At 32.7% G+C, this 72089-nt stretch overlaps 2 protein-coding genes across 3 annotated transcripts in view; both read right to left on the reverse strand.

Annotated features, from left to right (window-relative positions):
* Positions 1–19893: 19893 nt before the first annotated feature.
* On the reverse strand, positions 19894–49916 carry LOC105329424 (neurogenic locus notch homolog protein 1). 2 transcript variants are annotated; one of them, XM_034474050.2, is made up of 33 exons: positions 49730–49916; positions 46734–46751; positions 45480–45629; positions 45304–45339; positions 44670–44732; positions 43358–43468; positions 43092–43208; positions 41470–41601; positions 40296–40415; positions 39816–39932; positions 39336–39446; positions 39074–39190; positions 37452–37583; positions 36278–36397; positions 35798–35914; positions 35318–35428; positions 35056–35172; positions 33434–33565; positions 32260–32379; positions 31780–31896; positions 31300–31410; positions 31038–31154; positions 29515–29646; positions 28341–28460; positions 27866–27982; positions 27350–27460; positions 27084–27200; positions 25443–25574; positions 24262–24381; positions 23595–23726; positions 22682–22801; positions 22207–22323; positions 19894–21955 (listed from the first exon to the last, which is right to left on the reverse strand). In XM_034474050.2, the coding sequence occupies exons 1-33, from the start codon at positions 49812–49814 to the stop codon at positions 21675–21677; spliced, it is 3870 nt and encodes a 1289-aa protein (XP_034329941.2). In that variant the 5' UTR covers positions 49815–49916; the 3' UTR covers positions 19894–21674. The 2 variants fall into 2 exon arrangements, with proteins under 2 accessions (XP_034329941.2, XP_065925363.1); XM_066069291.1 differs by lacking the exons at positions 27084–27200; positions 27350–27460; positions 27866–27982.
* Positions 49917–69017: 19101 nt separating this feature from the next.
* LOC105340232 (uncharacterized) overlaps positions 69018–72089 on the reverse strand; it is a 7395-nt gene continuing 4323 nt past the window's right edge. The window contains exons 4-7 of the mRNA XM_034474049.2: positions 72058–72089; positions 71651–71677; positions 70460–70621; positions 69018–69366 (exon numbers count right to left, since the gene is read on the reverse strand). The exon at positions 72058–72089 is cut by the window's right edge and continues 7 nt beyond it. Of these exons, the coding sequence (XP_034329940.1) occupies positions 69062–69366; positions 70460–70621; positions 71651–71677; positions 72058–72089 (526 nt within the window). The 3' untranslated portion in view covers positions 69018–69061. The remainder of the gene's footprint in view (positions 69367–70459; positions 70622–71650; positions 71678–72057) is intronic.

The following is a 72089-nucleotide window of genomic DNA, read 5'->3' on the forward strand; positions in this document are numbered from 1 at the left end:
ATTTATTGGTGGATTCAGCTTACCGGTGATTGGCTGCTGGTTAACTAAGACTTTAATTATGCACGGAAAGAACAACAACATTTTATATCGGAGAATGAAAAATTCCCATGGGTACTCGTGACTGTCGAAATTGGGCTATTTTTCGAAAGTGTACACTTGTGATGAAACATACATACGGTACATAACATAAATAGCTGTAACTCTATGTAGAAATTTTGGGTTAGTAAATATAAAGCTACAGTGCATACAATACTTACATGTACAAAAAAACTTTACGGCAATTTACCGCGCATAAAAATAATGCTATTTTTGAAAAGATTTACATCATACCATACCACATTTTGTGCAAATAATCCATTTAAATAATTCTTCATTTAGTTTACTACTGTTAATAATTGTATTTTACTTGCCCCACACTTTGTAATAGTTACCCCATATAATATTGTTGGTTATGTGCAGATACCCGATGGGCGTGGTCATAATGACACGAGGGAGCGTAGCTCCCGAGTGTCGTTATGACCACGCCCATCGGGTATCTGCACATAATCAACAATATTATATGGGGTAAGTTACTTGTACCATAGTTTACAATTATTCATTATATCTTATTATCATAGTAAAATCGGGAGTGCATCTGCCTCTAACTAATACGGTGCCAATGCGCTGGTCTTTAAATATGTGCAATGTACTTCGTGAATTTCCAAAATCCATATGTACGAACCCTAAATGCCTCTGTGTAAACAATTGAAATCAAATTTAAATTGATGAAGGTAATTAGTTTTTCAAAATCTTATTTGATACTGTATCAATGAATGTTTTTTAAAAGTGGCTGAAAAATCATGTACATATATACATGTATTTTGAACAAAATCAATCAATAAGCAAAAACAAGTATTATTTGAGAAATGCATGTCGCGAAACCGTGAGTGGTTAATGTCAAATTCGATTGGCTACCGCTATTCACTCTGTCCACAAAACAAGTTTTCTATTCAAACGCTTTCCTATCTCGTGATTGACTTTCGATAAAACCTTTAAAAAGGGTACCCCTAAATCATTTAAAACACGTTTCTCGTCTTGTCCGCACACATGGAGATGAATATTAAAATAGAGTCTTTTTGACAAAGCCATTGCCGATATTGTTTTGTCTCAAGCTAAAATTGAGATTTATTCGACGAACTAAGTTAGTCGAGTCATTTATCCGTGTTGAGTTTTTGGCAATTTGATCTGGAGTAGTCTCTTACTGTGGTGTATTATGGACGCGCTAAAACAACTTTGTTGTTGTTGTTGTTTTTACTCGAGATAGTGGGCGGAGTTTAAAAAAAAGTGTGGGGTATGTACATATAACCCACACTTTTAACAATAGAAAACTCGCCAAGCTATGGTACAACTCCTATTAAACAACCTTTAACCGTACCCGGAAAGCGATCAAGAGCTGTATTCTTTATGTATGTAAACAAACCAGTGTACATGTATGGAGCCGGTGATCGATGGTTCCGAGACAAGTAAAATAAAGAAATCTGCAGTAAATTGTTTGGGGATATTTTAGTATATATATTTACCACAGGCACTTGTTTCTGAGAAAAAAATTTACCCATACTATAGGGTATTTTTTTTTCTCAGAAACAAGTGCCTGTGATATTTACACCGAAAGCGATAGGGCAACAGAAGAGAAACGTATGGAACGCCTCAACTGCCTTATGTAGATAGTCTTCATAATATGATGATACTTTAAACATTAACATTACGTACTGATACTTCAACATTACATGATGGTACTTCAACATTAATGATGGGACTTCAACATTACATGATGGTACTTCAACATTACATGATGGTACTTCAACATTACATGCTGGTACTTTAACATTACATGATGGTACTTTAACATTACGTGCTGATATTTCAACATTACATGATGGTACTTTAACATTACGTGCTGATACTTTAACATTACATGTTCATGCTGAAACTTCTTTAATATATGATACTTTAACATTACATTCTGATACTTCAACATTACATGCTGAAACTTTAACATTACATGCTCGTATTTCATAATATGATTGTTTTTCAGTATGCGGTGGTTCTAAAGTAGCTATAAGCACCGCGATCGTGATTCCGTGTTACGAAGAGAATACAATGTATAGGACTTAAGTCAAGCTACACAACAATTCAAACAAGCTTCATTTATTACTTCCTTTATTTCCTTGTACATGTATAAAAATGGACACTTTTCGAATTGGTTATTATTAAAATCTATATTGCCAAAAATAGAGCTTGTGCCGCTCGGGTGAATCTGGATTCTGGAGGGAACTGGAGTCTTTCATTAAATTTGTAAGAACCTGCGCCGATATCTTTCTGTGTCAAACTACTCCCGAGTTGTCCTTGTTTAGGGGCCTTCAAATACGATGTCAATTTCATAAGTACGTTTTATGCCGTAGGTTGATGTTTTAATCCTGCAAGCGGGCGCCTTCAATTGGCGCTTGTTTTACCACTTTTTAGCCAGGCCTATTTGTTTTGGCGCTTCTACGCCATGAGACAGAGTTCTGACACTTTACTGTTCAAGGGACTTTTAAGGGAATCAGAGTACGAGCAATCATCCAGCAGATCCCAGTGCACGTACATAGCATCATTTATTGTGAAGGGTGCAAACCTACTACTCAATCTCGACAAGTAAATAAAAAAAAGGGGGGGGGGGGTAAGTTGCCCCGTATTTTAAAACATTTTATCTATTAATCTACATATGATCAAATTTCCATAGTTACATATGTGTTTTCACCTTGTTTAAAAAAAAATATCAGTATTTAAAATTTTCTTTTTATATTATGATTTATATAAGTTTCCGCAAAAGCCGTTGGGTTAAAAAGAGAGTAATTTAAGTTTGTTTTGTTTCGGGAAGTATTTGCAGTGCCTATATTGCTTAATTTCAGTAACTTTGTGCATCTACCAAAATACATGTAAAAAAACTGTTGGCATTGAAGAAGTACACAGTACAGCTCACAATAGAGGATCTCTACTGAATAAGAATAATGTCGGAACAAATAGAATTTATTTGAGTGCAATGTATTCAGGCATGTAAGATCATGGCTCCATTCATGCAAAGGATAGAGCACTGCATTTAGTGCTGTTGAATCTGATTTTAGCAGTAACTGTACTGTTGAACAAATCAGTGCTTACATTGCCCACTCCTACACGTGGGTCTCCAGGGAGAGCCCATCAATCCCCATAAGTCTAATCTAACATAAATGACAGACAGAAGTCTTCGTTTAGGTGCTATTAATATTTTTAGCAGTCCACTCTGACCGAGCGCCAAAAGATTGGGTTCTGAATGCACATTTTTAGACCAAAAATCCCCTTTGGGACTTTTGTTCCCCCTGATTTTAATGCGCTGAGCCCCAATGGTCTCACCAGACAACTATTAATAAAAATTTAAAATAACCCTTCCAAAAGACACTTATTCAAATGAGTATCTAGATCTAAATTAGTCTCAGTGGACCTTAGTCCTATCTGAAACAGAGAGAACAGCCCAGTCCTAAAAACATTACAGCATACTCTATACCTCTACAGGATTTACGTGTTCTGAGTTTTAGCGTATTTCGATCCTGAGGCGACGCCTCCCTTTTTTTTAGAACCACCGCATAGTGAAGTACCATCATGTTATGAAGAAGTATCAGCATATAATATTAAAGTATCAGCACGTAATGTTAAAGTACCATCATGTAATGTTGAAGTATCAGCACGTAATGTTAAAGTACCATCATGTAATGTTGAAGTATCAGCACGTAATGTTAAAGTACCATCATGTTATGTGGAAGTATTAGCACGTAATGTTAAAGTACCATCATGTTATGTTGAAGTATCAGCATGTAATATTGAAGTATCATCATATTATGGAGATTATCTACATAAGGCAGTTGCGGCGTTCCATAGAAACGATTCGGACACTTGCCTAATGAAGATGCACATGTACAAACCCCTTTGCACTCTCCACTTCCGTCTCGTTCTTTCAAACCATCGTTCAATTCTTTTATTGACTGTCGATTGCCGATCTTCGACTGGCAAGTTTATAGGTAATACATGTGCAGATTTGCAGATTCACTAAACATTTTTAATTTGTTTTAAAATTATTTCATAAGTACAAACGATCGCTGATTCCATACATGTACAGGTCATGGAAAATATTCATTTTCCTTGAACACCTATCCAGCTTGCACATTCAGTTATTCACTATACATTTCTAGATTTGTTTTAAAATATTTCACAGCACAAATGATCGCCGATTCAAAACGTCTGTCTTCCCGGTATTTGTTCTTCCATTTCTATCGGTGGAGTTTTTTTTTTTCTTTTTTCGCTGGATGTCAATACTGGGTCCTGTTTTTTTTTTTTTTTTTTTTTTTTGGTTGCTTAACTATAAAATCACTAAACACATTTCTAGGCAATTTTGTTTATTTTTTTGTATTGTTTACTTTAAAATCGCCCTAGGATATGCTTCTATACTCTGTCCCGAGTTTTTGCTTCCACCACTTTTTCCTTGATATTTCAATTATAGTAAATACCTCTGTGCTCAAACTACGTTCATCCACTAATATAAAAAAAAGTCCAGATTATCTGTTTTGAAACGCCCCCTCTACCGCTTCAGGTTTCACATCCAAAAATTGAAAGTCTACGGAGATTTTGCATTGCATCAGCCATTAATAAGCCCGGATGATAATGTTAAAAAATTGCGCGATGTATTCCGAGTGTATTCCGAATGGAGAAAAGATGTAAACATTTCCCATTACAAATCTCTGTAAAAAATTGTTTTCGTTCCTGTGAAATTTTATGAGTGAAAAGGGATAATTGTTCAATTAAGATATCTTGGATGTATTCCCTGAATAACGTCACTTGTCTATGCAGTTTTGGGAAAACCCTCGTATGTCGTACGTCGGTTTTTTCTCGATCCATTTATACATGTATATTTCTTGGTAATTTCATGAAAAGATGTTCATATACATGTATCTCATAAAATGAACAATATTGATGACTTACAATGACTAAAAACTAAATGATTTTTAATAAATTGGTGGATCAAAGTTTACAAATCATGCAGTCATTTTTTTACCCATTGAATTCATTGTTATTTTTTCATGAATTGTCGGGTTCAATAGAATGAACACTTCACTCAAAATGAAAAAAATTATTATCCTTTCCATTTTTCTTATTCATGCTTTAAAGCACATTAAAACTTAAAAAAGATATTTCGACACTGTCCCTAACAAAAAATAATCAGCTGTATATCACGTGATTCGGTAATGGTGAAAATGATCCGCTAAAGGAGAAAATATCGTTCATCAAAGTACAGCGATAATTTTTGTTTAATCATTGGTTGTTGGGAAAAAAAATATATGATGTTATGAGTCAAGTATGGTACAATAAAACAATGTTGTATTATGAATTTAACTCGGGCTTGGTTACGTACTATCAACGCGAATTTACTTAGTGATTCGTTAAAGGCGACCTCACTGTATTATATTTTTTATAACGCCGTACTCTGGACCGTAGCTTGAGGCTATGGTTTAACGCCCGTTTACAGAGAGAGAGAGAGAGAGAGAGAGAGAGAGAGAGAGAGAGAGAGAGAGAGAGAGAGAGTTGCACAGAATTTAAACATAGGAGATAGTCGATAATGACTCCATATTTGGGGAAAATGAACTGTTCTGAGAAATCCTTCAGCTCTGGCATTGCATAAGCGTGTACTGATAACTCCACCTATGAAAAGGAGTTATCCAATCATAAAGTTTTCACAACGGCGGCGTGTATAATTTATGCATGACGTAGCTGACAGAAATGATCGTGACGCTATAGGAAAAATCCAACCAAAGCGGTTTTGATAATAATTTCCGAACAGTTCTCGTAACATACAAAAGTTAAATTAATTATTAGCCACATACAAACAACTTATTATGTGATCAAGATCCTGATGAATGTGGAATCCGTTGCCAAAGTTAGTTTACTGGCTTCTCTTGATCATAAAAATAGAGTATGCAATACCATTTCGACAATGTTTCTTTTCCGATCAACGAGAACTGAATTGTCAACTGTGACATTAGCGAGGAGTGAATCGTCACATAAATAAACACTGTTGGTTCCCTCTGCCCTTTAATCCCTTTATCAGAAATGCTGGCTTTTATCCAATTAGTTTGTTTTCTCTTAAATATCTTTGTGAATTCTTCCGTTTGATGAAATTTTAATTACGCATTCTTTTATATCTATTGAAATCTTCCATGATGGGGATTTTCTCAATTAATTTTTATATGATTGGTAATGATCTTTGCATAATTGATCAAGCCCGACACCTAAAAATGGCGCTGTTTACTCCGAGGATAAGCAAAACCTGTCTCTATGGAAGCAACCAGGTGCGAATATCCGTAATGCACCTATATGTAATAATCATTTGGAATTGAAAGTGTATGCTTAAATCATCAACATTATAAAGGTTATCCGTATAAGAGGGCAAGGTGTCACACTTTTTAAGTGGTCATTAAAATTTTTAATGTTTATTGTGGAAAAGGCGCTTTACTTTAGAGGTATCTTTCGAAATGCAACCTTCAACACTGACGGAAGACTTACACGTTGCTTTTACAATGAGCTTTGTTCCAGTTCTTTTTACTTTTTTTTTTACTTTTTAAAGCTATGCCCAAGAAATATATAATTTAGACCTTGATTTCAAGACTGATAGATCAAAAAGAACTTAGTACATACTAGTTTATTTGCAATGTATTTAAAACAAATTTTTAACAGTTTCGTAATAAAAATCGAGTGATCTTTAGGGAATGCTTCAAATATTTAAATGATTGACAGTGTTTCGACTCCATAAATAAGGCGGGCTCACTGAATATATAAGGATTTACAAATATACATGACTACTCTTGCAATTGATTTTTGAAATGTACCGTGCTTGTGTTTAATCAGAAACGTGAAAGCAAGCATACAACATACAATGTCATATTTCATTTTATGTTAGGGATGCAGCCAAAGTGTTTTTTGTTAACATTCACAAACAAATTAGTTAACGACAGTTAAAAACAAATTTGGTATTACTAAATACTGCATATTTGTTAGATATGATTGAATCGTTTAGTCTTTGGATTTTATTTTGTATATTTTGTACTGATGGTAAGTGAGTTTTTCAAATTGAATTTTAATTCTATGATAATATATTTTCTATTGCTCATTGAAAAAATAAATCTTGATATAGTTTCAGACACTGCAATCACAAACAAAAGAGCTGAACACTTTAAGATGAATATGGATTACAAAGATATTTTGCCAATATCTGGAACTGTTTTAAAGAGAGGGACGTTTACTTTGAATGGATGTGGAAGCGTTTGTATTTCTGATGAATTTTGTCAGACTATTTTTTACCAACCCCTGGCAGGAAATTGTTTCTTGTATAATTATTCCATTGGGGTGCACACTCCAATAAAAAGCGAAAATGGCACAGAAATATACGAAATTTACTGTAAGTCTTGCATGAGAATTGTTTTTGATATTTTTTATTTGCATGTACAGTCATCTTTTTTTGTTATATCCTTTTTGTGTTTGAGTCTACGCTAGCAATTAGTACATGTGTATCCTATGTTTACAGAATGTGTAATTTTTACTAAATAATTTCAGCTTCATGCAGTGATTCACAATTTGTACACAATAGAGCAGGAGGTCACTGTTTCAATGTCTTCCAGACAAGTAACATCACTTCTATGTACGCAATGGAGGCATGCAGACAGACAAATGGAGTGTTGATTGCTTTAGATACCAACCAAAGAATAGCCTTTTTGACCGAGTACATTCGTAATCACTGTAAGTATCTTACTTCAAATCTTACTTGTCAAATGATGTTTTTAATCAAATTATAATGGAAAATAAAATAATTCAAAAATTGTAGTTGTTTTATTTGGCAAATACTTCTATTGATAATTGAGTTTTAAACATTTATAGAACCACAGTTAAAAGCGTTTATCTTTTTGAAAATGTTGAACAATATGTCCTTGAAATGATCAATATATCGACTTTGAAGAAACTGCGTCATATATGAATATATTTATGCAACACTGGTATTGGAACAAATATCCAACATTGTTTAATTTTGAGTTAAAATTAAAAGTGGTTAAAGACATTAAACATTTTTTTTTTAAAAATATGCGCTCTACATATTCAATGAACAAATTATTTCAAAATTACACTGTTCACGTATAAACTACCACCGTTGCATAATGAACAATTGAAATAATATAAAGGGCAAAAAATACCAACTATTCTGTCAGTGTACAATCATGAAAACAAATGAAAAGAAATGTGAATAACTTATTAATGTGTTTTTTTAAGGAAACAAATATTTATTAAACACTACCTTCGAGTGACAAAATCTTTATAATCATTTTGTTACACTAATATTCAACCTGCTTCATTCGAACAAAACTAACGATTAAAAAACCAATAACTAAAAGTATACACATTTGTGTTACAAAAACAGTCTGCCGAATATGTCAGTCCTATTTTGTTTGGATAATAACTTTGTAACCCATAAACCCGGATCTTTTAACATTAAAAAAATATAAAGTTTGTAGGTTTTCTTTCATCCTTTTCTTTGATAGTTTATTTTACAACAACAACAAGAAGAACGTTTCAAATCGGATTGAACAATACTCAGGTACCCGGCCACAAGGTCTGGAAATGGTCAAGCGGAGTCAACTTGACGAATGATCTCCTCATGCCATTTTCTCTGAATAATTTCGATGGAAATATGAGAGATTGCTCTGTCGGACATTGTGGCGTGTTTGAAGTTAAAGCTGACTATGTTGGAGTGTTCGATAACTGCTGTTCAAAAGTCTCTTTTTGGTGTATTTGCTCCAGGTATGTCAGACAAAACTAGATATGTACATTAACATTTATTGAAATGGAAAAAACAAAATTTATTATGGCTTGTTTCGTATTTATTTAATCAATCGATTTTAAAAATCAACCAATACGGGCAAACACAATTTAGATAATAGAATTTTTTTTAGTTCTTGAACACAAAGAAGAACACATGTTTCATTTAATTTTACAGCTACGTTTTTATATAAGTCAAAATATAAAGGATAATATCAAAGATATGTTGATTCCATGAATCTGAATTCTCTTCACCTTTGATGTTTAAACTTGCAAACTAATACATCATCTGTCAACAGAAAAAAAATCGCCTTGAAGTTCTGCTTGGTTAACTGAACGTTTTGGTTCTCATTAAGATTCATAGAATATGTTTTATTAAAGAGTTGCAACTTACTATGTTCTCGCTGGAGTATATATAGCGGTATAGAAAGTTTACGCTCGATTGCTTTCCGAGGCATTCAGGTTGCACGGACTTCAAAATGCATTTCCGTTGTAGTAATATGTTAGAGAAAAAAATAAAGGAAATTACAATAAAATATAAAAGACGGTATATTCTTTGAAAGAATTTCCAAGGTACCCGTACTATCTTGCACAGATACATGGTTCCCGTTTTGTACACATTTGATAAGTGGGTATAGAAGAGTAGGTGTGATTTGTGTTGTGATATAGCAATTATAGTCTGCTTTCGGTCAAAGATTTTATCTGGGTTTTTGCCTGTGTTTTATCAGCGCCTTAAAGGGGCATGGTCACGATTTTGGTCAAAAATTATTTTTACGTTTTTAATTTTTGCAATGTTTCAGAAAAGCATTCTTGATAGGCAACCGAAATTTGAGTGTCATATGTTGAGTTATAAGCGAGTTACAGAGCTTGAAATTCTTCGCTATGTAAACAAAGCGTTTGTTTACATTTTTAACGTTGAAGTAAATATTCCAGTTTTAAATCTAAAACGAATGTGTTAAACGTTAGGAACTGCTTATCTTTGCTTAAAATAAATAAAAATATAGACAAATAAGCTTGAAAAGGTTTTTTTTTACTGGTATACTGAACCTATGTAAACAAAAACAGGGCACGAGCCTTGTTTGCATGACAGAGAATTGTGCGCCCCGTATCTTGCTTATAACTCTACGAATGACTCTCAAATTTTATTTGATTATCAGAAATGCATATTTTCTAAAGCATTGTAAGTAATAAAAACATAAAAATAGGATTTGACCAAAATCGTGACCATGCCCCTTTAACTATAAAACAACAAGAATATAGATATTTTGTTGTGTTTTAGGTCTATAACTAATAACTATCACCATTTTTTTAGTTTGATAAAATAAAGATAATGATATATTTAAAAAGTCTTCAATTTCCGCACACTGATAAAAAAATAATGATTAGATGATTTGACTTTCACCTTTTTTGTCCATTTACCTTAAAAATAAAACCACTGAATTAGGAAACATTGCTGGTCCCAAGCCAATTGGAAGCTGATTCAATGGAGAATTATATGACGAAGGGGAAAAATACATAGACAGTCATATGGGGTACTCCGTGTCTCTTTTTACAACTGAGTTGCAAATTAGGTAAAAAGCATGTTTATAATTTATTGTTTGGTATCAACAGAAAGAATATTATGAAAGAAAACAGATCTTTATCACAAAATGTATCAATCCTTGAAGTAGCGACCTTGACAGTAGTTCTTATGACATCCCCGCTTTAGTATATGGCGGGTCACTTTCTAGTTTTTCAAATCAGAGGTTAAATACATAAAAAAATCTGACAAAAATAATATTTTAAGGTAACTCCATAGTCATAAAATTCTCTGATGAAAGTTGAAAAACAGAACTTATTTCAACTTAATAGACTTAAATTTCATCAATTAATAGAAAAAATATACATGTCATCAAACTTTTTGAGACGTCAGACAAACATAAACTAAAGCATATTTAAGCACCAGAAAGCCATACTTTTTTGTTGAAAAGTAAAATCTTTGTAGGCAGAAACTTGTTTATCTTGTTTATTTTTATATAGTTTTGTCAGAAAACTAAAACTACAAACATATTTTAAAATTAATTGTTAGGATAAGAAAAATTATAGCATTTAGACATACAACCGAGAGAAAAGTCAGATGAAGAGTTATTTCCCCTTAACATAGATAACATGTATAAAAATTGGAAATTTAGTATAAAGCCAAGCTGCAAAAATATCTCGAACTTAACAATTATTCTAATTACTTCCATATAATTATATTCACATAAAAACATAAAACTATATTGCACAAATTTTAAAGAATTCAAAGTTTTACAAAAAAGTATGACATCACAGAACACTGGATTTAATTTAATATTGATGCGATATACCTCAAACTGAAAAAGGTTGAAAATGCATGAATTAGGTCTACATTTGATAGTTTTGTGAAATAATCTTTACAGTTTTTGAGGCATATTAAATTGCCGATTTATCATCACACAGTTTGTCTATTTTCTTCGATTATTCAAGCCACAACATAAATGAAAAATATTTAGCAGAGTTTTCACTATACACATTTCCTCCATTTTACATGTCAGTAAACGCAACAATTAAATATTTACATATGATATTTTGTCTTTTAACTTTTAGCATGTACATGTACTTCCTATAGGCAGTAAGTTAAACAAAGGCGCTATATATTCAACTTTTTTGCAATAATCTTTCTTATTTAAAAAAAATAATGAAATTGTTCATTACCAAATTAATGTTTGAAATCAAATTCATGAATATGGATGTCAATTATTATGTAAACGTGCTTTTATGCAAGTAATATTGTAACATAAAATAAATGTAAATATAAGTTGCAATTAGTTACGTTTTATTTATTTTATTGGCAAGTGCCCTCGCAGGAATTGTGATATAGACTATAGCAATTAAGCAATTATCTCATCTGGTCAAATTCCCGTTTCGCACACATTTTTTCGATGCCTAATTTTCAAATGTGTGCAAAACAGGAACAAACCGTTCATACAGAGTGCATATTGTAGACTTGGGCCGCACTACATCAAACACAGTAAAAGTGAAAATAAATCCAAGAAAAAAAACCCAATCGTCGTTGTTACATGTACCAGTTTCTACCAAAAAAAAACCCCCATACAAAAAACAAAAAAACAAAAACAAAACAAAACAAATAGATAAAAAGCCAAAAAAAAAAAAAAACCAACAACAAACAAACAAAAAAAACAACCCCCCCCCCCAAAAAAAAACCCCTCAACGCTACGTTTTCTAAAGTCCGTATTGTCACAGCTAGATCTGCTACTGTGTGTGGTTTGCATAAGTGCGATTTTATTACAATAAGACACAGGTAAACCTTCAACAATTTTCAAGGATTGATTTAAATACGTGTCTGGAGTTTTGTTTCGTCTTTCATTGATGTTCACTACCAGTGCAGTGATTGTCATATTATTTTTGTTCAAATACGTTTCTACAAAACTCCGTCCAATGTAATGAATGTAATACATTATTGCGGTGAAACTCATCAAATAGTTTTGTCGTGATGTAAACAGTATCAAATAATTCTTCGAAACAACTTTGTAAGCTGTGCGAAACTATAAAGTTCAGGTATTATTAAAAAGCGTTAGCAAATAGTATTGCCTACCAACTTTTGTTTAGTATTATAGCTTCATATCTTTGATATATTTTGTTGGAGGATTACAAAATTAAACAATTGAATACATAGTTAATAACCACTCCCTTAATATACCCCCTTCTCATTATATCGCTGGTCCATTGTATCGCGTTATCGCGGTATATTTCGCAACATAGCTTATCTGATTAGTTTGCGATTTAGCGCCACCTTGAGTAATAAGACTGCAGATTAAGGATATATAAGGTATCAATGTCAATGCTAGTAATGTAAAAAAAAGATGAGGTACGTGTATGTAAGTCTTTTTGTGTTATATTGTGTTCAAATTACATTATATTCTAATGATAAATGATCATTTACAAGAAATTACATACTTGTCATTTGTGACATTTAGTTTAAATTATAAATTGTTAATGAATTGTCAGTCTGTCACCTGATTGTTGAATTTAGATGCGTTATGTCAAGTGATGTGATGCTTAAGAAAAAAGTATGGAACACACTTAGGAAATAAAATTTGATTATCAAAAATAAAAAGTCTAAAAATTTGCATTTAGATTTGTTGTAATGTTTAAGATATTATTGCAGAATATAGAGTATTCAGTATAAAGAGCTGCAATAATATTCTTGTTCCAGAGTCTACTCCAAGGGACAGAACTAGATAAACTGATGAAGGTATGGCAAAAGTAGGGAAGGAACCACTGTTCAATGAAAGTGAAGAAAAAAGATTTTGTAGATCATGTAACTTATATGACCGATGCAGGATATGGTTACACAAAAAGCAGCATTCAAACGATTGCAAAATATTATGCCTTGTCCTTGAAAAAGACACTGACAACAAAATTGGAGTGATCTCAGCATTAACCGGTTTTGTCATTTTAAGAGCAGGTGGCCATAATGAATTAAAGATTGTTAAATCATAGAAACCTTACAAGAAAAAAAGAGCATACTTTAAAGAACTTACCACAATAATGGTTGCAAAGAATTTAGTAGATAAACCAAACCGGATTATCAATATTGATGAAACAGAAATAACACCATATCATGCCCCACAGTGTGCCATCGTCAATGTCTTCAACAAAAGCAATAATCACAGCGGGAAGTGCAATTGGTATTCACATTAGAGTTAGATGCCTGCTTTTCTTGAGGAAGTGCATTTCTAAAACTTGGATCGCATTTGGTCTTGTCTGAATGGTGTGCATGCCAAATATTTTGAGGAGACTTTATGCAAACACTAAAACGCATACAGCGAATGCAAGACACCGTGCAACGTATTCTCCAATTCGACAGCTCATGCGAAGCTCAAACATTTTGATTGCAATGTGTTGTAAATTGCTCGTGCGCCAATTGTGAAGGGTCCTTAAAACTATTACTAAAGATTATATCAATTAGAAAAAAAACGCCAATCATACAAAGCATTGTTTGTGTTTTGACGTTTTGTCACAGGTAATTGGTTTCAATCGGTCTTTTTTATCTGTGCTATTGACGAGAAGACATATCAGGTATGACACGTTTAAAATTTCACTTTATTTAAATTCGTTATTTTCAAATTTTTCTATCTATCAGAGTGAAGACATAGAAGTTTTGTTAGGTGAATGCAGCAGAATCCAAGAGCCACATTAACAAATTATGAAATTGCCAAATTAAGCAGCTGTCCTTCTATAGTCTTGTTTCCTCCTTCAGAACAACAGGAATCTTTCCTCTAAAACCTGCAATTTTTGACACAAAGCCTGAATCAACATCACCTGCGACCATCTATGCCCATGATGAAACACAACTGACGGAACACTAAGAGCGGATGGGTAACGCGGTAGCACAGCTATCAACAGATAATGAACAAAAAAGTAGGAAGTTTGTGACACCATTTCTCGCTGGGAATCTAGAAGAATCCAATAGTTACATTTTAAAATTCTATGAGATTAAGAAGCAAAAACTAGAATAGGACACTAAGTTTGAGAAAACAAATAGTAGAGGCAAAGCTCCAAATTCATCAAAAGGAAAAGCAACGGCAACAGTTTGTTTAAATCCCAAACCAGGAACATAGTGCACAATTCAAAACATCTGGTCCAGTACCAGTACCAGGAGATACTTGTAGTTTGGATGTCAATTTTACTGTGCGTTGTGATTGCAATAAATGGTAACTAGGAAAACGTTTACGGCAGCTGTGTAAATTGGAGTCAATATGACGTTTGTGGAAATTGAATACATCTAAAATTTTGTTCACAAGTTAATGTTCTCAAGAAAGGAAGTAATTTTAAATGTCCACACAGTATTTAAAGTTATTAGCTACATAAAAGGCATAATAAAATGCGCGTTTTATTTCATAGTATTTTATGTTTTCGAGTAGCATCATATTTTGACTCTAGAAAGTAAAACTGTATTTATAACGATACCGGCCTTCCATACATTCAGTGGCACAAAAAAATGGAACTTTCTACTTTCGAACGTAAATAGGACTTCTTGTTTAAAAAAAACATACAGTAAAAAGGAAAAAAAAAGATTAGAAAATGATGTCCCAATAAAAATTAGTATAATATAAGCGTTAAAACAGCACTGTTAAAATTAAAATTGGAATCATTATCTTTTGTAGTTTAATCAATATTTATTCATTATAGATTCAATACAATAACATGATGATAATTACAACTGTAAGATCGGGAAACAAGCCATAGGGCTTATATTAATCCCTCTCTTGCATACACTGCAGAAATAAGAGGTGTAAATGTGATGTAAATACACGGAACAAAAAATAAAAATATATGTCAAAAATCAAAGTTGGAAACACTTTTTATGAGATAATGAAAAAAGTCAACAATATATAAATAGTGCCTGTTTGGGAGGGTAACTATTGAAATTGACACCCCGAGAAAACAATTGTCAACCGACGCGAAGCAGAGGTTGACAATGGTTTTCAAGGGGTGCCAATTGCAACAGTTACCCTCCCAAACAGGCACTATTTATTTTATTATTCTGAATGTCTTATTTTTTAAAGAAAATTTTACTGATTTTATACCGATATGAAGTGAATTCTACGGCGAACCGTACGCGCATAATTTACGCACATGTAACAATTTGTTGTGTTACCAGTTGCCAAGTGTGTTGGTAAGACTGAGGGTAATAGAACGGATTACCAACTGTGTCTAAACCAATCGGATTTCAGTATCTGACATGAAAGTATAATAAAATAAGATATCACACGAAAAGAATAATTATTACAATATATTCGTTGGTTGAACATCATAACAGATATATAGTAAACATGATCATGTGATAATGTTCATACACACCCATACAAAGGGAAAAGTGGCTTTATTTCTTACATCTCAGTTCTGTGTACGTTTTCAGTACGAACATTTATTTTATTTTCGTCTGAAATTTTAACTTAATACATGTGCTAACACATCATAAAAAAAACCATAGGATTTGCCGACTTTCATTAACTATTGTCATAAATATAAATGCATTGTGGGAATAAGAAAAACAGACAATTGAAAAAAGGTATTATTATTGTACAACATTCTACGTGATATCATGGTTGCTAAATCTTTTACTATCAAGTATACATCTTTGTACGGTGTGAAAAATTTGTTCATTTCTACAGTGCTAAGAAAATTAGATCCGTAGAGTAGTTAGTTAGGATCTGTAGAGTTTGCGAGTGTGTTTATTATTATATTTCGTATTGTATCATATTTTGGACAGTGTAGAAGATAATGATCAGTGTTTTCTACTGACCCACACGAACAAAGAGGGGATGGACAAAGGTTTATGTTTACACATGAAGTTTTAAAATACTACATTCTAAACGTAGTTGAGAATGGAAAATTTGACCCATACGAGACCCTATATGATAGTATTCGGGAATAGTTATGTTGGTTTGGGAGTTGATTTTAATCAACTCTCCTATGCAGTTACTCAGGCAAACCGAAAGTGAAACAGAGTTTGGACCTAAGCACAAATTAACACCGCTGACAACAGTTAGTTCTAATCAATAAATTCGATGTAATGAGTTCTTAAGCATTGTTCTTCAAGGAAACTCATTAATAGATACCTTGTAAATAGTCAGATTTTAAATGGTACGAACAATTTAGATATTTTTTGAAGTCGTACATTTTATGTATTCCTACGCCAGAGTTCAATATAGTCTCGTTCAACCAGACGCTCGGCTGTCTCCGTAAATCTCCGACAAGTATAGAGTCTCTCTTGCTTGTCGGAGATTAACGGATACAGCTGAGAGTCTGATTGAACGAGAGTAGATTTTGCTTGGATTAATACAATTGCTCATAACTATTTCGATAACTAATACGTAGTTTGATGAAATAATTCTTTGAATATTACACAACATGATTGATATTGGATTTTCACGAAATTCCTGTAGGATTCATATTATATAAATTCAAATACTTATAGGAATTTCTTGCCATGCAAAACACATATCGTTGATTTTAAAATAAATAACAATCTATAAAATCAACTCCCGTGAGTACTTTAGTACTTTGATTTGAAGCTTCTTATGGAAGGATTGTTCTGTACATTGCTTGGTATTGTGTGCAAAAGTCGACTGGTATTTGGAAGAAAAGAGTAATATAGCTGAGATCTTGCGTAGATTTCTCGTATTGAGTTTGTGCGTCTTGTATTATGTGATCTATTGGAAACTGAATCTGAGTCTGCAAAAAGTTTCATAGATGATTAGGAACTTTACCGTGGAACATTTTAAACAACAAAATAAGCCGGTGGTCTTACCTACGCTTAGATAAAGGAACCCAGCCTGTTTCTTTAAATAGGAGAGTTTTGGAGCCTGTCACGATTAATATTTGCACCGCTTCAAGCAGAATTTTCTTGATGTTAAGACTTAGATATTCTGGTATATTGTCCCAAATAGTATCGGCATATTTCAGGCCTGACCCCGCCGTCACCAACTTTCTCAATTCAATACTCAGCCTCAAATCTGAGGTTTTACCTCAAATTTATGAACTTTCCTTTAAAGGATTTGAGTTGAGGAACGAGTGAGGAATTTGAAAATTTTGGTAACGGAGGAGCCAGGTCTAATAAAGGAGAAGTACAATTTTTGAAGACTATTTCTATCTAGGGAATGTATATATTTTACCTTGTGCATTAGACCCAATTTTGCATATGCTTTAGATAGAATTTTATGTTTTCTCATGCTGCACAACCTCACCGCAGCTCTGTTTTTGCTGTCTGATAAATGAACTCAACACTTTGGCATGATGAAATATGTCATTTATTAAAACTGAAGAAAGTAAAGAAAAATATAATCAACATCGTAGGGGATCAGACCCCAAAACTGCTCACACAAAATGTTAAACGTTAAATAACTTATCAATATGCTGATCCCCTTAAATTACAGAAAAACAATATTTCGTTCAAAATTATATACAATATATACAAAACCAGCAAAAAGATGGCACCTCAAAAATAAAATATACAGAATAACAATATTTTGTATATATATGCAACTTTCAAATATTGGATTGGTGAAACGGGGATGGAGGTGGGTGTATCAAAACATTACTTGTGCTTACACTCTCAGATCAGAGATGAAGACAGAATGACCCTACTCTCACTGGTCAGATACTGACCGGATCAAATCACGTGACCATATCGTTTAATTTGATTGGCTATTAAATTTAATTTGGGGAGAATTACACCATATTATTTTTTAATTACATAATAGGTCACTGGGAGGTTTTTAGACTAGGGAATTTGGCTAAAAATAGACTTGGACAGTGACCACTGAAGGGAAATTGGCCAACGACCTCTACAAGGTTTGGGAAAGAAATGCAACATATCTAATCAAACATAAACATGAAAAATACAATAAATAAGCATATAGAATTATAGCATTCAACACAAAAATACAATTATTAACACAATTGTTGTTTGATATGTTAGTTCCACGATAGATTGCTACTTATAGTTACTCTGTTAGTTTATGCGATTCTACATCTTTGAGATGGACATCATCGAATCTCGTACTTATAAACTAAGGCATTTTGCCAAAAAAAAACCAAACTACAAAATGCTTGCACCAGAGTACTTGCTCACACCTTTGGTATTTAAACACGTGTGATGCTGTCCGTTAGGTATATCTGATTTTAACTGATAAGTTATTATTAGGAAATTAATCAAAAACCTTCTTTCATTTTCGATAAACAAGCCCGAATTAGCAAAAACGAGAGTAAGAAGGTGGACACACATTAGCGGATCCAAGTCAGGGATAGTCTCGATCAAAATATATACTTGCAATTAAATAATATTGAATGATTACGTAAAGAGTGAATATATTTACTGTTAGCCTATTTGAAGAATACATAGACGTTAAGATTTGACAAATATTGAATAAATAAAATGAGTCAATTCGTTTTTTTAGTGGGCGATTTTAGTTTTAATACTCATTCGCTTGCACAGCACGACCTCTGGTGAGAGAATTGGGTAGAACTTTCCAGAACGGGGTAACAAAGGACGCGGATTGACTAATTAACGAAAAGTGTAGGACGAGTTCATCATGCATTTTTGAATGGGTGTTTTTTTCCTCAAACCACATAGATGTTGTTCATGCCCTAGATCTGCCGTACGGCTGCACTTCCGTCAAACTGTCTATCACCAAATTCTTTTGTGCGGACACTAGGTTGGACAAGAAATCTTGAATTTTCAAAACACAATGACCGCATGTCGTCTAATTAATTATAGCACATCAAGTTATTATCTGCTATGGCACACATCTATACTTTAAAAAAAAAACCTTAATCACTCTGCATTTTTTTTTAATATTGACTAAACAATCAGTTTATACAATTAAATCATGGTTGGATAGATATACCGGAATAAACTTTCACATTTGTGCAAATATGAATCCTTCTACTGAATGTCAAAGGACATTGATTAAATGTAAACTGCAATTTTTAAATATCGTTAAATAGAGAAGCTTCAAGCAGAATTTTCTTGATGTTAAGACTTAGATATTCTGGTATATTGTCCCAAATAGTATCGGCATATTCCAGGCCTGACCCCGCCGTCACCAACTTTCTCAATTCAATACTCAGCCTCAAATCTGAGGTTTTACCTCAAATTTATGAACTTTCCTTTAAAGGATTTGAGTTGAGGAACGAGTGAGGAATTTGAAAATTTTGGTAACGGAGGAGCCAGGTCTAATAAAGGAGAAGTACAATTTTTGAAGACTATTTCTATCTAGGGAATGTATATATTTTACCTTGTGCATTAGACCCAATTTTGCATATGCTTTAGATAGAATTTTATGTTTTCTCATGCTGCACAACCTCACCGCAGCTCTGTTTTTGCTGTCTGATAAATGAACTCAACACTTTGGCATGATGAAATATGTCATTTATTAAAACTGAAGAAAGTAAAGAAAAATATAATCAACATCGTAGGGGATCAGACCCCAAAACTGCTCACACAAAATGTTAAACGTTAAATAACTTATCAATATGCTGATCCCCTTAAATTACAGAAAAACAATATTTCGTTCAAAATTATATACAATATATACAAAACCAGCAAAAAGATGGCACCTCAAAAATAAAATATACAGAATAACAATATTTTGTATATATATGCAACTTTCAAATATTGGATTGGTGAAACGGGGATGGAGGTGGGTGTATCAAAACATTACTTGTGCTTACACTCTCAGATCAGAGATGAAGACAGAATGACCCTACTCTCACTGGTCAGATACTGACCGGATCAAATCACGTGACCATATCGTTTAATTTGATTGGCTATTAAATTTAATTTGGGGAGAATTACACCATATTATTTTTTAATTACATAATAGGTCACTGGGAGGTTTTTAGACTAGGGAATTTGGCTAAAAATAGACTTGGACAGTGACCACTGAAGGGAAATTGGCCAACGACCTCTACAAGGTTTGGGAAAGAAATGCAACATATCTAATCAAACATAAACATGAAAAATACAATAAATAAGCATATAGAATTATAGCATTCAACACAAAAATACAATTATTAACACAATTGTTGTTTGATATGTTAGTTCCACGATAGATTGCTACTTATAGTTACTCTGTTAGTTTATGCGATTCTACATCTTTGAGATGGACATCATCGAATCTCGTACTTATAAACTAAGGCATTTTGCCAAAAAAAAACCAAACTACAAAATGCTTGCACCAGAGTACTTGCTCACACCTTTGGTATTTAAACACGTGTGATGCTGTCCGTTAGGTATATCTGATTTTAACTGATAAGTTATTATTAGGAAATTAATCAAAAACCTTCTTTCATTTTCGATAAACAAGCCCGAATTAGCAAAAACGAGAGTAAGAAGGTGGACACACATTAGCGGATCCAAGTCAGGGATAGTCTCGATCAAAATATATACTTGCAATTAAATAATATTGAATGATTACGTAAAGAGTGAATATATTTACTGTTAGCCTATTTGAAGAATACATAGACGTTAAGATTTGACAAATATTGAATAAATAAAATGAGTCAATTCGTTTTTTTAGTGGGCGATTTTAGTTTTAATACTCATTCGCTTGCACAGCACGACCTCTGGTGAGAGAATTGGGTAGAACTTTCCAGAACGGGGTAACAAAGGACGCGGATTGACTAATTAACGAAAAGTGTAGGACGAGTTCATCATGCATTTTTGAATGGGTGTTTTTTTCCTCAAACCACATAGATGTTGTTCATGCCCTAGATCTGCCGTACGGCTGCACTTCCGTCAAACTGTCTATCACCAAATTCTTTTGTGCGGACACTAGGTTGGACAAGAAATCTTGAATTTTCAAAACACAATGACCGCATGTCGTCTAATTAATTATAGCACATCAAGTTATTATCTGCTATGGCACACATCTATACTTTAAAAAAAAAACCTTAATCACTCTGCATTTTTTTTTAATATTGACTAAACAATCAGTTTATACAATTAAATCATGGTTGGATAGATATACCGGAATAAACTTTCACATTTGTGCAAATATGAATCCTTCTACTGAATGTCAAAGGACATTGATTAAATGTAAACTGCAATTTTTAAATATCGTTAAATAGAGAAGGTATGTGAAGTTTGCTGATCCACACACAGACACACGTAAAAACGATTGATTTTATCAGAGGAAAACCATGAATATTTTAAGGTTTATTTCTGAGCTTTTCTATCTCTTGAATTTCTTTACTGTACAGCAAACAGTTATATCAAAGCAGAGCAACAACCCAAATACAAACGACAACACCCCGGCACCGATGTATCCAGTGATCGCTGCGGACGTCCGATGATCAAGGGCACTGATTCTTTTTATTCTTTCCGAGGTTAAGAGACTTTTGTCGATAGTGAGGTTAGATTTGATTTGTTGAAGACTAGCATTGAGATTTTCAATTTGTCTTTTGTGATTTTCTGGGTTGTTCCAATATATAATTCGTTCGGTATACAATATAGCTGAAAATCAAGTTTTGATTGAATGGTAACAAAACGTCACATCAGTTTTTAACAAATCAGAAATATAACAGATTAGCTGAATTTTTAAAATGGATAATAAAACTTAAAATAAGTTTTCATAGTAGTTTCTTTGATGAAATAAGGGTATTGTAGGCTTAATAATTCATAATGAACACATTTTTTCTTTATCATACAGTATATATCTTATATGTTTATGCATCTTATAATACAGATACTAAACGTAAGCTCACGGTAATCACACAATGGTCCTCCCCATTCAGCGGTACAGTTGCAGACAAAGGATCCATCGGTATTGTGACATATACCACCATTGAGGCACATTTTGTTATTTTCACATTCATTTATATCTGAAAACAAAATCACTGCTTGCTAAACTACCAAATGTGTAGGTTTTGTTTCATTGCAAATGCAATGTACAGTGTCGATAGTCATTTTCCTTAATGAAAAGAAGATTAAAGTGCACAGTTTAGTGTTTCTTTGTTGGTATTATTTGATGTTTCAACTTAAATATAATACTATCTATGTATGAATATTTGAATTCTCTTAAATTACTTTCGAATATAGTTTTTAGCAATCATACATTTTTTAAAGAAATGGCTTTGTTGTTTAAATAATTACATGTAAATACTCACTAGTGTGACAATAAACTTTTACTACTTTGAAATCGATTAATCTTAAAAAAAAGTATGCATATTTGCAGTTAACCTTCCAAGCACAGATTCCCAGTCCATCCACTCATGCAGACACAGTGAAAGGACCCACATGTGTTGATACAGCTTTTGGATGTGTTCAAGGGGCAAACATTTAGGATGCACTCGTCAACATCTGTGAAAAAATCCATATATGTTAATTTAAAACATCCTTGAGATTCATTCATCAGCAATTTTTACGCATATAGTCAAAAGATGATTTGCTATGAATCAAACCAATCAATATATGTTTTCTCTTCAATCTGGATGTTTGCGTTTGCAATACATTTTACATCCATTAGACTCATGAAGAACAGGAGACTTTTCAATCACCAGATGACGATCAAAACATAAAAAAAACCAGCTTAATTAAAATAATGAAATAATATTTTATGTGAAATTTCATACTATTATTCAATATGGAGAAGAAAAACTCATGAATTAAGCAGTTTCCTATTTTTTTCTAACAATCTTGCCTCCGTATCGAATTGACAAACTGTATAATGTAAGTTTTTGGGGCATATTTCTAAACACATTTGTAATCGTGTTTCCGTAAAGAATAAATTTCTACATACATTTATTTATGAAAAATGGATCGTTCATTTGACAATTTCTTAATTTCAACTTTATCCTTCATAACCAACGTAAACTTTCAACAAAAATCATATTATCATAATTTTGATTATAACTTTAACAATGATACTTCTTGATTCTTTTTTTTCCTTATTTTTCCTGTTCTATAAATAAGTTTAATTTTATTAAAGTTGGTTTAAACTATTCCACTAGGCAGATTACATGTACCAAGAGTTTGATAGATTACAGAAAACAATGATGTACGCTGGATCCTTGAATGTACTTTATCAATTTAAAATTTTAAGATATAATAAACTCATCTATCTGTATCAGGCAATGTTGTATTATATCATTACCTATCTCACATCTTGAGCCGGTCCATTCTGCTAAGCAATTACATGTGTAAGACCCAAGATTGTTTACGCAAGATCCATTATTAAAACAAAGCGATTCATTTCCAAGACTCGCATCAGAACATTCATCCACATCTGTAAAAATATCAGAAAACCAATTCATCCAATGGCCATAGAGTGAATCTTTATATCAAATGTGTTCTGCTCAAATCAAAGTACTTAGAGAACAGACATCCAGGCTCATTTGTCACAGGGGCATCGGAAGGTAGTTTATACTAGGACGGCGAATTAAATCGATAAGGGTGGAACGGGTGTTAAATTGAACCGTATTTGAATTTGAAAATAGATATTAAATGAGATAACCTACACATATCTTAAATGAATCAATTTACGTATTGTTACTTACTTACTTAAGATTAAAGTGCACAGTTTAGTGTTTCTTTGTTGGTATTATTTGATGTTTCAACTTAAAAATAATACTATCTATGTATGAATATTTGAATTCTCTTAAATTACTTTCGAATATAGATTTTAGTAATCATACATTTTTTTAAAGAAATGGCTTTGTTGTTTAAATAATTACATGTAAATACTCAGTAGTGTGACAACAAATTTTAACTACTTTGAAATTGATTAATCTTTAAAAAAAGTATGCATATTTGCAGTTAACCTTCCAAGCACAGATTCCCAGTCCATCCACTCATGCAGACACAGTGAAAGGACCCACATGTGTTGATACAGCTTTTGTATGTGTTCAAGGGGCAAACATTTAGGATGCACTCGTCAACATCTGTGAAAAATTCCATATATGTTAATTAAAAACATCCTTGAGATTCATTCATCAGCAATTTTCACGCATATAGTCAAAAGATGATTTGCTATGAATCAAACCAATCAAATATTTATGTACGATATGTTTTCTCTTCAATCTGGATGTTTGCGTTTGCAATACATTTTACATCCATTAGACTCATGAAGAACAGGAGACTTTTCAATCACCAGATGACGATCAAAACATAAAAAAACCCAGCTTAATTAAAATAATGAAATAATGTTTTATGTGAAATTTCATACTATTATTCAATATGGAGAAGAAAAACTCATGAATTAAGCAGTTTCCTATTTTTTTCTAACAATCTTGCCTCCGTATCGAATTGACAAACTGTATAATGTAAGTTTTTTTGGCATATTTCCGTGGTCTTAGCTGTCTATCCAATGAAGGTCTAAGCTTAAAAAATAGGAAAATTCTAAATACATAATAAATCCTGTTTTTGCGAGGAAGAAACTTCTGTTTTATCCATGAAAAACGAATCTTTTATTCGACAATTATTTAATAAAACCTCATTCTATCATATCTAACAAAAATTACCGCCAAACAAAATTAGCATTATTTTAGAGAGTTTTAATAATTACACCTGATTTTTTTTTATCTTATACTTTTAAAAACTCTAAATACATGTTTAATCGTGTTTCCGTAAAGAATAAATTACTACATACATTTATTTATGAAAAATGGATCGTTTATTTGACAATTTCTTAATTTCAACTTTATCCTTCATAAGTAACGTAAACTTTCAACAAAAATCATATTATCATAATTTTAATTATAACTTTAACAATGATACTTCTTGATTCTTTTTTTTCCTTATTTTATATGTTCAATAAATAAGTTTAATTTTATTAAAGTTGGTTTAAACTATTCCACTAGGCAGATTACATGTACCAAGAGTTTGATAGATTACAGAGAACAATGATGTACGCTGGATCCTTGAATGTACTTTATCAATTCAAAATTTTAAATTATAATAAACTCATCTATCTGTATCAGGCAATGTTGTATTATATCATTACCTATCTCACATCTTGAGCCGGTCCATTCTGCTAAGCAATTACATGTGTAAGACCCAAGGTTGTTTACGCAAGATCCATTATTAAAACAAAGCGATTCATTTCCAAGACTCGCATCAGAACATTCATCCACATCTGTAAAAATATCAGAAAACCAATTCATTCAATGGCCATAGAGTGAATTTTTATGTCAAAGGTATTCTGTTCAAAGAACTGAGAGAACAGACATCCAGGCTCATTTGTCACAGGGGCATCGGAAAGTAGTTTATACTAGGACGGCGAATTAAATCGATAAGGGTGGGACGGGTGTTAAATTGAACCGTATTTGAATTTGAAAATAGACATTAAATGAGATAACCTACACGTACTATCTTAAATGAATCAATTTACGTATTGTTACTTAGATGACAGAACAACAAGGAATAAAGAAAAACTGAACTTAATAATGATTGTTATTCATTGACATTTGACGACATAAAATGTGCATAAAGATAACACAACTCAAATTTATGCTACGAAATGTTGTATGCATGTAAAAAGGCCAATTAAGTCCACCCAAAATGGATCTGATTTGTCACTCTATATTCTGAAATCAGTCTTTCTATGTGTTCTAAATTAATTTCCGTGTATCTCATGTGATGTGCATTGAGAACGATTTCATGATATGGCATAATTCACTGATTACGGACTAAATATACATATTGACCACTAATGAATTAATTTAATTTTTAATGATGGTAATACATATTTATATCGTAATCGTGTACATAATTACAAATCGGGAGGGGGAGGGGTAAACTATTTAGCATCCAAACGGACATTAACTATTGTTCAAGCTTCCCGTAAAAAGTCGTACTTTAGAATGTGTAAACATCCACCGCTCAGTACACTGTAACTCTACATTGGAACCTCTTAGAATGTAGAGAGATACTTAAATGACTAACTGACATGATAAACATTCTACAACATTCTACCCTTCTTTGCAAATCCATTCGTCCAATGTCAGTATTGGATATGTACATGTATGATGCATGTATGCGTTGAAAGATGAATAGTTTTCCTGTCCTTATGCGAGGGGTTGTTCAATATGCAATGTGTATTGTATGTAATATCAAAACTATTTCGACTTGAATAGTAAAATAAACATAACCGAATGAAAATTGTTAATGCAAAGTTTAATGTAAGCTCTGATTTCTTCAATATGCTAAACCCCTTTCCTGGCCATTTTAAAACAGTGGTCAACTGGAGCTACAAATATTGAAATGTCTACAAGTTTAGAACTGTTGTGGAGCTGAATGCTTGTGTCTACACGATTTGTAAGGTATTGAATAGAACTATTCAAGAAATCGTGCAACGCGTTATGGTACTGTGCTACAATACACATTCCATATCGTACAGCCCTCGTATGGAGACTGTATAGCGGTTAACGTAACAATAGATATCGAAAATTAATAGCAGTAGTCTGAGAGAGATAGGAAATAATAGTACTAATATCATTTTTCATGCTAGCTTTAACAGTTAAGCTCACGTCTACAACTACTTGATTTTTATTTTCAACATTTTGCAATAATTGTGAATTCACTTTGACGAGTTTATCTAAATGCTTCATAAGAACATTGTATATGTCGGATATCTTAATACAACCATCCATGCAGAGGTCTCCAGTAAACCCCGATGGACAAATGCACCGAAAGGAGCCAAACGTGTTGATGCAATCACTGGCGTTCGTATTACACGGGTAGTCCAAACATTCATCGATATCTATAATTATGTACACAGTTCCATTAAAATGCATGAATATAGTATTTAACCTGAGAATCATATTTTAAGAAAAAACGTATTCAGTATTAATAAATAAAGATTATCGTGTTCACATGTAAATAAAATGTGAATAAATTAAAAGGAGTTACCTAGTTCGCAATTGGTACCATTCCATCCTGATTCACAGAGACATTTGTAAGATTCACCTACCGACTCGCTTGTTCCGTTGTTCAGACACGGCTCTGATACATTACATATATCTGAAGAAAAGATAAAATTTCATTTTTTTTCAATGTTGGAGTTACAGTATAATGGATTACATTGAATTTTGTCGAACAGGGGACAATCTCTACCATTTCAATCAATCTGTGAAGTAGATAGTTATCAACATATCTACAAATGTAAATGTTAAGAAACGCAAACATGCACATGGCAAATGTCAAATTTCTTATATATTAGTTTTTAACAAATCAGTGAAATATAACAGATTAGCTGAATTTTTAAAATGGATAATAAAACTTAAAATAAGTTTTCATTGTAGTTTCTTTGATTAAATAAGGGTCTTGTAGGCTTAATAATTCATAATGAACACATTTTTTTTATCATACAGTATATATCGTATATGTTTATGCATCTTATATAACAGATACTAAATGTAAGCTCACGGTAATCACACAATGGTCCTCCCCATTCAGCGGTACAGTTGCAGACAAAGGATCCATCAGTATTGTGACATATACCACCATTGAGGCACATTGTGTTATTCTCACATTCATTTATATCTGAAAACAAAATCACTGTTTGCTTAACTACCAAATGTGTAGGTTTTGTTTCATTGCAAATGCAATGTACAGTGTCGAAAGTCATTTTCCTTAATGAATAGAAAATTAAAGTGCACAGTTTAGTGTTTCTTTGTTGTTATTATTTGATGTTTCAACTTAAATATAATACTATCTATGCATGAATATTTGAATTTTCTTAAATTACTTTCGAATATAGTTTTTAGTAATCATACATTTTTTAAAGAAATGGCTTTGTTGTTTAAATAATTACATGTAAATACTCAGTAGTGTGACGATAAATTTTAACTACTTTGAAATTGATTAATCTTAAAAAAAAGTATGCATATTTGCAGTTAACCTTCCAAGCACAGATTCCCAGTCCATCCACTCATGCAGACACAGTGAAAGGACCCACATGTGTTGATACAGCTTTTGGATGTGTTCAAGGGGCAAACATTTAGGATGCACTCGTCAACATCTGTGAAAAAATCCATATATGTTAATTAAAAACATCCTTGAGATTCATTCATCAGCATTTTTCACGCATATAGTCAAAAGATAATTTGCTATGAATCAAACCAATCAAATATTTATGTACGATATCTTTTCTCTTCAATCTGGATGTTTGCGTTTGCAATACATTTTACATCAACTGGACTGACTTTTCAATCACCAGATTACGATCAAAACATAAAAAACCCGCTTAATTAAAATAATGAAATAAAATTTTATGTGAAATTTCATACTATTATTCAATATGGAGAAGAAAAATCATGAATTAATCAGTTTCCTATTTTTTTCTAACAATCTTGCCTCCGTATCGAATTGACAAACTGTATAATGTAAGTTTTTTGGGCATATTTCCGTGGTCTTAACTGTCTATCCAATGAAGGTCTAAGCTTAAAAAATAGGAAAATTCTAAACATATATTCAATCCTGTTTTTGCGAGGAAGAAACTTGTTTTATCCATGAAAAACGAATTTTTTATCGACAATCATTTAATAAAACCTCATTCTATCATATCTAACAAAAATTACCGCAAAACAAAATTAGCATTATTTTAGAGAGTTTTGATAATTACACCTGATTTTATTTTTTTCTTATACTTTTTAAAAACTCTAAATACATGTTTAATCGTGTTTCCGTAAAGAATAAATTACTACATACATTTATTTATGAAAAATGGATCGTTCATTTGACAATTTCTTAATTTCAACTTTTTCCTTCATAACTAACGTAAACGCAACGTAAACTTTCAACAAAAATCATATTATCATAAGTTTAATTATAACTTTAACAATGATACTTCTTGATTCTTTTTTTCCCTTATTTTATATGTTCTATAAATAAGTTTAATTTTATTAAAGTTGGTTTAAACTATTTCACAAGGCAGATTACATGTACCAAGAGTTTGATAGATTACAGAAAACAATGATGTACGCTGGATCCTTGAATGTACTTTATCAATTTAAAATTTTAAGATATAATAAACTCATCTATCTGTATCAGGCAATGTTGTATTATATCATTACCTATCTCACATCTTGAGCCGGTCCATTCTGCTGAGCAATTACATGTGTAAGACCCAAGATTGTTTACGCAAGATCCATTATTAAAACAAAGCGATTCATTTCCAAGACTCGCATCAAAACATTCATCCACATCTGTAAAAATATCAGAAAACCAATTCCTTCAATGGCCATAGAGTGAATTTTTATATCAAATGTATTCTGCTCAAATCAAAGTACTTAGAGAACAGACATCCAGGCTCATTTGTCACAGGGGCATCGGAAGGTTGTTTATACTAGGGCGGCGAATTAAATCGATAAGGGTGGGACGGGTGTTAAATTGGACCGTATTTGAATTTGAAAATAGACATTAAATGAGATAACCTACACGTACTATCTTAAATGAATCAATTTACGTATTGTTACTTAGATGACAGAACAACAAGGAATAAAGAAAAACTGAACTTAATAATGATTGTTATTCATTGACATTTGACGACACTCTATATTCTGAAATCCGTCTTTCTATGCGTTCTAAATTAATTTCCGTGTATCTCATGTGATGTGCATTGAGAACGATTTCATGATATGGCATAATTCACTGATTACGGACTAAATATACATATTGAACACTAATGAGTTAATTTAATTTTTAATGATGTTAATACATATTTATATTGTAATCGAGGGGTAAACTATTTAGCATCCAAGCGGACATTAACTATTGTTCAAGCTTCCCGTAAAAAGTCGTACTTTAGAATGTGTAAACAACATAATCCGCCGCTCAGTACATTGTAACTCTACATTGGAACCTCTTAGAATGTAGCGAGATACTTAGATGACTAACTGACATGATAAACATTCTACAACATTCTACCCTTCTTTGCAAATCTATTCGTCCAATGTAAGTATTGGATATGTACATGTATGATGCATGTATGCGTTGAAAGATGAATAGTTTTCCTGTCCTTATGCAAGGGGTTGTTCAATATGCAATGTGTATTGTATGTAATCTCAAAACTATTTCGACTTGAAAAGTAAAATAAACATAACCGAATGAAAATTGTTTACGCAAAGTATAATGTAATCTCTGATTTCTTCAATATGCTAAACCCCTTTCCTGGCCATTTTAAAACAGTGGTCAACTGGAGCTACAAATATTGAAATGTCCATAAGTTTAGAACTGTTGTGGAGCTGAATGCTTGTGTCTACACGATTTGTAAGGTATTGAATAGAACTATTCAAGAAATCGTGCAACGCGTTATGGTACTGTGCTACAATACACATTCCGTATCGTACAGCCCTCGTATGGAGACTGTATAGCGGTTAACGTAACAATAGATATCGAAAATTAATAGCAGTAGTCTGAGTGAGATAGGAAATGATAGTACTAATATCATTTTTCATGCCAGCTTTAACAGTTAAGCTCACGTCTACAACTACTTGATTTTTATTTTCAACATTTTGCAATAATTGTGAATTCACTTTGACGGGTTTATCTAAATGCTTCATAAGAACATTGTATATGTCGGATATCTTAATACAACCATCCATGCAGAGGTCTCCAGTAAACCCCGGTGGACAAATGCACCGAAAGGAGCCAAACGTGTTGATGCAATCACTGGCGTTCGTATTACACGGGTAGTCCAAACATTCATCGATATCTATAATTATGTACACAGTTTCATTAAAATGCATATTTCATTTAACCTGAGAATCATATTTTAAGAAAAAAAGTATTCAGTATTTATAAATAAAGATTATCGTGTTCACGTGTAAATAAAATGTGAATATATTAAAACGAGTTACCTAGTTCGCAATTGGTACCATTCCATCCTGATTCACAGAGACATTTGTACGATTCACCTACCGACTCGCATGTTCCGTTGTTAAGACACGGCTCCGATGCATTACATATATCTGAAGAAAAGATAAAATTTCATTATTTTAAATGTTGGAGACAAGGGGACAATTTCTACCATTTCAACCAATCTGTGAAGTAGATAGTTATCAACATATCTACAAATGTAAATGTTTAGCAACGCAAACATGCACATGGCAAATGTCAAATTTCTTATATATTAGTTTTTAACAAATCAGTGAAATATAACAGATTAGCTGAATTTTTAGAATAGATAATAAAACTTAAAATAAGTTTTCATTGTAGTTTCTTTGATGAATAAGGGCATTGTAGGCTGAATAATTCATAATGAACACATTTTTTTAACATACAGTATATATCGTATATGTTTATGCATCTTATATAACAGATACTAAACGTAAGCTCACGGTAATCACACAATGGTCCTCCCCATTCAGCGGTACAGTTGCAGACAAAGGATCCATCAGTATTGTGACATATACCACCATTGAGGCACATTGTGTTATTTTCACATTCATTTATATCTGAAAAATATCACTGTCTGCTTAACTACCAAATGTGTAGGGTTTTTTTCATGGTAAATACAATGTACTGTGTCGAAAGTCATACTCAATGAAAAGAAGATTAATGTGCACAGTTTAGTGTTTCTATGTTGGTATTATTTTATGTAACAACTTCGTAATAAATATAACAATAGTACTAACTATGAATGAATATTTGAATTCTCTTAAATTACTTTCGAGTATAGTTTTTAGTAATCATACATATTTTATAGAAATGGCTTTGTTGTTTAAATAATTACATGTAAATACTCAGAAGTGTGACAATAAATTTTAACTACTTTGAAATTGATTAATCTTAAAAAAGTATGCATATTTGCAGTTAACCTTCCAAGCACAGCTTCCCAGTCCATCCACTCATGCAGACACAGTGAAAGGACCCACATGTGTTGATACAGCTTTTGGATGTGTTCAAGGGGCAAACATTAAGGATGCACTCGTCAACATCTGTGAAAAAATCCATATATGTTAATTTAAAACATCCTTGAGATTCATTCATCAGCATTTTTCACTCATATAGTCAAAAGATAATTTGCTATGACTCAAACCAATCAAATATTTATGCACGATATGTTTTCTCTTCAATCTGGATGTTTGCGTTTGCAATACATTTTACATCTATTGGACTCATGAAGAACAGGAGACTTTTCAATCACCAGATTACGATCATAAAAAACCGCTTGTTCAAAATAATGAAATAAAATTTTATGTGAAATTTCATACTATTATTCAATATGGAGAAGAAAAACTCATGAATTAATCAGTTTCCTATTTTTTTCTAACAATCTTGCCTCCGTATCGAATTGACAAACTGTATAATGTAAGTTTTTTGGGCATATTTCCGTGGTCTTAGCTGTCTATCCAATAAAGGTCTAAGCTTAAAAAATAGGAAAATTCTAAATACATATTCAATATTGTTTATGCGAGGAAGAAACTTGTGTTTTATCCATGAAAAACGAATCTTTTATTCGACAATCATTTAATAAAACCTCATTCTATCATATCTAACAAAAATGACCGCCAAACAAAATTAGCAATATTTTGGAGAGTTTTAATAATTACACCTGATTTTATTTTTTCTTGTCCTTTATAAAAATTCTAAATACATGTTTAATCGTGTTTCCATAAAGATTAAATTTCTACATACATTTATTTATGAAAAATGGATCGTTAATTTGACAATTTCTTAATTTCAACTTTATCCTTCATAACTAACGTAAACTTTCAACAAAAATCATATTATCAAAAGTTTAATTATACCTTTAACAATGATACTTCTTGATTCTATTTTTTCCTTATTTTATATGTTCTATAAATAAGTTTAATATTATTAAAGTTGGTTTAAAATATTTCACAAGGCAGATTACATGTACCAAGAGTTTGATAGATTACAGAGAACAATGATGTACGCTGGATCCTTGAATGTACTTTATCAATTTAAGATTTTAAAATATAATAAACTCATCTATCTGTATCAGGCAATGTTGTATTATATCATTACCTATCTCACATCTTGAGCCGGTCCATTCTGCTGAGCAATTACATGTATAAGACCCAAGATTGTTTACGCAAGATCCATTATTAAAACAAAGCGATTCATTTCCAAGACTCGCATCAGAACATTCATCCACATCTGTAAAAATATCAGAAAACCAATTCCTTCAATGGCCATAGAGTGAATTTTTATATCAAATGTATTCTGCTCAAATCAAAGTACTTAGAGAACAGACATCCAGGCTCATTTGTCACAGGGGCATCGGAAGGTAGTTTATACTAGGACGGCGAATTAAATCGATAAGGGTGGGACGGGTGTTAAATTGGACCGTATTTGAATTTGAAAATAGATATTAAATGAGATAACCTACACGTATCTGAAATGAATCAATTTACGTATTGTTACTTAGATGGCAGAACAACAAGGAATAAAGAAAAACTGAGCTTAATAATGATTGTTATTCATTGACATTTGACGACATAAAATGTGCATAAAGATAACACAACTCAAATTTATGCTACCAAATGTTGTATGCATGTAAAAAGGCCAATTAAGTCCACCCACAATGGATTTGATTTGTCTCTCTATATTCTGAAATCAGTCTTTCTATGCGTTCTAAATTAATTTCCGTGTATCTCATGTGATGTGCATTGAGAACGATTCCATGATATGGCATATTTCACTGATTACGGACTAAATATACATATTGAACACTAATGAATTAATTTAATTTTTAATGATGTTAATACATATTTATATTGTAATCGAGGGGTAAACTATTTAGCATCCAAGCGGACATTAACTATTGTTCAAGCTTCCCGTAAAAAGTCGTACTTTAGAATGTGTAAACAAAGTAATCCGCCGCTCAGTACATTGTAACTCTACATTGGAACCTCTTAGAATGTAGAGAGATACTTAAATGACTAACTGACATGATATACGTTCTACAACATCCTACCCTTCTTTGCAAATCTATTCGTCCAATGTAAGTATTGGATATGTACATGTATGATGCATGTATGCGTTGAAAGATGAATAGTTTTCCTGTCCTTATGCGAGGGGTTGTTCAATATGCAATGTGTATTGTATGTAATCTCAAAACTATTTCGACTTGAATAGTAAAATAAACATAACCGAATGAAAATTGTTTATGCAATGTTTAATGTAAGCTCTGATTTCTTCAATATGCTAAACCACTTTCCTGGCCATTTTTAAACAGTGGTCAACTGGAGCTACAAATATTGAAATGTCCATAAGTTTAGAACTGTTGTGGAGCTGAATGCTTGTGTCTACACGATTTGTAAGGTATTGAATAGAACTATTCAAGAAATCGTGCAACGCGTTATGGTACTGTGCTACAATACACATTCCGTATCGTACAGCCCTCGTATGGAGACTGTATAGCGGTTAACGTAACAATAGATATCGAAAATTAATAGCAGTAGTCTGAGTGAGATAGGAAATGATAGTACTAATATCATTTTTCATGCCAGCTTTAACAGTTAAGCTCACGTCTACAACTACTTGATTTTTATTTTCAACATTTTGCAATAATTGTGAATTCACTTTGACGGGTTTATCTAAATGCTTCATAAGAACATTGTATATGTCGGATATCTTAATACAACCATCCATGCAGAGGTCTCCAGTAAACCCCGGTGGACAAATGCACCGAAAGGAGCCAAACGTGTTGATGCAATCACTGGCGTTCGTATTACACGGGTAGTCCAAACATTCATCGATATCTATAATTATGTACACAGTTTCATTAAAATGCATATTTCATTTAACCTGAGAATCATATTTTAAGAAAAAAAGTATTCAGTATTTATAAATAAAGATTATCGTGTTCACGTGTAAATAAAATGTGAATATATTAAAACGAGTTACCTAGTTCGCAATTGGTACCATTCCATCCTGATTCACAGAGACATTTGTACGATTCACCTACCGACTCGCATGTTCCGTTGTTAAGACACGGCTCCGATGCATTACATATATCTGAAGAAAAGATAAAATTTCATTATTTTAAATGTTGGAGACAAGGGGACAATTTCTACCATTTCAACCAATCTGTGAAGTAGATAGTTATCAACATATCTACAAATGTAAATGTTTAGCAACGCAAACATGCACATGGCAAATGTCAAATTTCTTATATATTAGTTTTTAACAAATCAGTGAAATATAACAGATTAGCTGAATTTTTAGAATAGATAATAAAACTTAAAATAAGTTTTCATTGTAGTTTCTTTGATGAATAAGGGCATTGTAGGCTGAATAATTCATAATGAACACATTTTTTTAACATACAGTATATATCGTATATGTTTATGCATCTTATATAACAGATACTAAACGTAAGCTCACGGTAATCACACAATGGTCCTCCCCATTCAGCGGTACAGTTGCAGACAAAGGATCCATCAGTATTGTGACATATACCACCATTGAGGCACATTGTGTTATTTTCACATTCATTTATATCTGAAAAATATCACTGTCTGCTTAACTACCAAATGTGTAGGGTTTTTTTCATGGTAAATACAATGTACTGTGTCGAAAGTCATACTCAATGAAAAGAAGATTAATGTGCACAGTTTAGTGTTTCTATGTTGGTATTATTTTATGTAACAACTTCGTAATAAATATAACAATAGTACTAACTATGAATGAATATTTGAATTCTCTTAAATTACTTTCGAGTATAGTTTTTAGTAATCATACATATTTTATAGAAATGGCTTTGTTGTTTAAATAATTACATGTAAATACTCAGAAGTGTGACAATAAATTTTAACTACTTTGAAATTGATTAATCTTAAAAAAGTATGCATATTTGCAGTTAACCTTCCAAGCACAGCTTCCCAGTCCATCCACTCATGCAGACACAGTGAAAGGACCCACATGTGTTGATACAGCTTTTGGATGTGTTCAAGGGGCAAACATTAAGGATGCACTCGTCAACATCTGTGAAAAAATCCATATATGTTAATTTAAAACATCCTTGAGATTCATTCATCAGCATTTTTCACTCATATAGTCAAAAGATAATTTGCTATGACTCAAACCAATCAAATATTTATGCACGATATGTTTTCTCTTCAATCTGGATGTTTGCGTTTGCAATACATTTTACATCTATTGGACTCATGAAGAACAGGAGACTTTTCAATCACCAGATTACGATCATAAAAAACCGCTTGTTCAAAATAATGAAATAAAATTTTATGTGAAATTTCATACTATTATTCAATATGGAGAAGAAAAACTCATGAATTAATCAGTTTCCTATTTTTTTCTAACAATCTTGCCTCCGTATCGAATTGACAAACTGTATAATGTAAGTTTTTTGGGCATATTTCCGTGGTCTTAGCTGTCTATCCAATAAAGGTCTAAGCTTAAAAAATAGGAAAATTCTAAATACATATTCAATATTGTTTATGCGAGGAAGAAACTTGTGTTTTATCCATGAAAAACGAATCTTTTATTCGACAATCATTTAATAAAACCTCATTCTATCATATCTAACAAAAATGACCGCCAAACAAAATTAGCAATATTTTGGAGAGTTTTAATAATTACACCTGATTTTATTTTTTCTTGTCCTTTATAAAAATTCTAAATACATGTTTAATCGTGTTTCCATAAAGATTAAATTTCTACATACATTTATTTATGAAAAATGGATCGTTAATTTGACAATTTCTTAATTTCAACTTTATCCTTCATAACTAACGTAAACTTTCAACAAAAATCATATTATCAAAAGTTTAATTATACCTTTAACAATGATACTTCTTGATTCTATTTTTTCCTTATTTTATATGTTCTATAAATAAGTTTAATATTATTAAAGTTGGTTTAAAATATTTCACAAGGCAGATTACATGTACCAAGAGTTTGATAGATTACAGAGAACAATGATGTACGCTGGATCCTTGAATGTACTTTATCAATTTAAGATTTTAAAATATAATAAACTCATCTATCTGTATCAGGCAATGTTGTATTATATCATTACCTATCTCACATCTTGAGCCGGTCCATTCTGCTGAGCAATTACATGTATAAGACCCAAGATTGTTTACGCAAGATCCATTATTAAAACAAAGCGATTCATTTCCAAGACTCGCATCAGAACATTCATCCACATCTGTAAAAATATCAGAAAACCAATTCCTTCAATGGCCATAGAGTGAATTTTTATATCAAATGTATTCTGCTCAAATCAAAGTACTTAGAGAACAGACATCCAGGCTCATTTGTCACAGGGGCATCGGAAGGTAGTTTATACTAGGACGGCGAATTAAATCGATAAGGGTGGGACGGGTGTTAAATTGGACCGTATTTGAATTTGAAAATAGATATTAAATGAGATAACCTACACGTATCTGAAATGAATCAATTTACGTATTGTTACTTAGATGGCAGAACAACAAGGAATAAAGAAAAACTGAGCTTAATAATGATTGTTATTCATTGACATTTGACGACATAAAATGTGCATAAAGATAACACAACTCAAATTTATGCTACCAAATGTTGTATGCATGTAAAAAGGCCAATTAAGTCCACCCACAATGGATTTGATTTGTCTCTCTATATTCTGAAATCAGTCTTTCTATGCGTTCTAAATTAATTTCCGTGTATCTCATGTGATGTGCATTGAGAACGATTCCATGATATGGCATATTTCACTGATTACGGACTAAATATACATATTGAACACTAATGAATTAATTTAATTTTTAATGATGTTAATACATATTTATATTGTAATCGAGGGGTAAACTATTTAGCATCCAAGCGGACATTAACTATTGTTCAAGCTTCCCGTAAAAAGTCGTACTTTAGAATGTGTAAACAAAGTAATCCGCCGCTCAGTACATTGTAACTCTACATTGGAACCTCTTAGAATGTAGAGAGATACTTAAATGACTAACTGACATGATATACGTTCTACAACATCCTACCCTTCTTTGCAAATCTATTCGTCCAATGTAAGTATTGGATATGTACATGTATGATGCATGTATGCGTTGAAAGATGAATAGTTTTCCTGTCCTTATGCGAGGGGTTGTTCAATATGCAATGTGTATTGTATGTAATCTCAAAACTATTTCGACTTGAATAGTAAAATAAACATAACCGAATGAAAATTGTTTATGCAATGTTTAATGTAAGCTCTGATTTCTTCAATATGCTAAACCACTTTCCTGGCCATTTTTAAACAGTGGTCAACTGGAGCTACAAATATTGAAATGTCCATAAGTTTAGAACTGTTGTGGAGCTGAATGCTTGTGTCTACACGATTTGTAAGGTATTGAATAGAACTATTCAAGAAATCGTGCAACGCGTTATGGTACTGTGCTACAATACACATTCCGTATCGTACAGCCCTCGTATGGAGACTGTATAGCGGTTAACGTAACAATAGATATCGAAAATTAATAGCAGTAGTCTGAGTGAGATAGGAAATGATAGTACTAATATCATTTTTCATGCCAGCTTTAACAGTTAAGCTCACGTCTACAACTACTTGATTTTTATTTTCAACATTTTGCAATAATTGTGAATTCACTTTGACGGGTTTATCTAAATGCTTCATAAGAACATTGTATATGTCGGATATCTTAATACAACCATCCATGCAGAGGTCTCCAGTAAACCCCGGTGGACAAATGCACCGAAAGGAGCCAAACGTGTTGATGCAATCACTGGCGTTCGTATTACACGGGTAGTCCAAACATTCATCGATATCTATAATTATGTACACAGTTTCATTAAAATGCATATTTCATTTAACCTGAGAATCATATTTTAAGAAAAAAAGTATTCAGTATTTATAAATAAAGATTATCGTGTTCACGTGTAAATAAAATGTGAATATATTAAAACGAGTTACCTAGTTCGCAATTGGTACCATTCCATCCTGATTCACAGAGACATTTGTACGATTCACCTACCGACTCGCATGTTCCGTTGTTAAGACACGGCTCCGATGCATTACATATATCTGAAGAAAAGATAAAATTTCATTATTTTAAATGTTGGAGACAAGGGGACAATTTCTACCATTTCAACCAATCTGTGAAGTAGATAGTTATCAACATATCTACAAATGTAAATGTTTAGCAACGCAAACATGCACATGGCAAATGTCAAATTTCTTATATATTAGTTTTTAACAAATCAGTGAAATATAACAGATTAGCTGAATTTTTAGAATAGATAATAAAACTTAAAATAAGTTTTCATTGTAGTTTCTTTGATGAATAAGGGCATTGTAGGCTGAATAATTCATAATGAACACATTTTTTTAACATACAGTATATATCGTATATGTTTATGCATCTTATATAACAGATACTAAACGTAAGCTCACGGTAATCACACAATGGTCCTCCCCATTCAGCGGTACAGTTGCAGACAAAGGATCCATCAGTATTGTGACATATACCACCATTGAGGCACATTGTGTTATTTTCACATTCATTTATATCTGAAAAATATCACTGTCTGCTTAACTACCAAATGTGTAGGGTTTTTTTCATGGTAAATACAATGTACTGTGTCGAAAGTCATACTCAATGAAAAGAAGATTAATGTGCACAGTTTAGTGTTTCTATGTTGGTATTATTTTATGTAACAACTTCGTAATAAATATAACAATAGTACTAACTATGAATGAATATTTGAATTCTCTTAAATTACTTTCGAGTATAGTTTTTAGTAATCATACATATTTTATAGAAATGGCTTTGTTGTTTAAATAATTACATGTAAATACTCAGAAGTGTGACAATAAATTTTAACTACTTTGAAATTGATTAATCTTAAAAAAGTATGCATATTTGCAGTTAACCTTCCAAGCACAGCTTCCCAGTCCATCCACTCATGCAGACACAGTGAAAGGACCCACATGTGTTGATACAGCTTTTGGATGTGTTCAAGGGGCAAACATTAAGGATGCACTCGTCAACATCTGTGAAAAAATCCATATATGTTAATTTAAAACATCCTTGAGATTCATTCATCAGCATTTTTCACTCATATAGTCAAAAGATAATTTGCTATGACTCAAACCAATCAAATATTTATGCACGATATGTTTTCTCTTCAATCTGGATGTTTGCGTTTGCAATACATTTTACATCTATTGGACTCATGAAGAACAGGAGACTTTTCAATCACCAGATTACGATCATAAAAAACCGCTTGTTCAAAATAATGAAATAAAATTTTATGTGAAATTTCATACTATTATTCAATATGGAGAAGAAAAACTCATGAATTAATCAGTTTCCTATTTTTTTCTAACAATCTTGCCTCCGTATCGAATTGACAAACTGTATAATGTAAGTTTTTTGGGCATATTTCCGTGGTCTTAGCTGTCTATCCAATAAAGGTCTAAGCTTAAAAAATAGGAAAATTCTAAATACATATTCAATATTGTTTATGCGAGGAAGAAACTTGTGTTTTATCCATGAAAAACGAATCTTTTATTCGACAATCATTTAATAAAACCTCATTCTATCATATCTAACAAAAATGACCGCCAAACAAAATTAGCAATATTTTGGAGAGTTTTAATAATTACACCTGATTTTATTTTTTCTTGTCCTTTATAAAAATTCTAAATACATGTTTAATCGTGTTTCCATAAAGATTAAATTTCTACATACATTTATTTATGAAAAATGGATCGTTAATTTGACAATTTCTTAATTTCAACTTTATCCTTCATAACTAACGTAAACTTTCAACAAAAATCATATTATCAAAAGTTTAATTATACCTTTAACAATGATACTTCTTGATTCTATTTTTTCCTTATTTTATATGTTCTATAAATAAGTTTAATATTATTAAAGTTGGTTTAAAATATTTCACAAGGCAGATTACATGTACCAAGAGTTTGATAGATTACAGAGAACAATGATGTACGCTGGATCCTTGAATGTACTTTATCAATTTAAGATTTTAAAATATAATAAACTCATCTATCTGTATCAGGCAATGTTGTATTATATCATTACCTATCTCACATCTTGAGCCGGTCCATTCTGCTGAGCAATTACATGTATAAGACCCAAGATTGTTTACGCAAGATCCATTATTAAAACAAAGCGATTCATTTCCAAGACTCGCATCAGAACATTCATCCACATCTGTAAAAATATCAGAAAACCAATTCCTTCAATGGCCATAGAGTGAATTTTTATATCAAATGTATTCTGCTCAAATCAAAGTACTTAGAGAACAGACATCCAGGCTCATTTGTCACAGGGGCATCGGAAGGTAGTTTATACTAGGACGGCGAATTAAATCGATAAGGGTGGGACGGGTGTTAAATTGGACCGTATTTGAATTTGAAAATAGATATTAAATGAGATAACCTACACGTATCTGAAATGAATCAATTTACGTATTGTTACTTAGATGGCAGAACAACAAGGAATAAAGAAAAACTGAGCTTAATAATGATTGTTATTCATTGACATTTGACGACATAAAATGTGCATAAAGATAACACAACTCAAATTTATGCTACCAAATGTTGTATGCATGTAAAAAGGCCAATTAAGTCCACCCACAATGGATTTGATTTGTCTCTCTATATTCTGAAATCAGTCTTTCTATGCGTTCTAAATTAATTTCCGTGTATCTCATGTGATGTGCATTGAGAACGATTCCATGATATGGCATATTTCACTGATTACGGACTAAATATACATATTGAACACTAATGAATTAATTTAATTTTTAATGATGTTAATACATATTTATATTGTAATCGAGGGGTAAACTATTTAGCATCCAAGCGGACATTAACTATTGTTCAAGCTTCCCGTAAAAAGTCGTACTTTAGAATGTGTAAACAAAGTAATCCGCCGCTCAGTACATTGTAACTCTACATTGGAACCTCTTAGAATGTAGAGAGATACTTAAATGACTAACTGACATGATATACGTTCTACAACATCCTACCCTTCTTTGCAAATCTATTCGTCCAATGTAAGTATTGGATATGTACATGTATGATGCATGTATGCGTTGAAAGATGAATAGTTTTCCTGTCCTTATGCGAGGGGTTGTTCAATATGCAATGTGTATTGTATGTAATCTCAAAACTATTTCGACTTGAATAGTAAAATAAACATAACCGAATGAAAATTGTTTATGCAATGTTTAATGTAAGCTCTGATTTCTTCAATATGCTAAACCACTTTCCTGGCCATTTTTAAACAGTGGTCAACTGGAGCTACAAATATTGAAATGTCCATAAGTTTAGAACTGTTGTGGAGCTGAATGCTTGTGTCTACACGATTTGTAAGGTATTGAATAGAACTATTCAAGAAATCGTGCAACGCGTTATGGTACTGTGCTACAATACACTTTCCATATCGTACAGCCCTCCTATGGAGACTGTATAGCGGTTAACGTAACAATAGATATCGAAAATTGATAGCAGTAGTCTGAGAGAGATAGGAAATGATAGTACTAATATCATTTTTCATGCCAGCTTTAACAGTTAAGCTCACGTCTACAACTACTTGATTTTTATTTTCAACATTTTGCAATAATTGTGAATTCACTTTGACGGGTTTATCTAAATGCTTCATAAGAACATTGTATATGTCGGATATCTTAATACAACCATCCATGCAGAGGTCTCCAGTAAACCCCGGTGGACAAATGCACCGAAAGGAGCCAAACGTGTTGATGCAATCACTGGCGTTCGTATTACACGGGTAGTCCAAACATTCATCGATATCTATAATTATGTACACAGTTTCATTAAAATGCATGAATATTTCATTTAACCTGAGAATCATATTTTAAGAAAAAAAGTATTCAGTATTAATTAATAAAGATTATCGTGTTCACATGTAAATAAAATGTGAATAAATTAAAAGGAGTTACCTAGTTCGCAATTGGTACCATTCCATCCTGATTCACAGAGACATTTGTAAGATTCACCTACCGACTCGCATGTTCCGTTGTTAAGACACGGCTCTGATACATTACATATATCTGAAGAAAAGATGAAATTTCATTTTTTTTTAATGTTGGAGTTACAGTATACTGTGGAATCATTAAAATTCGTGGTGGCTCAATTCGTGGAATTTTCGTGGAAATTCATTTCAAGCATAAATAAACAGTTCCTAACGTTTAACACATTCATTTTAGGTCTAAAACTGGAATTTTTACATTTCAACATTCAAAATGTAAACAAAAGCTTTGTTTACATAGCAAGAACTTTAAGATATGTAACTCGCTTATATCTCAACGAATGACACTCAAATTTTGGTTGTCTATTAACTAAATAATAATGCCTTATTGAAGCACTGTAAACATTAAAATCGGGAAAATATTTTTTGACGAAAATGCTGACCATGCCACTTTAAAAAAAACCATTCTGAATATCAAGAGTTTTACAAGATTGATTCACTTTGCCTACATATGTATTCAGTATCATTCGAACATATTAAAGAATAAGGATAAGTGATGTCGAAATTTAGACATCAAGCCTCCGATTAAATTCTCGTAAAACGACTTTATGGTAAACGTCTATCACTCTCTCAAGTTTAATTCATATGTCACACAGAACTTTTAGAATATGTTACAAAACTACCAAATGTTAAAAATATGAATAATGTATCATAAAAATGAAAAGAAAAGTATATTGAAAATTCATAATTTAATTGCTTGTTTCTGTCATTTTTGTCTAAAAATCCTTCCGCACAAAAAATAGTTCCCCCAAAACCTTTTTGTTTCTTGAATTCAAATGGATTTTCTTTATGAATGTTATGTAGTTATGAAACAATTATCTTTCTGTGATGATTAGATAAATAAAATCATATTTATTTTGAATAAAATGATCATATGCGCAATGAAATCAAAGCGTGAGGAGTTACAATATGTAGATACCTTAATAATAATGCAGTTTACCTTACTATTATAATTTTTCCGAATGCTTTCTAAAAATTTTAGTTAATGTATTTATAGCAAAGCTTGCTTCATAATAAGTGGGATGTTTTTCCTTTTTTGAGGACAGAAGAGTTAGGAGTTCGGAGTATTACAAAACAATCAATTGAAAGTTAAATTAAAAAAACATGACAAATGGGGAAAACAAACGTACATAATCTTCACAGGTTAAGGTACAGGTAATTATATTTAGTAATATCATTAGGTTTTAAGTATCTAAATTTAAAACCAAAAAAAAAATATATACCTGCTGTATCACTGTATGTTGCTTCTCTGTCAAGTAAAAACGCCAATGTCGCGTTTAAACCAGCTGAAAATAATCACCAAACAATTCAGCTAAAAGATGCATTAAGTCTTGAATTGAATAGATAACAGTTTACATGTCCATTCATTAATGATAAAAATAATCAAAACGGCAGTCCAATAAATCATGCAGTCTATAAATGTTTCTATCATTAACCTTGCAACAAAAATCGACTGTAAATCAAACCATGCAGAATACTTTAATTTGAGCTACTTATTTTTTATATTTATTTATTTACTGTGTTATTCTAATAAAATGTCTCTGCTTGGAGAACTTTTAAGTAGTGTATCGACCTACTTAAAAGGGAACCATTGGCCTTATTTGTATTAATTTCATTAAGCATTATCGGTTTGTCCTTTTTATAAATTGTAAATAATAATAATATTGCTGTAAATATTTCAATATTATTGCGAAAGTAATAGGGGTTTTAGTAAACTTTTAGTAAAAAAACACTCCTAAAATATTTTTCAAAATTTTTGGAAAAACATAAAATACTACATACATAGAAATATGCGAATTTTCAAACAAATTTCATAATGCAAGATTTTACTAATAAAATTGAAAAAAAAACACTTACAAATAACGTCATCCTTTGCACAGCCATTCTTGCCGCCTAGAATAGATGTTCATAACAATGTGTAAATATTTAAATTCAACGTTTTTTTTAAAACCGAATTTCAACAAACCGAAAAAAATATATACAAGAAACACTGTTTAGAACACACAAAGTAGGGAACACTAACGAGAACTTACAATGATTACAGATTTTCCCGAAATTGTCATACTGTTCTGGGAATATCGTTCGTACATTAAAGGAGCACACCCATTTGCGATTAGCGTCGCAGAGACAAAACCATGACTGTTTGCAGTCTCCTAATAGATCACCTTCGGCAGAACAAACATCTGGGAGAAAAGAAAATAACAGCATACAGTAAAGATTTTGTTTTCATTTTAGAACTAAACTCTCTCTCTCTCTCTCTCTCTCTCTCTCTCTCTCTCTCAAAAGACATTGCAATTTCAAAATGTCTACTAGTATTTTGCAAATCATTTGAAAAAAAGTTTTAAAATCTATTTGATGTATCAAATTAGAAATGCAACGAATGGTGGCATACTAATCCCCGTTGTGTGCAAATTATTTTTCTATCAAACGTGTTGACATGCGAGATTATAATATAAACTTGCAAGATAATTATGTAGACTTACAACATAACTATGTTGAAAATCAGGCAAATTGTAATCAGATTACAATAATTCAAAATCTAAAAAAATATATATAGATCGCCCACATGTGATTTCCAAAATGCTAGATGTTACTTTTTTTTATCTGGACATGGGAAATGATGAATATGTTGACATGACACTAAATTATTTTATGTTGACATGCAATTTATATTTTTTAGGACTTGCAACTGGTTTATATTGTCATGCAACGTATTTATGTCAACAAACAAATTAGTTATGTTGACTTGCAAAATAAATATTTTAACAGCTACTTAGTAATGTTGACATGCGAAACAAATTTGTTGATATGCAATTTTTCGTGTTAATATGCAGTTAAGTGGTAATGATTTTCAAGATCAGTATGTCCATGTGCATCTTCTGGACATAGATAAGTTGCATTTCAATATATCTATTTCGCATGCCGAATCAGATAAGTTGCATTTCACCTTGAATTAGTTAATATTAGCTTAAAATGAAAAAAAGATGGAAAAAGCATAATACGTTTCTGTTCGTTTGTAATGTGTTTTAAATATAGGAGCAGTGAGACACGTTAAGGTGATATAGCGATTAGTCTGCGGTTTTCTCCAAATCAATAGACTTAACTTCTCGGGATTGATCTAAAGATGTCATGGACCAGAAAAATTACTTTGGTTTTACTTTTCCGATGAATGTTAAAGGGTTTATCTAAATTTTTAACGAATGGGACTGAATGCCTCTATAATTTCCGAACAGACTTCGTAATCACACGAATAATCGCAATCTTAGATACACAAGACTGTATCTTACCCGAACCCGACTTTGAATCTGGAAAAAAAAAACAACAAATAAATTGCATTTAAAGTAAGTTATTCACTTACTAAAGTTGAAAGAATAAAATCAAGGCTGTTTAAAAAATACTGTCTGTATACTATTGTACATATATCGACATAAAACCTTCGATAAGAAATATGTTTGACAAGTCTGGCAATGTTTGGTACATACACGTTTGAATAGTTAAAGGGGAATTGTCACGATTTTAGTCAAAAATTCTTTTTCCGATTTTAATGTAATCAATGCTTATGCATGGATTTTTCAATGAGCAACCACAATTTGAGGGACATTCGTTAAGTTATAAGCAAGTTACAGAGCGTGCAATTCCTTGCTAGGTAATCAAAGCTTTTTATTACAAATTGAATGTTGAAGTGAAAATTCGAGTTTAGCCCTAAAATGATCATTGTGTTAAACGTTAGAAACTGTTTATTCATGCTTGATAAAATGAATTAGAAAATAGACAAATCAACTTGAAAAAGATATTTTACTGGTATATTTCACCTATGTATTAAGCAAAAACAGTGCTCGGACCTTGCTCACATGACAAAGAATTGTGTGCTCTGTATCTTGCTTATAACTCTACACATGACCCTCAATTCCATGTGATCATTATAAATGCATTCCGAGAGCATTCTAAATAGTAAAAACAGAGAAGTAAAATTTGACCAAAATCGTGACCATGTCCCTTTAAATAGGCGCAGCTTTTAAGTGTTCTAAAGCATTCCGATTGTAAGGTTGGTTTTTTCACTAAATTAATCGTTAGATCTACTATAGTATTCTTAGATCTCAGACTATCTTAAAATTCATATATGATTTTATCAAGTTTCATGCGATTTGCAGAGCTCATAACACATTTTTTCCTAATTAAGGTTCTTGTCATAAAGTAAAAAAAAGTTGCTAAAGGTCAAGATCTAGTAATTGAAAGGTGTCAACTAGTTTATGACATTCAAGATATAATAACAATTGCTTTGTTTGACGAAGTGTGTTGGTGCCTAAATGTTTTGGTATATAAATGAAAATCATATTTTAAACTGTCATATGAAAAGTAAACTCTATGAAACAAGTAACAATTCTTAGAGTTTTGTACATTTTAGCATTACTGTGCAAGCATCCTCAGATGGTGTTGATTTTAAAATATCAAAACCATTACCCTTGGACCAATAATATGACCTGAAGAGGATTCAACATTTAACAAAGAAATAAGGAAGGGAAAATATTTTTTAAAATATTCTCAAGAATACAATGCTGCAAATTGTTAGATCACTTACAAAGCATCCTCAGATAGTGTAGATTCCAAATTGATAAAACCGGGACCAATGTATGGGACAATACAATAGGGGTTCAAAGCTTACCGTATGATTTTTGGGGCTTTAAAACTATTTTCAAGAATTAAATGTTTAATGCTGCAATTAATATGAAAGACTTGTCAGACAGTGTATATTCCAAAGAGTAAGAACCATGAATTGGGCATCAAAGTTAAACAAAGAAATATTTTATGAAAATGTTTTGATTTTTTTAGGTTTAGAACTATAAAGCTACTATTTGAGAGATTATTATACAAGCAATCTCGGGAAGTGTAGATTCTTATTAATAAAATAGTGACCAAAGGCCTAATATTAGTGGCCTAAAAGGGGTTCAACGTTCAACATAGAAACAAAGAGGGGAAATGTTTTAAATATCCTCTTCTCAAAACTACATTGATACAATTTATGAGATTAGTACGTAAGTATCCTCACACAGTGTAAATTCTGAAGCGTAAAAATTGTTACCACCGGACTAATAATGGAGCCCAAAGGAGGATTCAAAATGTTAAGCATATAAATACAATAGGAAAAGGCTTTTAAAATTTTTTTCTGAAGATATAGAATAATCACTATGTAAGCATCTTCATATCCTAATATCAAAGGCAAAGTGACCTTTTTAAAAATTTTATAGGTATCTTTTTTATTTTTTTATTTTGTTAAATTTAATACGTTGAGGCCAAGGATAATAAGATTGGTTAGTTTGTGCATCTTTGGTCTTATGATCATGTTATATGATAAGTAAGATAAGATGTTGAAAACAGTAGGCTTTTTTTATTAATGTTGTCATGCATTATCAATTTTTTGAACATATAAGAATTTATGTGAATTTTATAATGCCATTAGTTCAGAGGAGTTCCATGTGTTTTTATTTTGACAAAGATACATGACTTGTTGATCAGGTAGGCGATGCGGCCCATGCATCTCTTGTTTACTAATAAAATATAACTTAAATACCCAAAGTCTCGGCAAAAAACATTTAACAGACAACAGCTGACTTCTACTTTAAAGTGATGTCAAATTGAAAATAGTTATTTCGATTACTTTTGCAATGATTTGATAAAGAATGTCAAGAAATTGTTTATTTTCTTCATATTCCATATAACCATCACAACCATCATAATGTATCTATTGCGCTAAAACGATACTCTGGAATGATTTTATTTTACCAGATCTTAACCTCGCAAACGTAAAAGAAGAACTTATTTGGCGCACGCTAGAAACTGGTGGATTGTGTAATTCATTTGCAAATAGAGAGTTAAATCTAATTGAAAAAATACAAACATGGCATGAGCAACGGCTACATTAACACATTATTGTGAGCGTTGAATTCTGTTTGTAACTAGACTCAAAACCACAAATGAAATGTACAACTTTCATCGTGACAATACTCCTGTTGAAAAGGATAAATTAAGCAAAGTCAATAGAAAAAATAATTATTCATAAATTTCAGAAGAAGAGCTGAGTTGAAAAATGACAATTTAATTCCGTTAACTATAACAGAATGATAAACATTTTGATGCCTAAAAAATGAATACAAGAAATGGTCACCTTTAATGTAATGTAAAAAGAAGTTTCATGGTTTTTTGCAGAAAAGTTCTTCTTGGCCCTATGTAATACAGAATTCGTTAAACGAGATGGATTCTAGAGAAATATTGTAATCATACTCGCCTATCAGAGCTCCAGCAGAACAATGATGGAATTTATCCAGATAAATCAGGAACACAAACATCGACATCACTGACATCTGTTGCATTGTGGGATTGGTCAAGTTTGTCCGGTTTTAGTCACTGTGATACATTATTCGATAGTTCCGAACGGTAGGTCTCCGAGTCGTGCCAATAAAAGAAAAACTGTGTATTGATGTATTTATTGATGTTACTTAAACACGTGGTAGTGTTTGTTTATTCTTTACATCTATTGGTTGTTATTATTGTCACCTAGTCAGGTGACAATATTGATATTCATAGCACGGGCTATGAATGACCGTGAAAGTTATTGTGTACTAGTAAAGCCATTCGAAGGCTCTTTTTCGTGCAGTCATGTAAGTACCACCCACCCGCCGTTTGCTTCATATTGTATAATATATAGATGTATCCACTGTCTAAAATTTACAATTTTATTTTGTAGATGTGGAAGATTTGGTTTTGAAAGAAAGAAATTATTGTTATATTGGAATTAATTAAAACTGCACTTTCAGAGCGCTTCACATCCTACTCATGAGTTTGTGTTTATTTCATAAATATTTTATGTTCGTTTGAGTGAATCGAATAAGAACATGCTAATTTTATTTAGACAGCTGTGTTATAACCAATTCATTTTACGCATTTTCGACAGATCAATGATGGCTGATCGAATTGAATTTAATGGTATGTTTCAATTTTTGAAAAAGAGCTTCTGTGTACTCCTCTAACAAAAGGGCATGCCCACTCATATGTCGTTAGAAAAATCAACTGAAATAGAAACTTAGTCTGAAAGATGAAAGCAAAGTTTCAGCTGGGATACGATTTTAATATTTGGACAGAGTTTCGATTTCTTTTTTGTAAGATATAATTATTCTTTTTCCAGTCATTAATTGTTATGTTTAACCTTTTGAAGTCAACGGATACTTTAAAATACAATGTTTATACAATATCAATATCATCAGGAGAAGTATGACTATGTGGCATTGGGGAATGTGAAAAAGGACCAATTACTCGTACTTCTCTAATTTCTTTCGATATTTATGTCTCCCCTTTCAAAGGCTTGTTTTTGTCGACTTTTGTATTAAAGTCTTCTGTCTTCAGCGGAAGACCTTACTGTTTTTCTACGCGTTCTGATTCTTCTATATATTATTTTTCTTCTTGGTAGTGACCCTTAATTTCTCAGCCATTTCTCAATCGATTTTAATGATTTTTACAGGGATGATGTCTTACGTGAATGTCTCTTTGCAACCCACTTCTAGAAATTCACTTCCGCTTTTGAATAATCTCCCTTTTTCGTGTATTTTGGTACACGATATTGTCCACGCATCTCCTCAAAAACTGTCATAGATAGACACTTGAAATTTATATGCAAGATAGAGTGGTTAAGGTAGATTTGCTTGCTTGTTTTAGATTTGACTAGAGGTCATTATCCTTAAAGCTCTCCCGGACCTGAAAATGTTGATGTTAAATTTTTTGACAATTTTTGGGAAATTTAAGATTTGAGTGTGAATATCTTTCTTCTCAGAAATATTTTGTTAACACATGTAGGGCATCAAAAGATTATCTATAAAAGATCTTTCAACTGACACCAAGCAAAAGGGGCTGGCCCCTCAAATTAGGGCAAAGAGGGGTCTAAAATCTTTTATCTATATCCCTTTTATCATTAATATTTTGTAATGCATTATAGAAGTAAAATGGTTTATCTTTCAGTTATTTATCTATATATGTTAAAAGTTTTATGATATGTTACATAATAGGAGGTTTTGAGGGGCTAGAAATCCAATATTTTGATCATTTATATCTTAAGAAGAAGAAATATTTTGAAAAGCATTATAGAAGAGAAGATGCTCAGAATAACGTTCGTAATAATATTTAACCACTAAAGTTTCGTTTAATGGCCCCTATAAGGAGATAAAGGGTCGGTCCCAAAAACAATCTTTCCTGAATATCTCATCAACGGTAAAAAATTTGGAAACACTGAATGAACAAAATGTGTTAAGAATAATAAGACATTTCTTTTGATATGAAGAAATAGGAGCTGGCCCCTCAAATTAAAGGCCAATAAGGGTCTAAAGGCTTTTACCTATATATCTTTTATCATAAATGTTTTGTAATGCATTAAAGAAGCAAAATTGTTTATCTTTCAGTTATTTATCAACGTATGTTAAAAGTTTTCTAATATGTTACATAATTAGGCGTTTTAAGAGGCTAGAATTCCGATATTTTGATCATTTATATCTTAAAAAGAACTATTTTGAAAAGCATTATAGAAGAGATAACATAATAACGTTTGTAATATTCATATATATAACCACCAAAGTTTCGTTTAATGTCCCTTATAAGGAGATAAAGGTCGGCCTGTTAAACAATCTTTCCCAAATATCGGTAGAACGGTAACGAATTTCTTAACCGATATTTTACAAAATGTGTTTAGAATAAAAAGACCTATCATTTGATATAAAAAGAAATGTCTAGCCCCTCAAATTAAATTCGTCAAATTAGGGGACAAGAGGGATCTAAATGTTTCCAATCAAAGCTCTTATGTATTATAGAAACAAAACAAGGATTTTGTCTTCTATTTCCAAATCATGTTTAGCCACTAAAAATTTTGACCTTGACCTATTTTATTCTTCAAGGTCAAGCATTGAAAAAAAATATTGTCCAGACCATAACACAAGACCCCTTCAACATACAGACTTTAAACTTGTATCATAGATAGATAGTATATAACCAAGCTGAACCCCGTCATAATTTTTTACCTTGACCCAAAATTTTTATTTCAAGGTCACATTAGAAAAACTTCATTGTTCAACTCCTAAATATACTTTGACATAAGGACTTCAAACTCTAAACAAATTTTTATTTCAAGGTCACATTAGAAAAAACTTCAATTATCATGAAAATATTCCTTACAATAATGACCTGTTTCATATATGGGTGATATATAACATATAGCTGACATCGTTCTTTTTCACCTATCAAATTTGCCCCATATTACAATCCTTTGGGAGAAGGGGAGACATGTGTTTTTCGTAAAAAAAACCAAAACACAAGAGGCCCACGGGGCCACATCGCTCACCTGAGCAACAATGGGCGTTCAAAAGATATTGTGCCATATGGTCCCACGATAGAATAACAAAAAATAAATATTGTAAAGTATTCGAATTTTACTCTTATTTTTACATAAACGTAATCTTTGACATTGTACCTTCATGAAATACTATTTTTACCAGAATAAGAAAATCCCACGCAAGATATAAAACTAAACATTTGATAGGGGTACACTGTTAAGTTGTTAACTTCCAATTCCCTATATTTTCGTTCTGCCCCCCCCCCTCCCCCCACTTTGTAAAGCGATCAAAATATATGAGAGCATATAGGTACATTTTATTTCATCAACTACTTATTAGTTATTGTATTTTCAAAAAAAAAATATAATATTATTGTTTTTTATTTAAAAAATCCTACATGTCTACATGTGAAAAAGAAAATTGTACCTCAATGTGCTCAATTTCTCAAATTAAAAACATTCAAAAATTTAATTTGTCTTCTCCATTATTAATTAATTCACTGTTATTTACCTCGCGTACAAACCAGGATAATTTTGATATTTTCTTAGGAATAGCAATAATTACTTGTGATTAAATGTGATTAAATGTAATAATTGAATGTGTCAGAACTATGGAAACTGTTTTAAAGATGTCGTTTTTATTTACTCGTGTCTGAAAAACTATCAAAATTGATGTAGATTTCACATTATTTATTGTATAAAGAGGGGGCCCAGAGAGTAGGTATATACAGAATATCATTCTTTTATTTTGTTTGTACAAGTATTTAACAAATTCTAATTCATATAGAATTTCTAATGTTCAACCAAAATTTCAGCGTCAATCGTAGAATTATAAGCAAAATACAGAGCTCACAGTTCGCATAGGTTTGAGTAATATTTTGTTCACATGAGTTTATGACATTCAGCTTAAGATTTTTAACTTGGTATTTCTATTCAGCATTTAAAATGAAAAAAAGGTTACAAAGCATAAATAATGAAAACGAAACGAAAATCAGAGCAAGCTAACACCAACGTCATGTGTGAAAACTGTCAACGCATTGAAATATTTAGCCTCAATTTACTTCACAAAATCGGCACCAATATATTTTACATGTTTCAAAAATTTCCCTTCATACGCGAACAACAAGCAAATTCATCATAGTCAGATCGACCCTTCTTCGTATAATGTCATGGCTGCTTTAAACAAAGAACCTCGTTTTAGAAGTATGGAATACGAGTCTTGGTAAAATGGGTATGCTAACCCGGGCCGTGGCAAAATAAAAGCGGCCGGGCCAGATCGGCAATTGTCAATTCCAAATACGCATTATTTTGCAGCAATATTAACAGCGAATACAAATATACAGGTCCATCAAATATCCTGAAATTTTAATAAGATTGGCAGATTAATAACTGCTAATCTTTTGTTTTGCCCAGGCCAAGTCTTGCCTACCCATTTTACCGGATGCCGAACCCGAAGCTATTAAACTGATTGAAACACGCCTTTCCTTTATGATAATATTTTCGTAATAACTCAGATTTGAAACGGAATTATCACTTAATTTTTGCAATTTATATTTTCCTTCCCATAAGGATAATTTATGCTAAACTACGTTGAATTGGATTCAGTAGTTCTTAAGAAGAAGATTTTTAAAAATGCACCCCCCTTTTTCTACAGTTTCAAGGTTTTCTCCGCTTTGAATACAGATCGGACTTTTATTTCTGCAATTTATATTCGCCCTCCCATAAGGATGCTTTGTGCCAAATTTAGTTGAAATTGGATAAGCGGTTTTAGAGAAGAAGTTCAAAATGTAAAAAGTTTACAGACGGACAGACAGACGGACAGACAGACGAACAGACGGACGACGGACAAAATGTGATCAGAATAGCTCACTTGAGCTTTCAGCTCAGGTGAGCTATAAAAACAATACCCACTAGTTTATCTTATAACTGGGCTTGGAGTTGGTCAGCTGATAATATATTATTTGAAACAACAACAATTCTAGGACCTTGATAATTAAGCACGAAACCATATATAAAACCTTGATAAATTTCTTTAGCAACCTGTTTAATAGGATACTTGTCTACATATATAGACATATACAAGACATTAATTGGGGTGCGACCTAGGTCCCATAAACCTGGGGGTTGACAATTTTGAGGGTCTTGTGAAATTGGTTCCCTGTTGTCTAAAACTTTGTTGATGTCCTGGCCTTGTTGCTAGTCTTTGGCTGAAAAAGACTGCCTATATGACACGTATTTTGACATGGGACAGTTAATCATGCAGTGGCCTTGCCCACATTTAAACCATATGTGGTCATACACACATTCCTTTTTAAAGCAGAATCCCTGGAAATTAAAAGTGTAGCACTTATTCCCATTGTAAGCCTCTGATGCTGTGGAATTTTGTTGCCTGCCTACCATGTACATAACCCTGAACTCTGAGGCGAGTGAAGCCCAAGACTTAGCAGGATCCACTGCAATTTTTAACCGGAACTATTCATCATAAAACTTCCAACCTGCCGACCTATCAGCCTCTGTCCTAAAATCATGCGTATATTTCAGCATGTCTTAAAGATTGCTTACATGATTCGTTTAGCATTCTTAATCTTTAAAAAAGGGTTAAAAATTCAAAATAAAACAGTTTAATTGACATTTTTAATTGAGTATATCCACTAATTATAAACTTTTAACTCAATTTTAACAATTCATAAAATGGCCGCATGACAAACCCTACCAGATAACATTCAACAGCAAATAAATCCGTAAATATTTATAAATCATATGGTCATCCGCAAAATAAAATAATACAATGATGACTGTAGGCCTATAGTTAAAATCAACAACGTGTCTATGTATAATCATAATCTTAAACAAACTGACAAATAATAACTTTAAAAATTATCTTCAACTTTTACTGACCTCACTGAAGCTGGTCATAATAAAAAAGGAAGAGACAATGTAAACACGGATTATCAACCTTCTACAAAATATATTTCCGGAATATATATATATATGTACTATATAATTTTTTAGATTATAAATTAAACTTGCCTTAATTGATAACGGCACATATTTACAGACAAGTTAGAAATGCGCAATTGTAAATTATTACATTCTTAAATGTCTATGTTTGTAATAACACTAAGATTCTTAATTGATTTTGTAATGTACAGTCCGATAAATTCAAATGACGTATTGCTGAGGCGCAAGCAGGGTGTGCTCAATTTAAAGAACGAAATTCACATAAATACATGTACGTCAATATTCTAATATTCAATCGTATAATTGATGAATATGATGTAAATATAAGTCTACATCAAATAAACAAGAGTTTATGGGCCTACAAGATTTAATTTTTGCAATGCTTAATCCACAAATGCAAATAAACACAAAGAACATATATGTAGTACATGTGAAAAAGTAACCTCCCATAATTGCTAACTTCAAGATTTGTCTGCAATAATACAACTGGTGTGGGTGGGTAGGTTTGCGGAAAAAAAATAGCTCAGACTTGCTCGTTATTAGTTCAAAAATTGGCGCACTAAAATATGGCGCTTAGATATAACATGTGACGTCGCTGGCTTGCTGCCTAACAATAGAAAAAATATGCGCGGAAAATTTTTATTTTCGTAAACCTCATTCATTTCTGATACATGAATTAACATTTTATTTTAAATGAACAAGGGTAACTACAAAATTTTACTTTTTGCAATGCTCAATATACAATTCGCAAATAAACACAGAGAACATATATGTAGAACACGTAAAAAAGTAACCTCCAAGGCCCAGGTGAAAAATGTTTGAGTGAGGGAAAGGGGGAAAATTTAAAAAAAAAGGCTGAAAGGAATTTTTCTACCAAACTGGTACATATTTGCAAACTTTTTGGTCCAAGTTGGAATCCAGGTAGCGTAGATAGGCGTTGGTCTTCCGAAAACCCAGTTGTTGGATTAGTTCACCCTGTAAGCCTTGCTGGAACGCCCATGTGGCACCGCCCCGCCGAGAGGAATGCCCGGTGATACCCTCTCCAGGTAGGATTTTCCGCTGTCGAGACAAAAAACAGATGTAAGATAAAGGATTGTCGTATGTCTGTTGAAGGAGAGAGGATGTGTCTGAAGTCAAACGGTCGGCAAAGAGCAACCAAAATAAGCTACACATGGCACTGGCTGGGCACAGTGGATGACCGTGCAGGTCTGGGAGGGTGACCTGGAGTTGGTGCTCACGAAACTGGAAAGGTTATGTCCAATTCAGGGATAATAAGAAGCCTTTTGCATGTGGGCTTATGTTTTAGTTACACAAGTCGCGGTCTGGTACACAGATATGTCCCCGAGATAAGAAGTTTCCATGGTGCAAAAGTCCAAAGAATGCTATCAGACATGCCGCCCAAAAAGACATGTCCTCCTTGCGATTCACAGAGAATTAAGCACCACAGGACGAAAACCTGTAAATCTATAATTACTAAGGTTAGTGTTGATAAACATGTAGGCACTCTTAAGGTCTACTTAATTTAGCTAAAAACAGTTTTAGTGATTAGTTTACAAGCATGACATAGGTCCATATATGACAAGAATTATCAGAAGTATAATCATTGGGACTTTCGCCAATGGGTCGATTCGCATTATGAATGAATCTTACTTTTTTTGGGAGACTTGGGAATGGCGCCCACGACATTAACAATATTCATAGGTCTGTCATATAAAACTTATTTCCATGCAAAATTTCATGATGAATTTGTGACTCAGCCTGATTGCAAAAACCTACTATAATTGTTACATTCAACATAAGTATCATTATCTAAATCATTGTCGACAATGTCAAAACCCTCCTTAACGCCCTGCAGGATAAATGACTATCAAAGTCGCTGTTAGGAATAAGCTTTTCCCAGGCTGAAAACTGCAGGTAGGAAGACGGAGAGTTGCAAATCCGTTTCTGGGTCTGTCGCTGTTTTCCCTGCTAAACCATGATATGCTTCGTTGCAGGGTGATTATTCCCCTACCAAATACATGTATAACAATTATGAGCTAGCCTGCAGTCTGGACGCACACAGTTGTCTTGGTTTAAACGACGGCATATTTCACGCCTATTTGGAAAAAATGCCCCCCTTCCGCGTTTGTTCGGCGTCGACGATGTAGGCATATGAACTGGCTTCTCCACTTGCACTTTGCCCATATGAGAAACAATCTGAGTGGTGGAGTTATCCCTCTTTAGTATCAGATTGAACTCTCGTAGCTGTGTACATGGATCATTCCACGGATAAGAATACTTCAACTGGTTTTCACGATCATACAACAAAACGCTTGGTCACACATAATTAGCCTGAAGACTGACTAGATATAGCGCACACAATCAAGAGATTGTTTCAGTGTACAAGTACCATCAGTGATCATCTCGAATATAATTTGAAGGCTTGCATAACTCCACTGCTCTATTGTTACATCTCCTAAGGATTGATTTTACTCCCCAACGTTCAATTTGACTCCGTTTCCCATATCAATGGTTTTAGCTTTGTCTAACAAGACCCTAGTTTCAGTCCATACATAATCATGGATTTTTCTAGCTTTCTTTGAAGTATTTGACATATGTGAATTACCTTGAAATTCCGATGGAGCGTCAAGGGTCCTCGTATCTGGTGGTGCTGTCGCCGTGGTATGAAGGGTCATAGAGTGCAGGTTTCTCGTCTCAGTTTCTATCTGGGTTTGTAACTCTCTATAGCTATATCTGCATTCTAGTTTCGTTCTCTGAAGCTTCCTCTCTAGTTCTCGGCATTTTGACTTATTTCATTTAGAGAAACTGCGCCCGTTTGCACGCGTTGGCCATCCTGCACTGTCGTCGCTGGAAGGTCGTGACTGCGTGGATTCCAAGTCGATGGTTTCGTTTTCCCTTAAAGACTTCATAATTTCTTACATCTTCGCGTCTGTTTTTGCTCTACGTTCTCTGTCATTTCTGATCACGAGGTCGATATTGTTTGGCGAATAAAATAGCTTAGACTTGTTCGTTATAGCTAAAAAAAAAATCGGCGCACCGAAATATGTCGCTTAGAAATAATATGTGACGTAGCTGGCTTGCTGCCTAACGATAGAAAAAATATCCACGGAAAATTATTTCCGTAAATCTCATTCATTTCTAATATATGAACTAATATTAACAAGGAATCATTCTTTGAATGTTATGAGGTGATAATTTCGGTCGGGGTGTGATCAAATCTATTCTAAAGCACTTCGGGCTTTATTGCATTTGACCACGCCTCGACCAAAATTATCACCTTATACTATTCAAAGAATGATTTCTGATTCCTTAAATTGTAATTTGATACTCTGTTTGTTGAACTTTGAAACCCTATTGAGTAGTGGTATTAAGGGACAAAGAGTTTTTTTCATATAAGAATCTACAATGTACATGTCAATAACTTCGTTGAAAGTATAGTTAATTTCGGTGCAGAAGTTCTTGAAAGTTTTAAGGACGCATCCTTGTTCATAGTTTCGTAATCATGTTATTCTTTAGATAGATACACGCATTTCTGTTCACAAAAACATTCTTCTTCAAAGGGTTGGTTTCTTAATTAACACGTGAACACAAACCAATATATGGACAGAGTGACGGACAGGAAAAATATTAAAATACAGATATAGATTAATCATTCAGTGAGCTGAAAAGAAGTGCAGATGTCTTTTTTAGAGTTGTTTTCAGATTCAAAAGTATGGATGTTAAAATCTGATAATTTCGGGTTCGTCATAATTTTTTCTTTTCTATACTGACCTGATTGCTACAAGTAGATGTTTATTCATGGGTTTTTTTCACCTTGACGCTTTTGATACAGATAATTTTTCCTTAAATTGGACAAATTTTTAGCCATATATCTCCCCTTTAGGCTACTTAGGATAAATATAAATAAAATCAGAGCCGGTTTCCATTACAATTTTATCCCTTACTAAAGTACATGTATATCTATTCATGCCAGGATGCCAAAACAAACAATTTGCTGACCATACCGCAAGGCGATATATCATAGAATGGTCCCTCATCTAAATATACCTTTAGAGATATGCCATCGTCGGAAATCAACAGTTTATCACGTGTCGTTCCCCTCTCCATCACCCGTGGGTCAGTTTAAACTTCAACACTCGTTTTTGTGAGCAAATAGTTATAATTTTAGAGAACACTACCTTATATGGATAGCATTATATAACATATGACGATATTTGCGTCAAACAGATTCTCCAATCCAGTGAATGAGTCGCAAATCATGACGGTCTACAACGTCTTACCAATTAAGTATAAGCTTGAAGGTTTCATCGTTAAATTGTGGTTAAAGCTGACATGAACTCATAAAAGCGTTTGGTCGCCATATTAGTTTTGATCGCTCCTCTACTACCACTGGGGTATATAAACCGGTCGAGAAAGTTACGGTCGGTTGCTTCACATGCACATCGAACACGTGTCTCGTTCATACAGAGTGCATATCGTCTGTATCTTTTTGAAAACCCCGGCGGCACTGCATCCAACACAGTAGATGAATGATAGTAAATCCAAGAAAATAACAACGTAACATCGTTTCCATCGGCTTCTACAAAAAAATAATCCATGCGATCATTGACAATGCTCGATCTGCCACAGTGTGTGATTGCGCATGTGCAATGTTATAAAATATACAGGAAAACGGTCTACAATTATCGAGGATTTTTGAAGTATCTGTGCCTGGATTTTAGTTTGTCTTGTTTCGTCGTTCATTGGATATTCCTTGCCAGTGCAGTGGTTGTCATATTATTTTTGTTCAAAACGCGTTTCAACACGTCTTTTCGTCCAAAGTAACGTGTTCGGGCGAATACCTGAATGTGGTGAAGCATGAATAGTGCTTTCGGCCTTATACATGTAAAGGGGTGTGTGTAGCGATGAGCAGAACAATAGAAATCGACAACTAATATGGCGGTAGTCGGAGATAAAAGGGAAATAATGCGTATTTATGAATTCATGTCAGCTTAATCCGGTAGTATGCATATCGACTTTCTACTAAATACTACCCAACATCCTTGATCGTATTGTATCGTATCGTATTCTTGATTTTTATTGTTAATTGAAATGTAAATGTGGTATATTCAGGGGGAAAGCACAATTTTATTATATATGCTCAAGTAAAAGCTTAATAAAAATTCTGAAACGAATGGAAAAAATCAACAAAAACGGTACATGGTATTTTTATGTAAATCTAGTCTCGGAGTTCCAAAAAAAAACCCCAACAACTTGAGAACATGTGGAAGTTCCAGCACGGACAGTCCGATGAAGTTTTGTTTACAAAATCGATATCAAAGTGCAGAAATCCAACACAGTTTAACCCACATCACACACTTCATTAATATGCGGGGTTCCTGCACAATTAGCCCAACCGTATTCTTTCTGGTCTTAAACTTCCCGTCATTTTTGGACTTAGCAGGATCCACTGCAATTTTTAACCGGAACTATTCATCATAAAACTTCCAACCTGCCGACCTATCAGCCTCTGTCCTAAAATCATGCGTATATTTCAGCATGTCTTAAAGATTGCTTACATGATTCGTTTAGCATTCTTAATCTTTAAAAAAGGGCTAAAAATTCAAAATAAAACAGTTTAATTGACATTTTTAATTGAGTATATCCACTAATTATAAACTTTTAACTCAATTTTAACAATTCATAAAATGGCCGCATGACAAACCCTACCAGATAACATTCAACAGCAAATAAATCCGTAAATATTTATAAATCATATGGTCATCCGCAAAATAAAATAATACAATGATGACTGTAGGCCTATAGTTAAAATCAACAACGTGTCTATGTATAATCATAATCTTAAACAAACTGACAAATAATAACTTTAAAAATTATCTTCAACTTTTACTGACCTCACTGAAGCTGGTCATAATAAAAAAGGAAGAGACAATGTAAACACGGATTATCAACCTTCTACAAAATATATTTCCGGAATATATATATATATGTACTATATAATTTTTTAGATTATAAATTAAACTTGCCTTAATTGATAACGGCACATATTTACAGACAAGTTAGAAATGCGCAATTGTAAATTATTACATTCTTTAATGTCTATGTTTGTAATAACACTAAGATTCTTAATTGATTTTGTAATGTACAGTCCGATAAATTCAAATGACGTATTGCTGAGGCGCAAGCAGGGTGTGCTCAATTTAAAGAACGAAATTCACATAAATACATGTACGTCAATATTCTAATATTCAATCGTATAATTGATGAATATGATGTAAATATAAGTCTACATCAAATAAACAAGAGTTTATGGGCCTACAAGATTTAATTTTTGCAATGCTTAATCCACAAATGCAAATAAACACAAAGAACATATATGTAGTACATGTGAAAAAGTAACCTCCCATAATTGCTAACTTCAAGATTTGTCTGCAATAATACAACTGGTGTGGGTGGGTAGGTTTGCGGAAAAAAAATAGCTCAGACTTGCTCGTTATTAGTTCAAAAATTGGCGCACTAAAATATGGCGCTTAGATATAACATGTGACGTCGCTGGCTTGCTGCCTAACAATAGAAAAAATATGCGCGGAAAATTTTTATTTTCGTAAACCTCATTCATTTCTGATACATGAATTAACATTTTATTTTAAATGAACAAGGGTAACTACAAAATTTTACTTTTTGCAATGCTCAATATACAATTCGCAAATAAACACAGAGAACATATATGTAGAACACGTAAAAAAGTAACCTCCAAGGCCCAGGTGAAAAATGTTTGAGTGAGGGAAAGGGGGAAAATTTAAAAAAAAAGGCTGAAAGGAATTTTTCTACCAAACTGGTACATATTTGCAAACTTTTTGGTCCAAGTTGGAATCCAGGTAGCGTAGATAGGCGTTGGTCTTCCGAAAACCCAGTTGTTGGATTAGTTCACCCTGTAAGCCTTGCTGGAACGCCCATGTGGCACCGCCCCGCCGAGAGGAATGCCCGGTGATACCCTCTCCAGGTAGGATTTTCCGCTGTCGAGACAAAAAACAGATGTAAGATAAAGGATTGTCGTATGTCTGTTGAAGGAGAGAGGATGTGTCTGATGTCAAACGGTCGGCAAAGAGCAACCAAAATAAGCTACACATGGCACTGGCTGGGCACAGTGGATGACCGTGCAGGTCTGGGAGGGTGACCTGGAGTTGGTGCTCACGAAACTGGAAAGGTTATGTCCAATTCAGGGATAATAAGAAGCCTTTTGCATGTGGGCTTATGTTTTAGTTACACAAGTCGCGGTCTGGTACACAGATATGTCCCCGAGATAAGAAGTTTCCATGGTGCAAAAGTCCAAAGAATGCTATCAGACATGCCGCCCAAAAAGACATGTCCTCCTTGCGATTCACAGAGAATTAAGCACCACAGGACGAAAACCTGTAAATCTATAATTACTAAGGTTAGTGTTGATAAACATGTAGGCACTCTTAAGGTCTACTTAATTTAGCTAAAAACAGTTTTAGTGATTAGTTTACAAGCATGACATAGGTCCATATATGACAAGAATTATCAGAAGTATAATCATTGGGACTTTCGCCAATGGGTCGATTCGCATTATGAATGAATCTTACTTTTTTTGGGAGACTTGGGAATGGCGCCCACGACATTAACAATATTCATAGGTCTGTCATATAAAACTTATTTCCATGCAAAATTTCATGATGAATTTGTGACTCAGCCTGATTGCAAAAACCTACTATAATTGTTACATTCAACATAAGTATCATTATCTAAATCATTGTCGACAATGTCAAAACCCTCCTTAACGCCCTGCAGGATAAATGACTATCAAAGTCGCTGTTAGGAATAAGCTTTTCCCAGGCTGAAAACTGCAGGTAGGAAGACGGAGAGTTGCAAATCCGTTTCTGGGTCTGTCGCTGTTTTCCCTGCTAAACCATGATATGCTTCGTTGCAGGGTGATTATTCCCCTACCAAATACATGTATAACAATTATGAGCTAGCCTGCAGTCTGGACGCACACAGTTGTCTTGGTTTAAACGACGGCATATTTCACGCCTATTTGGAAAAAATGCCCCCCTTCCGCGTTTGTTCGGCGTCGACGATGTAGGCATATGAACTGGCTTCTCCACTTGCACTTTGCCCATATGAGAAACAATCTGAGTGGTGGAGTTATCCCTCTTTAGTATCAGATTGAACTCTCGTAGCTGTGTACATGGATCATTCCACGGATAAGAATACTTCAACTGGTTTTCACGATCATACAACAAAACGCTTGGTCACACATAATTAGCCTGAAGACTGACTAGATATAGCGCACACAATCAAGAGATTGTTTCAGTGTACAAGTACCATCAGTGATCATCTCGAATATAATTTGAAGGCTTGCATAACTCCACTGCTCTATTGTTACATCTCCTAAGGATTGATTTTACTCCCCAACGTTCAATTTGACTCCGTTTCCCATATCAATGGTTTTAGCTTTGTCTAACAAGACCCTAGTTTCAGTCCATACATAATCATGGATTTTTCTAGCTTTCTTTGAAGTATTTGACATATGTGAATTACCTTGAAATTCCGATGGAGCGTCAAGGGTCCTCGTATCTGGTGGTGCTGTCGCCGTGGTATGAAGGGTCATAGAGTGCAGGTTTCTCGTCTCAGTTTCTATCTGGGTTTGTAACTCTCTATAGCTATATCTGCATTCTAGTTTCGTTCTCTGAAGCTTCCTCTCTAGTTCTCGGCATTTTGACTTATTTCATTTAGAGAAACTGCGCCCGTTTGCACGCGTTGGCCATCCTGCACTGTCGTCGCTGGAAGGTCGTGACTGCGTGGATTCCAAGTCGATGGTTTCGTTTTCCCTTAAAGACTTCATAATTTCTTACATCTTCGCGTCTGTTTTTGCTCTACGTTCTCTGTCATTTCTGATCACGAGGTCGATATTGTTTGGCGAATAAAATAGCTTAGACTTGTTCGTTATAGCTAAAAAAAAAATCGGCGCACCGAAATATGTCGCTTAGAAATAATATGTGACGTAGCTGGCTTGCTGCCTAACGATAGAAAAAATATCCACGGAAAATTATTTCCGTAAATCTCATTCATTTCTAATATATGAACTAATATTAACAAGGAATCATTCTTTGAATGTTATGAGGTGATAATTTCGGTCGGGGTGTGATCAAATCTATTCTAAAGCACTTCGGGCTTTATTGCATTTGACCACGCCTCGACCAAAATTATCACCTTATACTATTCAAAGAATGATTTCTGATTCCTTAAATTGTAATTTGATACTCTGTTTGTTGAACTTTGAAACCCTATTGAGTAGTGGTATTAAGGGACAAAGAGTTTTTTTCATATAAGAATCTACAATGTACATGTCAATAACTTCGTTGAAAGTATAGTTAATTTCGGTGCAGAAGTTCTTGAAAGTTTTAAGGACGCATCCTTGTTCATAGTTTCGTAATCATGTTATTCTTTAGATAGATACACGCATTTCTGTTCACAAAAACATTCTTCTTCAAAGGGTTGGTTTCTTAATTAACACGTGAACACAAACCAATATATGGACAGAGTGACGGACAGGAAAAATATTAAAATACAGATATAGATTAATCATTCAGTGAGCTGAAAAGAAGTGCAGATGTCTTTTTTAGAGTTGTTTTCAGATTCAAAAGTATGGATGTTAAAATCTGATAATTTCGGGTTCGTCATAATTTTTTCTTTTCTATACTGACCTGATTGCTACAAGTAGATGTTTATTCATGGGTTTTTTTCACCTTGACGCTTTTGATACAGATAATTTTTCCTTAAATTGGACAAATTTTTAGCCATATATCTCCCCTTTAGGCTACTTAGGATAAATATAAATAAAATCAGAGCCGGTTTCCATTACAATTTTATCCCTTACTAAAGTACATGTATATCTATTCATGCCAGGATGCCAAAACAAAAAATTTGCTGACCATACCGCAAGGCGATATATCATAGAATGGTCCCTCATCTAAATATACCTTTAGAGATATGCCATCGTCGGAAATCAACAGTTTATCACGTGTCGTTCCCCTCTCCATCACCCGTGGGTCAGTTTAAACTTCAACACTCGTTTTTGTGAGCAAATAGTTATAATTTTAGAGAACACTACCTTATATGGATAGCATTATATAACATATGACGATATTTGCGTCAAACAGATTCTCCAATCCAGTGAATGAGTCGCAAATCATGACGGTCTACAACGTCTTACCAATTAAGTATAAGCTTGAAGGTTTCATCGTTAAATTGTGGTTAAAGCTGACATGAACTCATAAAAGCGTTTGGTCGCCATATTAGTTTTGATCGCTCCTCTACTACCACTGGGGTATATAAACCGGTCGAGAAAGTTACGGTCGGTTGCTTCACATGCACATCGAACACGTGTCTCGTTCATACAGAGTGCATATCGTCTGTATCTTTTTGAAAACCCCGGCGGCACTGCATCCAACACAGTAGATGAATGATAGTAAATCCAAGAAAATAACAACGTAACATCGTTTCCATCGGCTTCTACAAAAAAATAATCCATGCGATCATTGACAATGCTCGATCTGCCACAGTGTGTGATTGCGCATGTGCAATGTTATAAAATATACAGGAAAACGGTCTACAATTATCGAGGATTTTTGAAGTATCTGTGCCTGGATTTTAGTTTGTCTTGTTTCGTCGTTCATTGGATATTCCTTGCCAGTGCAGTGGTTGTCATATTATTTTTGTTCAAAACGCGTTTCAACACGTCTTTTCGTCCAAAGTAACGTGTTCGGGCGAATACCTGAATGTGGTGAAGCATGAATAGTGCTTTCGGCCTTATACATGTAAAGGGGTGTGTGTAGCGATGAGCAGAACAATAGAAATCGACAACTAATATGGCGGTAGTCGGAGATAAAAGGGAAATAATGCGTATTTATGAATTCATGTCAGCTTAATCCGGTAGTATGCATATCGACTTTCTACTAAATACTACCCAACATCCTTGATCGTATTGTATCGTATCGTATTCTTGATTTTTATTGTTAATTGAAATGTAAATGTGGTATATTCAGGGGGAAAGCACAATTTTATTATATATGCTCAAGTAAAAGCTTAATAAAAATTCTGAAACGAATGGAAAAAATCAACAAAAACGGTACATGGTATTTTTATGTAAATCTAGTCTCGGAGTTCCAAAAAAAACCCCCAACAACTTGAGAACATGTGGAAGTTCCAGCACGGACAGTCCGATGAAGTTTTGTTTACAAAATCGATATCAAAGTGCAGAAATCCAACACAGTTTAACCCACATCACACACTTCATTAATATGCGGGGTTCCTGCACAATTAGCCCAACCGTATTCTTTCTGGTCTTAAACTTCCCGTCATTTTTGGACAAGCGTGGCATTTTTCGATAACACAAAGACGACACATACTGATATGTCAGAAAAATAAACATTCACATCCACATATAGCTGTTAGATAAGTTCAAACATCTATTGTCCAGTAAGTATTTCATTTGCCGGGAGTTAAGTTAAGAAGATATCTGATTCATAGACTAGGCTCGGAAGGGTTAACATTTTGCCTCATGAGAGCCTCGTGAATTTTTTTTGAAACTATCACAAACGTTTCTTTAATTTCAAATGTTCTCATAGTAGCTGGTGTATTTTAAATCTAAACTCTAAATATGTTTAGAAATACCCTTAATGTAACACAAGCTCAGAAAAAAAAACATTTTTGTGTAAGACAAGTCAATATCCCCACTTTCTTGGAATACTAATGCATTATGTATATCTGGATGAGCTTAACAACTTGTTAACTGATATTTAATATGTGGAACCTCCCGTTTAACAAAATTTCGTAAATATCTTAATATTTAATATATATCCATTGTCATAATCAAAAAGTAAAACGTATGTTTTGAGTCACCGTGTCTCTTTAAATTATTTCCCTTAAGTAATTTGAAATAATAACAAAACATGAATTTTTTTTTTCATGTCTATTTATTGTTAAGATATAATAGGAATATATATATGAAATCAATCAAATCAACTTCTCTGTCGGTTTACATAAGATATAGTGGGAATCCAATCACCTCGCAAGTAAAAAAAAGTTCGTTATGCTTAATAGAATAAGTCGTGTGTAAATACACATCATTAATTGCCTAAAACTTTTTTTATATAAAAATGTATGAAAGTAACGGTAGTGTCTACAGTTAGTAACCACACATTTGTTTAGTTAGTGTCTACAGTTAGTAACCACACATTTGTTTAGTTAGTGTCTACAGTTAGTAACCACACATTTGTTTAGTTAGTGTCTACAGTTAGTAACCACACATTTGTTTAGTTAGTGTCTACAGTTAGTAACCACACATTTGTTTAGTTAGTGTCTACAGTTAGTAACCACACATTTGTTTAGTTAGTGTCTACAGTTAGTAACCACACATTTGTTTAGTTACTGTCTTCAGTTAGTAACCACACATTTGTTTAGTTAAAAAGTTATATTTAGGAGTAGTTTTACAATAAGACTTAGCATGCATAATCGGGTATGCATATTTTATACACATAATCACCGATATCTCATAATGAATCTAATGTTTAATGCAAAGATAACCATAAGACGATTTTATTTTATTACTTAATGTACCAAAATATTCCTTTTGTGGATTTTTTTTTCTATCAAAAGTACATGTCCAGTAAATAGGTTAATTGTTATCATTTAATTTGTCGTTTCTTGTCTCAACTCAAAAATCAGGAAAACGCTTGCTTCCGATTTAAGCGTAAAGAAATAATTTTCTCATCTTGCTATTGCCGCATTTTAATTCCTTTTTTAATATATTCATATTAGTATTAGATCTTTTTTTATATTTTTTTCTATTCTGGAATATTTCAATGAGCTCTATTCCTAATAACGTTTGAACAATCTTTTGTTTATTTGTCCTTCAGAATGGGTTGACGTTGCAGTCTTAAAAATTATTGAGTTTCGAATTGGAAAATCTTCTAAGCTTTTGAGAAATTCAGCAACTCTTTGTTGTCTGATCCAAATCCTTATATCTTTATCATATCAATGCTGACAGTCTTTTTTTGAGAGCACTGGATGAAAAAACTCTTTCATTAAATCCACTGAAAGATAACTAAAGGGTATTATAACTGAATGGCATCGCTCTCCCGTTCAGCCACCTTCCAAAAGCTTTCATTTTACATTTAGCGGAAGGAAAGCCAGAGTTTGGTTATATATTAAGGATATGTGACAATAGAAAACGTTCTTTTAATCTAAAAAAAAAAGGAAATTTCATTTGCTCATACATCTGTGGAGACTTGTGATAAAAGTGCTACAATCCATGAGAATAATCACAGACAGAACCAGTCCAATGACAAAAGCTCCTACGTAACCCGCGACTGCCGCTGAGTAACGTTGATCGGGGGCACATATCCGTAGACTCTTGCTTGCCGACAAATTCTTCGTCTCTAGCATCAATTCATCCTTTATTTCAATGAGACTATTAGGCAGGTTTTCTTTGTGAAGGCGCTGATTGGTTTCGTTTAACCAGTATTGTACTTTTGCTTCATAATCTGAGGAACAGCAACAATTCTGACCTGTATAATATCAAAATTCTTTTTAACCAAACAGGATGGTATCATTATCTTAATTACTTTTATTGTAAAATTTGTATTTTGGATTTGGATTTTTTCTGTAATACTCGGAGTTTATTACTGTTTCATAAGTTTTAGAACGCAACTCGAAGATTTACATCATCAAATAACATTTGAATTAAAATTATAGTTATGTTTTTATACATTCTATATAATGAACATTCAAAAGTCTACGTTTCCGACAAGCTCTAATGCTACCTTAAATCTACTCAGAAATGCATGCTAGACCCAATGGATTTTATGGAATAGTCGATATCATAATCATTCCATAGGTTTGTATATTGTCTCGTGTGACTATTACTTGTATAAATCACCAGGATCGATTTATATTACTAAAGTATTTTTTTCTAATTGCTAAAAAATGGACATGTATAGCGAGTATGGTAACCGTTTTAAATCTCTCCCCCCTCTATTTTGTACAGAGTAATTACTGACTGAAGAACAACACATTATCTGTCCAGTGTGATATCATAAATGAATTAAGGAGGCTAGGTGGTCAACAAATTAGCAATCAGATCTACCTATATTTAGGCATTTTCCTATATTCTTATATAAAGCTCTCGTTTCAAAGGAGGTCAATACAGTCTATAAATGGCCATGACCATCAAGCCCTCTTAAATGATTTGTTAAAACGTGTTTAATGCTAAAATATTTGCACATAAAATAAAATGAAAACTTGTCATTTTTATGGTTGATTTTATACTAAATTACACTGAAATAGTGCAGTTTACGCGAAAATTATACTAGAGTACTCCATAGGAGTTAATTTGTTAGCGTTTTATTTCTCTTTACAAATAGGATTTTATAAATAAAAAAATAATCAAGACAAGTATGCTAGCAAAAACTAAGTACTTTACTGAATCTAAGAAAAGTCGTGATGAAATGCAAGCCATTAAGCCATATTTTCGTAAATGAAGAATTTACAAAATAATGTTCGTTTTTTCTAATGGCATTGTTACATCTACTTAACGTTACAAACATTAAATAACATCAGAATATTTAAAGTTTGAAAATTGTTCTTGGAGGAACATACTACCTCCATTTCCAATTGTTGTTTGTTCCAGGTATAGGTGATTCTTTGTTGTCGATGATGATGTTGTTAATAATTCAGTTGTTGTTAATAATTCAGTTGTTGTTAATGATTCAGTTGTTGTACTATGAAGAGATCCTGTTGTACTTGTGTCATTAATGGTAGTATCTGCATAAACAAATCATATTATTTTATGAATTCCCAAATCCTTTATTACAACTCATCGTTTTCTGACATCTACATTATATACGCTCTTACTTTATTTTCTACATAGTAACGTAGAGTTTACATCGCAAGCAAGTTAGAAAATGATATATACTGTTGAAACATGTACGTGTTTTAGAGAATCTGACCAAATCCTACGCTTTTTGTAGTACCAACATATGATTTATACTCGTCTGTATTCATCAAAGTATAGAAACTTAAAGGGATTTTATTTTTGTGAACATTTTTAATTTAGTTTCAGCTTATTTGAAGCGAAAGTTTCTCGGACAGTTTCGTAATTTTGACCCGATTTTGATCATGACGCAAACGTTGATTGTGTTGGCATTCTATAGATATTAGCAAAAATTCAAGAAAATCCAGGCATGTATTTGTAAAAAAATAATTAACTATTGGATAAAGCTTAAGGATTTGGCGGGAAAAAAAATTAAATTGTCATTCACAAAGAAAACGTGGCCCTCGTTAGGCATCCCCTCTAATGGTGAATACAATTACATACAGTACACTTAACTTCTCATATTTACATGTATCATAGGTAAATTGAGTATCTGTCTGATACATGTCACTGTATCATTACTCCTAATGTGTTGTGATATTACGTTTGTTTTAAAAATTGTTCAAGTTCTTGTGAATAAAAAAGTTGGATTCATTTAAGGCAATGTTTTCTTTCTTTCACAATCCGATTACATATTACTATACTTGGTTAATAGATAGCATCTTCTCTGCTGTTGCAGATGCATTAATCTAACTTATACACATGTCCACTACAATAAAGGTACAACCGATTTCATAGAGATTTAAAACTCTGCTCCAAAAGCAACAATCAACAATTGTTGATTTGAATTTTTGATCAGGTTTCCTTAGAGCATTTATAAATTACATTAAAGTCTTCTTACGAGTGTCTATGACATGATGGTAGGATATTCTTACTTGTATTTTATGCACAAATAAATCACACTTCAGATGAATACTTACTTTTGACTATGACTGCACAGTTTTCATCTACAGTGAGTAATAATAAAAACACAATATTAATATAATGAACATGTTAAAAAGTGAGTAATTAACAACAAAATCAATCAGTTGAACTAAATGATCATTTGACTTGATTTGATTTTTTCTTCAAATGAATGAAGTGATAACGTTTTGGTTAAATGTAATTAGTTTTTACTTTAACTAAACTGTTGTTTTATCTGATTTATTATCACCTCACTATTAAGTTAAAACTTGTTATCCAACCTTACCATACAAATGAAAACTGATTGATAATTAAATCAGGAACACAGCTTATTGTGTATTTATACAGAGTTACTGTTTACCTTTACATGTTCTTATCTACAGCAGTTGACGATGGTACAAAATATCAATATGTAAATGCCTACCTGATAAATTGATTTCATTTTGGTTCAAATTT

The sequence above is a fragment of the Magallana gigas genome, chromosome 8 (genome assembly GCF_963853765.1).
Source record: "Magallana gigas chromosome 8, xbMagGiga1.1, whole genome shotgun sequence".
Classification (NCBI taxonomy): domain Eukaryota; kingdom Metazoa; phylum Mollusca; class Bivalvia; order Ostreida; family Ostreidae; genus Magallana; species Magallana gigas.

What these genes read in the sequence shown, in the direction of transcription:
- LOC105329424 (XM_034474050.2), bottom strand. Translation starts at nt 49,814, where the DNA reads ATGCAACAGATGTCAGTGATGTCGATGTTTGTGTTCCTGATTTATCTG. An exon ending in TGGAGACCTCTGCATGGATG is followed by an intron (nt 29,647 to 31,037) that starts GTTGTATTAAGA and finishes ATATTTTTACAG; the next exon opens with ATGTGGATGAATGTTTTGAT. An exon ending in TGGGAATCTGTGCTTGGAAG is followed by an intron (nt 22,324 to 22,681) that starts GTTAACTGCAAA and finishes TTTTGTTTTCAG; the next exon opens with ATATAAATGAATGTGAAAAT.